Here is a 72,089-nt window from a genome sequence, read left to right as displayed (position 1 = left end):
CCCAAGGCTGCTACAGTTGTTCTGATGTAGATACTACATAGTTACCCCAATTTTATAAATAAAATGTAATGATTTTGCTTCCAGTCACCCCACTAGTGTTAGAGGCCAAGTTTGAACACTTTGAACCTAAGTCTTTTGTAGCCCTAAGTACATAAATCTGAAGAGGTAAGATCATAGTTAGCAAACCTTGGTGTTAAAAGTTATCTAAGGTCATTTGACTCCTAGGTCAACATGTTCTCCCAAAGGAAGTCTCTTGTTTCTTCATCTTTTCTCTCTCCTTAGGAACTTAAATTAAAATTATGTACTTTGCTCCAGAGTTATTAAATTGGATTTGAATATCTCATACTTTCAGGAATCTAGAGCCCTGGCGGAAATTGCAAAAGCAGAACTTGATGATACACCCATGAGAGGGCGACAACTTCGTGTTCGTTTTGCCACACATGCCGCTGCCCTCTCTGTACGAAATCTTTCACCCTATGTTTCCAATGAATTACTGGAAGAAGCATTCAGCCAGTTTGGACCTATTGAAAGGGCTGTCGTAATTGTTGATGATCGAGGAAGATCTACAGGGAAAGGCATTGTCGAATTTGCCTCTAAGCCAGCTGCAAGAAAGGCATTTGAACGGTGCAGTGAAGGAGTGTTTTTGCTAACAACGTAAGCTATTCCAAATTTTCAAGTTCTGTTGAATTTAGTATATAGTGATTGAGGTATAACACAAAGGTGTCCCAACACATGGTCCATAACATTCCCGAGTGTAGCCTAAATCAGAGATTTGAGAAATCTTTTAACAAAAAAACACAGATAAATGTTAATATGAGATTTTCTAAGTCAATATGTGGCCTCCAAAATCCTTAAATATGGTTTAGTGGTCCCTGCTTTTATAGTTTGGCCACCATTGTTATAGGGTTTTTATCTAAAGTAGAATTGAAACCTAAGCAATCTTGGTGCCATTTTCTTTTTCCCCCATTAGAACTCCTCGTCCAGTCATTGTGGAACCACTTGAGCAATTAGATGATGAAGATGGTCTTCCAGAAAAGCTTGCACAGAAGAATCCAATGTATCAAAAGTAAGATATTTTATACTTGAGTATTTTGAAAGGTCTGCAGTTTTCCTTACATTTCTTATAGGGCAATTTAGTTTCACGTGTTGTAGTGATTCCCCGCCCCCCAAAAGCAACACACAAAACAACTCACTGGGGGATAGTTATTGGTAAATATACTTGGATCAGTTTTTTCCCAACCTAGTCTTTAGTTCCAGACTCCTTAAATATCCTTCCAAGAGCTTAGGGTTTCTTATTATCTAGAGGCACTGAAATATTCAGTGGCAAGAAATACCTTTTTATTTAAAGGGGGGAGGGGAGTGTGGTTGTGGAATGTATTCTTAAAACTAGGCTTCTAGATTGAGAGTCAGGCCTAGAGAAAGGGAAGTCCTGGGTTCAAATGTGGCCTTAGACACTTCTTGTGTGACCCTAGGGAAATCACTTAACCTCTGTTGCCTAGCCCTCACTACTCTTCTGCCTTGGAACCAATACACACTATTGATTCTAAGGTAAGGTAGAAGGTAAGGGTTTAAAAAAACTAGACTTCTGGCAAAATTCCAGGTGTGTGGTTTTTTTTTTAATGGTGATTTTATTTATAATTAGTTGGATTCAGACTTGCTTTAATAACTACTAATATTCTGGAGTTAGCATCCAAATGATTGAATCAGACTGGGATAATGAATCCCCAATGAAAAAAAGTAGTCTTTTTAAAGAGTTTTTTAAAAAATCCTACAGAAATGAGAACTGAATGCAACCTCAATAGTTCTCTATTTCTCCATCGAGTCATATCAACAAATTAACCTACTATGTGTGTCAGGCACTATTCTCTGAGCATTAGAGATAGAAAGGAAAAAAATAAACTCTTAAAGAATTCATATTCTAAAGTGTGTAAAAGAGATTGTGAGTTCTGAACAGATCTCATAGCCATCCAATCTAACCCATATGTGAAAAGGAATCTTAGCATACCAGACAAGTAGTGGGATCTGCCTCTGATTTCCAAGGAGGGCGAATTGAGAGAAACTATAAGCCTTTGAAGGTACCTTTTTTGCCTTACTTGTGCATTGTTCTTAGGTTTTTAGGAAGTTTTCTCTTAGGTTAAGCCTAATTTTGCCTGTGAAATTCTACCCACTATTTCTATTTCTGCATTGCAAGACCAGGCAACAGATTCTATATCTGGCAGCCCTTGAAATACTTTTTCTTGATAAATACTGATTTTTCTGATAAATACTGATTTATGCCTCCTGATTCTTTTCCAGGCTAAACTTTCATATTAGTATTACTCAATCTGATATCAACATTCTTTATTATCCTGATTATTCTCCTAGACTCTTCAAACCTTAAACTTTTGTGATAAAAAAACGGAGCACAAAACCCTAGATGAGATCTGACAAGCCTAGGCTATCCCTCCCAGCTTAAGTGTCTAGTGTAATTTTGGGGAATACCTCCTTCATTTGTTCCTTACGCCAAATCATGAATAAAAAAGTAAGCAAGATGAATAAAATTTAGTACAGGTCCAAGCACAGATAGTAAAGTGAGTCCACTGGCAAACTGGCCAGATCTGTTCAGCTGTTCTTAGAGCCTAGCTTTTGGACCTATTTTAAATATTAACTATTAACTAGCTAATACACCTCCATATTCACAAGCCAAATTCCCATACAAGCTTTCAGGTTTAGAATGGGAGTGAAATGTGATAGCAGTTTCCATGTGAAAAACCTTGGAGGTCAATTGCTTAGTCAAACATTTGTCCACAGTGCAATAACTCCCAAAAAGCTGCTGTATTCTTAGGCATTAATAGGAGGATACTGTCCACAGTAGGTTATAGTTTATGAAGTTCAGTCTGTTCAGAGCACATCTGAAATGAGTTTGATGTGCCACATTTTATGAAGGACAATGAGAACTTGGATTGCATCCAGAGGAGAGTGACCAGAAACTCTATGAAGAGAGATGTGTTGAAAGAATTAAGGGTGTTTATTTAGCCAAGAAATCTTTGTGTCATTGTGTCTAAGACTTAACACTGCTTGGTCCTAGGGGACAAAGGATGTAAAGAAAGAGGCTATAGGGAAGGCAAATTGCATCTTCTTTACAGAGGAGACAAAAAATTTTTTTTTGTTTTACTTCTGACAACCTTTGTATAAGCTATCAACTACTTGAGGAATAAATCTCTTGTCCAATAGTAACCCCTTGAATGCCTTTTTTGGGGGCCCACTAATAGTATTCTGGGAAAACTAGGTCTCAGATCTTACAATAGTTCAGCTTTAAAATCCCTTGTTCCCATTTTCTTATTTAGATTATTTCCTTTACTCTGAGCCATCACTTTTATCTCTGATCTTGATTTGCCTACATCTTTGTTAGGACCTATTTTTTGATGTCTGACAAAAGAAACTTATTTCCTCTGTTGATACCGGGCTTAGTATACTCTTAGAATTTTATTCCTATCTCTGCCTTTCTGACTTCAGTCCCCATAGCCTCTTACATAGGTGGGTTGTTTTCCATTCATTTAATGAATCTTTTTCAGTGTGATTGATCTGCCTGTGTTGCAGAGCTATCACCTCTTAGCACATAATAGCAGATTTCTTAGATCCATAAATGCTCATGTAGGAAAAGTTGAGAAAGTGTTGACATTTAAAAAATGTTGCCTACTTGCTACCTCTCTCAACCCACCCTTTGTTGAATGATAATCATGGATATAAACTGATCAACATTATCAAACAAGTTGACAAGATTTATGCAATTTTCAGGGAGAGAGAGAATCCTCCACGTTTTGCTCAGCATGGCACCTTTGAGTTTGAATATTCCCAGAGATGGAAGTCTTTAGATGAAATGGAAAAGCAGCAAAGAGAGCAGGTTGAGAAAAACATGAAAGATGCAAAAGACAAGCTAGAAAGCGAAATGGAAGATGCATATCACGAGCATCAGGCAAATCTTTTACGTCAGGGTAAGTTTCTTCAGCCTGTCCCCAACTTTGAGGTGGTGTGCTATTTAATTTATTTGCTGACTGTTTTAATGGGAGAACTTTTTAAATGCCCAGATCTAATGCGGCGTCAGGAAGAGTTGAGAAGGATGGAAGAGCTTCACAATCAAGAAATGCAGAAACGCAAAGAAATACAGTTAAGGTAGGATTTGTCTATATTCTAGGGGGATCTACATTAAAACTGTTTGAGTGCACCAAGGAGATAGTGGAAAGAATTCCATTTTGTAAGAGAGGGAACCTGAAAGGATAAAGAGCTTTAAATTCTTGTCTATTATCCAGAATAAAACCCCAGCTGCTTCTTTGAATTTTGTCCCCTCTGGTCAGTCCAAACCCCCCCCCCCCCAAATGCTCTTTATTATTTTTTCACTTTGTTGCGCTTTGATTCAACATTCTTTAAAACCCTTTGTCTTATAAATATTTTCATTTTTTGCTAACTAGCTTTCATTATTTAATTTCCTATGTTCTCTTTAGTAGATTTAGCAAAATTACTTAGAGATTTAAAATAGAAAAATGCATTTTTCTAGGCAAGAGGAAGAGCGGCGTAGAAGAGAAGAAGAAATGATGATTCGCCAACGTGAGATGGAGGAACAAATGAGACGCCAGAGAGAAGAAAGTTATAGTCGGATGGGATATATGGATCCAGTAAGTGTATTTGGAGATTGTTACAAGATGATATAAAGAATGGTGTACCTGTGAACCAGAATAATAGAAGTGTATGGAGTGAGATTTTTATGTGACTTTTTTGTTTGTTTTTTTACTTGTAGCCTCTTGCCTAACTTAATCTTTTATCAGGTGTTTTAGCTTAACATTTTTTTAACAAAGTGGGCTAAACATCACTACTTTAAAACCTAATGGATTGCCAAAAGGTAACTAAAAATGGGAGAAAGGGGAAAGAACTTGTATATTTAGTTGAAATAAAAAGTAACATTTGAAAATGGTGGCTTCTCTATGGTATTCAACAGTTCTTGCAACTAGTTCTAGTACTAGAATTAAAAGTTTTTGTCATTTTTCCAAATGGTTAGAAAGTAGGTCTTTTCCATGTCTGTGATTGAGCATTTTGTATTTTCTTTACAGCGAGAGAGAGAGATAAGAATGGGAGGTGCAGCAGCAATGAACATGGGAGGTAAAAATGAAAATGTTATTTGTTCAACATTAGTTAACTTGAGTAATTGGGCTTAAGTTATAACCACTGTTTTTGTTTCTTAGATCCCTATGGCTCAGGAAGCCAGAAATTTCCACCTTTAGGTGGTGGTGGCATAGGTTATGAGGCCAGCCCTGGAGTTCCACCAACAGCCCTGAGTGGTTCCATGATGGGAAGTGACATGGTAATGTATCTTGTGGGGACTTAATGAGGGAATTTCTCATTTTCACCTTTTTTATTTATTTATTTTTTATTTTTTTAGGCAGATGACTTTGAACTTTCTTAGTTTCCCTAGTCTTTGTAAATAGTGATAATGGAAGATTAGTGTGGCGATACATATATATAGAAAGCTTTTTCAGCTGTGTGGTAACTTGGCTGAAGACAAGGTTGCCAATAAGGGAATCGGAAATATGCTTTCTGGAATATTTGCAGTTTTCTTTGGCACTTAAATAGGTTTGAAGCTCTGCATTCTGTTGCTGATGCACTTTTGATTTAGTGCGTGGCAACCCCAAATTCCTAGTGTTAGTGAACATACCAGATTACTCTGTATCTAAGTGGGAGTAATCACATGGCAAAGTATCATTTTTTTAAGCTGGTATTTGCCATATGTATTAGTATCATAGTTTGTAGCTTTAGGCATGTTTTAGTGATAGGACTCTTGGCCTATATCTGCTGTGTCTTCTATCATATGACAAGGGAATTCTGATTGTGTTCTGACTCGTCGTTTCCCACTTGCTGGGTCTGTCCGTGGTTACAGCCTCTTAATTCAACTTACATCTCCACTTTGTTCAAGGGTACATTTAAAGACTATAGATTATTTAGCATACTAATTGTGTGCTCTTGATCTGAGCCCTCTTGATGCTATCGTATTATAGTTTTACTACTGATAGCTTACAAGAATGCTTGGGAGAATAATAATTTGAACTGGTTTGAGTGGTTGCATTAGGCTTTCAACCATCCTTATAAGTGCACTGTGGCATTAGAAGGGTTTAGAGGATGATTCTAAAAATGAATTCTAGGGATCTTTGAGATCACTGTCTTAGGACTTGGGCTATGGTGAGCTCTTGTGTGGCTTACCCGGAATCATCTCTTTACAATAAAATGAAATAGATGACTTGAGGTCACTCTTTAGCATTATGGCCTTTGCTAATTTGTTTATGGCCTTTTGAGAATAAAAAGGAAACTACAACATACTTTAGCTTAACATTTTGAGTGGTTTAGTAAAGTCAGTGCACCATCATACTATACCATTCACTAAAATGCTGGTAAAAAAAAGGTGCCTGTAAAATTTCTAGCAAAAATTTGATTCCATATAGCTTATGGTAACAAGTATCACTTTATGGCAGCTCTCCTGGGTTCTTAGTTAGTGTAATAAGCTCTGTAATTAAACTGAATCACCAAAAGCCAGAAAACCTTGCTGATTTTGACAATTCATTATTTGGAAGAATTGAAGCCAGTCTTTTCAATAGTTCTAGTATTTTGAAAGATTCTTTTCTTAGTTTGTTGGTATTCGTTGTAGAACCAGAAAAATACTGATTCTACTCTATTCTTAGTATTTTGTGGGATAGTAGTTGATATCTTAATTTTATTTGAAATGCAACTCTTTAAACAAGTTAGGCTTCTGTGCTCCTGTAACTATAGAAGGGGCTACTACTGAGTTCATTCACTACCCTTTTTACTTAGTACAAAAATACCTGACACTATATGTAGTCTTGATATCACTGCTTTATTGCAGTCATTTCGGCTTGTTGGTAAAGCTGTGTGGGAGTTGCCAATAAAGCCTTGAAATCACAGTGAAGTCTCAAAGTGGACTTGCACAAGACCTGGGGAAATGTTGGGTTGTTTAATGGATGCACATCACTCCTGTGTCTTTAGTTAACTTGAAACAGTACAGATAGTACTGTGAAATTGTATCTGGCTATGTAGCTATGGCTCTGAAGTGAGAATATGGCAACAAGTTTTTATTAAGTTACTGTGCTGGTTAGGTTAAATCATTAAATCCATTAGTCTCTTATGCTTTTTCTTTTTGTAGTCCAGTAGCACTGTATTAAAACTTTCAACCTTTTAAGACATCTGCAGCTTAGTCAGCAGATCTGTCTTAACCCCATCTCGAAAAGCACAAGGTCTCTAATGCAGCACATGCCACTAACTGGTGAGTAGGCCTTTCATGTCAACTCATACTGAGTGAATTGAATCTTTCTGGTTAGGCTTTCTTGGAAATTGACTGGAGTCAACTAAATTTCTCTGCTCAGACCTTGAGTATGCAAGCCTTTCTCTGGGTTAATGAGGTGTGAAAAATTCTAGAACTCATTTTGGAATGGGTATTCACATCTGCACTAATGCTTAAATTTTTTAGCACTCCAGGGAAGATCTGTTCTTTGAAACACAGGTGTATGAGAATGGATCAAGTGGGAACATACCTCAAGGCATGTATTACCATAAACTAATTTTCAAATTACCCTTTTTTCCTTTCTATGTTCCCGGTACCTGTGGATCGACTCAATGGTGATTGTATCGACGAACGTTGACTACGGAACCTTCTAAAAATATTTACTTAACACACATGGACATCAACTACATATAATGAACTGTTAATAACTGTTCCAATAGCGTACTGAGCGCTTTGGGCAGGGAGGAGCTGGGCCTGTGGGTGGGCAGGGCCCTAGAGGAATGGGACCTGGAACTCCAGCAGGATATGGTAGAGGGAGAGAAGAATATGAAGGCCCAAACAAAAAGCCCCGATTTTAGATGTGATATCTAGGCTTTCATTCCAGTTTGTTTTTTGTCTTTTCTTGTTTAGACACCAATCTTTTTAATTCTTGCATTTTAGTAAGAAAGCTACATTTTTATGGATGTTAGAAATTTATTGACCTAATATTTGTAAATGGTCTGTTTGGGCGAGTAAAATTATGTAATGCAGTGTTTCAAAAAAAGGGAGAAAATCTAGCTTTTTTTTGATGTATAACGTCCCTAAAGTTATGGCAGTGTACCTTGTGCCACTGAATTCCCAAAGTGTACCAATTTTTTTTACTGTGCTTCAAATAAATAGAAAAAACTAGCTATAAATTTGATCTTTAATTTTGCCATTCATGCTTCCATCATATTAGGTCAGGTAATATACCATGCAAGTTTAAGACTCTTGGCCTTTGAAAAGGTACTTTAAATTTGTGGGAAGATATATTTAGAGGCAAGTTTTCTTTCCACAAATGGTCCTAGTTTTAAAGAAGTAACGGCTACTGAAAAGAACAGTAATTATTGGCTTGCTGTGCATTATACATTCTACAGCAATGAGGATAAGCTATCTTTGAGTATTTTCGAGATGGTGATGTAAGTTGAAGCAGAACTGTAAATCTTCTGCAGGAATATGTATCAAGATTATGGAATGGGTTTCAGAACTGTTGGTGGGGGGAGGAGGGTGGGCTGGCTGAGTTTTTTTTTAATAGCCCTATCTATGACTTTTACCCTGTGCTTGGTAGTTTATAAAGTTGGAAAAAATAGGTCATTTCACCCCTCCTTTTACCCCAAGACCAAACCCTAAAGAATGGCTTGTATTGACTTCTCTTCCAAATTAAAGATTGTTAAATGTGAAGACTTCATGCATTACTTTTAAGTGGCTCTATAAACAGGGAATGTGTGTTCTGCCTGAAATAGTTAACCTACCAGAGAAAGCTGTAAGGTAGTTGAATGACCTATGAAACAGGGAGAATCATATAAATTTGTACTCTGTAACTTACAGCTCCTTGTGCTACTTCTGTTGGGCAAAATACAGCATAGGAATACTAAACCTAGAAGCTTCCAGAGTCTAGTAGTTCTCCTTTCTGAGAGCTAGTGGTGATTATTACATTCAGGCTGTAAATCTTTTAAGTGTATTGAATTGTAGATCTGGCAGATATCCCTATAGTTGCTATTTGGTGTATCAGTATAAAGTAGCACTAAATCTGGAGGGCATAGCTCATGCTACACAGTACAAATGTTACTCCCTCTTAAAGCTTTTGGAGTGTTTTCGATGGTGTTGTCAGCTAATTGTCAACTTCATTGAATCCTTCACTCTAGAGTATTTCATGATGTAATACTAATGTAGTTGGTTGCCTGTGAGTGCTGGGAGCCTGATTTCCCAGTGTTAAAATACAGTTGCAGAGGTGTGACCATTCTGCTTGACTGGTTTGGCTCTGTTCTTAGTTTTTTATATATAAAAAAACTCGTACATTATATAGCTTTTACTATGGTATTGTTCTCCCTCTTCCTCCTCCCTTCTTCAACCCTTGGTACTAATTGGCAAATGTGAAATTCTAAGCCAAACCTTTGACAAAAGGCTAAAGCTTAGTTCTGTAGTTTGCCTATGTAAAAAGGCAGACCTTTTGTTAAAATAATTGAGCACTTGGGTAATGGTGCCTTAGTAAGTCCCTGAATGTAAAAGAGTAGCAAAGAAAGTTTTGTCACCAAATACTAGTTGTTAACTGGTACATGCAATGTGCTTAATTGAGGTAGACTCTTTGATATTAGCTAATCTTAATTAAATTCATTGTTCCTATTCCTCTACCAAGTTACAAGGAAGAGGGCAGTTGATTTATTTTCTACCATTTTACACAAGTCTACTAGGAATTTTTGCCCTGTCAGTGACACATGAGATCTTCTCTATGGACACATGTCTCTTGGCTTGAAAGCAGTCCCATTATAACTTGGTTGAATTGTAGTAAGGACCCAACTAATAACAAAAAATCTTTCAAAGGGTGTTCATGGGACACCCATTAGAGGGTGAACTTGATTGTATGGGGGTGGTGGGGATGGCGGGGAAATTGGGAAGTCTGCCTGTAAAATTAATGTTTCAGTTTATTTTTCAGATTACATGCCTTTCTTTATAAAAGAGATGCTGGCACAGACCCTAAAATAAGCTTTAAGTAGTACTGTACCTTTGAAGAGTGGTAAAGGATGCTAATGGATAACCTGAAAGTTGTGGCTTTTGATACCCTTATTATTGTGGGCAGTGAAATTGCTAAACATAGTTTAGCAAAACTGTTCCAGTTCAACTGACATTAGATTTGTCATGTTAACAGCAGTGTACCAAGTGTTGTAAACTGCTCAAATTGACTTTCAAAAAGTTCTTTTGAGATCCTTGTGCTAAACAGTTGTAAGGTAGTCTTAACTAATTTGAATTTAAATCATTTTAAAAGGAAGTTTTCTAAAAAGCTTGATCCACATGGGTTTGGAGAAGGGTGGTGATTAGCCTAGTCCATAATTATGGGTTTGGCAGTTTCTAATCTATTAATGGTCATTGTTAGCCATTTTTCTCCTTTAAAAAACAAAACAAAAGAAAACCTTTTTCACACACTCCCTCCCCTCCCAACTTTCTCATTCCCTTCTCACTTTTCTCCCTTACTCATAATTTTGATTTGGATTGGGCTTTAAGAGGACCATTGGTGCTTTCTATGCAGCATATTTTTAAGTATATTTCAATCCTCCTAATCTTAAACTGCATTCTGTAGAACACCCCTCCCCTTCTCCTTTCCCTCTCCCCCCACTCTGGGTAGATTTAGCTGTTAGGTAGTAAATAAGCTAAGCTTAACATGTTTGCACACACTGTCCCGTGAAATTGTAATCCTCTTTGCTTAGTACATTAAGCATCCATTTTAAACTTGTAGGAACATAATCCCACAGCTGCATAGATGGCATTATACCATTTAACATAAACAGATTACAATTTATGAGAAATTGTAACATTACATCTGTGAGACTTTATGTGGCATTTTATGGTAGATTAAAATCTAGATTCTTGGCTTCTCCTTGGCAGCCACTTTATTGTGGCAGAAAGTTTTTCTGGTATTCTTGGACTGCAATTGTGCAAGTAGTGGCCTGCTACATAACTGCATTTAGCCAGCATTTCTGCAGTGCGTAACTGTGAGGAACGTAGTACCGCAAATGGCAATGGACATTAGGACCCGGATGTAGTATTCCTGCTTGCTCCAAGATTCTCATTGCCGACTGCATACAGGTAGGTAACAAGCAATATAATCTAACTTGGTGACTTGCTATGTACTTTTATTCTGTGGGCATTCTGACATCACACTTCTGATAATGAAATTACAGTGCAGCACCCAACACTTGTATGTTGAAGTTAGCTTGCATCAAAACTGCGTGGGTTTCGGGTTAGAGCTGTAATGTAAACAGAATTCAGTGCTGTATTGCAAATCTGAGATAAAAACCGCAAACCTGATGCCTTGGTATCTGACTCAGTTGTGTGGCTTTCTTTGGTTTCCTTGCATACCTCTGAAGATAAAATTGAACACTGTAGCTCTGGGGAAGAGGGAATATATAACCAAAAAAACATACCTAGGTACACAGTTGGGTGTTCTTAGAACCTTGAAACAGACTTGTAGCATGTCGTAGTTTTCTGTATCAGCAAACTGACCAGACTAGGTCAGCATGGGTAGACTTATCATTATGCCTTCTTGGTGTAATCATTTCTGTAGGATAAGTGAACTAAGATAAAAAATACAGTTTACTGTATTGTGTATTTTTTTTTAAAGGGGGATCCTTGGGAACTCTTGCTTATTATTAATAACTTGGGTTCAAGTGGGAATCTTTCAGTGTGAACAGTTCTCTATTTTTGTGGCTTGTCCAAACCTGTCTATACTTTTAAACCCTAAGGGTGTGGGGTGGGAGGACACTGGTGTGGCATGTTCATTTGCCAAAAACAACAAAATCTGGGAATCATGGCTTCCCAGTAATTGCCAAAAGTTGAACAAAATCTGGGAATCATTGTTTCCCAGTTTAAGAGCTCGTCGTGATGTAGAGTGAATACATAATCTCCAGAATAGCCTTGTGAACTTGGATCTGATTAACTTTAGGAATGTGATGGTTCTAAACTCAATTGCCAGAAAATGCAAGTCTTCCAAAGCATCTTCATATTGTTTTAGGAATATGGACTTAAGCTTGTATCAACTGTTGTTTTAGAATTTGAAGCTTTGACTTAAGTCCCTGAACTGGTTCTTGGCTAATGCATAAGAAACAGGTTTCAAGTGTAATGATCTCTGCTTTGTAACTGCAAAGTTGTGCTAACTTTGCACAAATGTTGGTCTAGACTTTTCTTGATTTGAGAATTTTTCTTCAATTGTATTTCCCAGGAAAATAGCTTTCACATTAGCAAACAGTTTTCCAAACTGGAGACAGATTTGTACTTTGCTTTCCTAATCCATTCAAGCAAGTAGCTTCTGTACTTTTGATATTTCTTAATGAATAGTTCAGCTCACTGTAGTAGTAACATGATGTAGCTTGTATTTCTGTTGCTCAGCAAGTGACACCAGTGTCACTAAATCTGGCTTTCTAACACTGTGGGGTCTTCTGTGCATAAAAAATGTTAAATCGGTGGTCATATTTGCTACCGTATCACAAGTGCTTGAATTTCTAAGTTTAGGGTTTATTTTTCATCAGTCAGTATGCTCTTAAGTGCACATACTTGACATACAATTTGGACTTTAGGAACATCATGAAGGGATTTATCACTTTGTTCTTCATCCTTGAAACTGAGTGGGTTTTTACTCTTAATAGAATAAGCAACCTGTGACATAAGTGGGGTTTCCATTCGCTTTAGCTGTCAAATGTGAATCTTAGTACAATAGGCTCCACCCCCCCTCCAAAAAAAAGATACCTCAGACAAAAAAAGTTGGGAATAGATGGGTTTCAGTAATAATGGAAATACCAAGGTGTTTGCATTGTATTTCATGGTTTTACAATTATACCATTCAAAACTGAACTGGTGCTTTTAAATTTTAAACAAATCTGAAGCTCAGAGGTGTGATGCCAGAATGTATTTGAGTACTTGTTAGGCCCTTGGAAACAAGGTTATGGTGCTGTTTGAAAGATGAAATCCAACGTGTGCTTTTACTGAGAATACTGTAAAGCTACATATACAAAGTATGGATGATGGTTGCAGTTTCCCCAATACTTAAACAGATGCGTGTGACTCGTTTTGGACTCTAGCTTTAATGGGGGTTGCATGTCTCCTATTGTTAATCATTGTTAGCTGCAGTGACATGATTTGCAAGACTTGTGTTTTATTGCCTTTCCCTAAATGTTATGTGACATGTTTTTGGAGAGCCATGCTGTTTGTTCTGGACCTTATTTGGTTTTGCCTTTAGCTGATATGTCAGTGCTCTGTCAGCTAGTGCAGTTCTCAAATGGCTGCCTACTAGGGAAAGAATCTGGAGGATTCACTGCTCCTATTCATCTGTCATTGCTGCTAGATAATGATTGGCAATTAAAAGACTTAACTGTGGAGACCCCACAGTCATCTGTAAAACCCATCACCTATAAAATGTTGCTTTAAAACACCAGTGCTGACAAAGTTGGGTTTTCCCCCCCAGGGTGAAGGGGCTGGACAGAATAGGACAATCTGGAGAGGGGTTGGATGCAAAAAGATATAGTATCCCTTATGGATGGTACATGTGCAACAGGGAATTAGGGAGGAAGAAAAGCTTGGAATTGGAACTTGAATTAAGGCTGATCTTGTTCTTGTGCACTGTGGACCTGCATTGTGAATGTGATGTCCTCTCCCTCTGATGAGGAAGGCCATGTATTACTCAGGTTCCCTTGGTGTGGCATTGTTAGTTTGCCCTAACATAAAAGCCCAGTGAGAATTTAGGGGGAGGGGGAGAAGGCAGCTGCCTAGAATGAAGGGGCAATAACTGTAGTATCACAGACTTGAAATGGGGAGGGCACTCTTGAAGGGGTTCTGCTGATATTGGTCAGTCTGCCTGATGATGGTGGAAGATAATACAGGAGAGGTACTTTCTTATATAGTAAAGAGCAGGACTTGATGACTGTAGGATAAAAGTTGTCACATACCTTCACATAAGGGATAGTATATTTTGGGTTGCAATCAAACTATTGTGCTCAGACTGGTGAAAGTAGCAGTTCAGGATTTTGTATTTAAAAGGAAGTATTCTTCACTACTCTTAATTCAGTTGCCTACTCTTTTGACATCATCTTTACAAGAATTATGTAAACTAGACTATCTGCCCCATAAGCTTCTTCCTCCTACTATTTTCATATGCCATAATTTGCCCCCTAATTTTACCAATCTTTTATCTCTGGAATTTTTACCTTTTAAATTGTGAAATAACTAGCATTTTTGGATTTTTGACTTTAATAATAACTTTGTTTATTATTCTTTAGGTAAGAGTGATTGGTGTGGGCTGAAAACAGTGACAGTGCTCATCCATTGAGGTGAGTTTACCTAATTTTTGATGTCTTTAGTTTATTGATAATGCATAATATTTACTCATTTCCCAGGTATCAACTTTAAACTTCTAAACTCTAAGAACTTGTCTTTGGTAGAATTTAAGGCATGGAGTCATTTTGGTCATTATTAGAAGCTTATCCCAGTTCTTAGGGATAGGGATGAAAGGGTTTTCCCTTTTAAGTCTTCCTTGCAAAATCTAGAAAGTAATATTTTTATAGCTTGTTTGTGCTTAGTTGACATTATTCTTTTGGTTTTAGTCTTGCAGTACAACATGAGCACATCTAGAGTGAGCCACGGTCACCAACCCAACAATTTAAATAGGTATGTTAAAAGTTGTGGTGTATCGCCTACTTTCACAAAAATAGCAACTTTGCTGAATACCCAGGCCTTTGGACTTCATCATGCATATATAACGTTAAAGGAAATATTAAGATCAGAATCGGCCTTTTTTTTTTTTAAGGTTGTGAGCTCCTTAAAGACAGGAGAAGCTGTATTTTTCCTCTTTGTATCCCAGAACTTAGCACAGTTGTGCCTGGCACATAGTAAACACTTAAATGTTTATTGATTAATTTTGGCTTTGTTATTCCACATTTGTAGCACAGAACCTGACATATATAGATGCTTAATGCCTGTTTGATTCTATTGTAGGTAGGTGATTTTTTTGTCTGCTATAATTTGAGATGAAGTTTCAAATTATTTCACCTTCATCTTGCCTTGTCATTTTTCAGAGTTTGTAAGACAGTAATTTGGTGCTAATTTGGTCTTTTTTTTTTTAAATACTACCATACCATGATACTTGTACAACGGGCGGGGGTGGGGGAGAATACTGCATGGTAATATGGTTTAAGATAATGTGTAGACATGTACAAGGAAAAAAAGGGGGGAGTTTCTCACTTGGGTTTGGGGTGGACTTTTTACATTGCATTTAACTCTCAAGGTATGGTTTATGTTGGGTAGATGAAGCAGGAGTAATTTCCCAAGATTTGGAAATTAAGGGAAATGGTTCCAGGAAATAAATACCAACCTGAGATGTTTTATGGGTTTATATAAACAAATAATTGAACTGAAGGCAACTACCAAGTTAAAGGAAAAAAAAATGGAATACTAGGTTAATAAAGGCAACAGAAAGCCAAGGATTTGGCTTTAGTTAGTGATAGAGACTAAAGGATGGACATGGTTGCTCTATTATAAAGATGCTTTTTGGTAATTTGTACTGGCTGGCAATCTTATAGCAAATATTAGCCATTTGTCTGAATTATACTAAAAACTTTGCTGTGCACATTTAGCTATTTTTTAAAAACTGACTAGGAAATTCTTCGATATTTTATTATTTTTATAGTTTTTAAATAAAGCCTTTTAGGATAATGATGCCTTTTTTGAATTTACAGGAGCAAGGAAGGGAAGCAGTGTTTTGGAAATCCACAAACCAATGAAGAAGAGCCAGGATTGTTGAAGAAATTTACTTTTAATAATAAAAAAGTTTGAATCCATATCTTAGTAGTTCTGCTTTTAGTAGAGAACATTCTTTTAGTAAGTAATGGTTGACAGGGGCACATGCTCCAGTATTGTCCCAGGTATCCAGAGTTTACTGCTAGGTGGCACAAAAGCATCAATTCCATTAGACATAAATTATGTAAACAATCCCTGTTCAGGCATGTTCTCTGTATGCCAATATTTTTAAAAATCCATTCTAACTTTTATGACCAATTTACTGTATTTCTAAAACCATTCTGACCATTGGTGTTTCCATGTTGTATATTCTAACCAGTGATGGTACAAGAATGTAATTTTAAAATTTGGAACCCCACTGGGAACAGTTGATAACACACCAATTTAAAATATAGAAAGCATGCCTTCATTTTTCCTGTTGAGGTTTTCTTAGGCCATAAGTGATTTGCTGCAGTTTTATTTAAAGGCTGTGTAAGGTGTAAAATCAACATTGAGTTAGTTGGATTATTGAATTCTTTCTAAGCGGATCTCTTAGAGGTTGAAGATTTTTAATACTTTAAGCAGAAAAGTGTCATGACTGTGTAAAAACAATTCTGTTGCCTCATCACTTTCAGTTTTATGAAAGCAAATCTTTGGTTCAGAAATCATTTAGTTTTTGTTACAAATGAAGTATTCTACATCCTTACCCCAGTGTATCTACTTTTGCCCCTTTTACATGTTTTTTAGACAGTGGTCTATCTAAAATGTACCATTTTAGCCATTCCCAGATCAAAATGACCTTCCCTGTTGTGCTCAATCACTCGCCACGATTCTTTAAGAACCAAGTCATTACTTTGTATTCCACTAAATCAACAAGTGGTTGTCTTTTGTGGACATGGCATTATTCTTAATGTCTGATTGTTCAGATCTGTTTTACCTCTAGATCTAATTTACTAAAAATAATCAGCTGATTGAAGATCCAACATCTAAAATAACTTTTCATTAAATTAAATGAATAAAATATTAAAAATATTTTAGTTGTGCAATTTGACACTTGAATCTACTTACCATATATCTACCTACTGGGAAATCCTACTTGCCATATGACTACCTACTGAGAGTTCTACTTTGCCACCAAAGAGGATAATATACCAGTATTTTCAATTTCAAATCTAATAAGCATGAAATGGAAAGCAGCCTTTTGTCCTAGTTGGATAACATGCACACATACTCACTGATTATATAAGTGTTTTATTCACCAGAGTATCCTATATGACTCGGCCCAGTTAAATTACAAAACGTAGACCATGTTGGTGTATTGTGTCCTCTTGCATGTAGCTTCCTCAAAAAGTAAATTCCAACTAATTTGCTTTGTTTCATTGTCATGTGATTTTTAAAAACCAAAAATTTATTTCCTATGGGAATTTTAACCGGTTTAAAGTTTTTAATTTGCATTGGAAGTTGAGCATAGAATTTTTATTTGCTACTTGTGAACTTTTGGATTATTTATGAACTTTTGAGCCTTATAAAAGGAATGGGCTATACAGAAGTACCCCTTTAGCACTAGATACTGTAATTCTGATGGGTAAGGATGAGACTTGATTACTATCACTTTAGGATCTTCAGTTAAGGATCAAATGATTGCTGGGATTATCCTTGCCATAATTGTTTTTAAAAAAAAATAAAACCTTATGTCTGAGAATCAATACTGTTTATTGGTTCCAAGGCAGAAGAGTGGTAAAGGCTAGGCAATGGGGGTGAAGTGACTTACCAAGGGTCATACAGCTGGGAAGGTGTCTGAATCCACATTTGAACCTAAAACCTGTCTAGGCATGGCTCTCAAGTCCACTGAGCTACCCAGCTGCTGCCCACCAGAAATTTTTTAAAAGTCTTTAATGCTACGTTCATCGTGATCATTTCCAAATAATGGCTTCTATACAGGTAGCATTTCCCTTGTAATACGCTTTTTTAAAAAAATAGTAAGCTTTTAATAAGGTTTTGTAAAAGGAATATTTGTGAGGTCTTAGTGGATTGTACTTTATTTGGACCCTCTGAAATGAATATATTTGAGGCCCTGATGGCTAGGCAGCCTTGACTTAATTGTCTTTATTGAATGTTTTTCTTTTATGTGGTTAGATTTGAATATTGAAGTGGATGAAATTTTAGTGGCTATCCAGTCCAACTAGGAATTTCTTCTACAAAATGCCCAAGATCATTCTAGCTTTTTTAATAGCCCAGTCACAAGGAATGCCACTACTTTAAATGGTTTTCATTGTCAGGGATTTTTTTCCTTAGGTGTTTTGTTGCAATTTTTACCTACTACTTTAAACACTAGAATATTATGTAATTTGGGATCAGAAAATTTAATCCCTTTTAAACTTTTTTTCCCTACCAGTCACTTGTAGAAGTATTCTTTGATTTTTCTTTCAAAATTGAAAACAAGTAAGCCAAAGCATGATAACAGTGACAGTGTTACAAGAGTTAAGAAAGCTAGCTTCTTAAAATTTGAGTCCTTATTTTAAGAAGTTGCTTACAGTTTGAATTTCTTTTTAGTGATGTTTTTATTTACATTGTCCTTTCCACTGTCTTTCTGTTGATAATGAGGCTTGGGGCAGTTAAGTGATTGATTCAAGATCACAGGCAGCAAAGCCAAAATCTTCCATGGAACTTTAAATAAAAAAATTTTAAAAATCAGGAAATAGCCAACAATATTTGCCTTAGTTATTGATCTTGGAGCCTATCTTTAAAGGTACATTAGGATGTGAGCATTTGGGTTGGGGGGAAGAGTTTGGTTCAAAATTTATTTGGCAGAGGATTTTTTTTAGTGTTTTTGTCTACCCTTTCAACATTGACCTGTGTACTTGTTGCCAGTCGTTACCAATGCAGAGTGCAGAAACAATGCATTCACCTGTTTATGTTTGAGTCTGAGGGTTATTGGGAGAGAAACCTCAACTTTTTCAAGTCTCTAGAACTGTTTTAGGAAGCCTGGACTTGTTGGAGAATTTTCCTGAAGTCCCAAAGCCTCTTGATAACAGAGCATGACCCCTTTAGGTTTTATTTCTCGAGGACACACACACACACACACACACATGGGATGTGCATATATATATTATGGGTAGATGCAGCACTCAGATGGCACTGAAGCTACCACTCCTTTGATATATTTTTAAACCCTTATAACATGCCTTAGAAGAGGAGGGGGTGTAAGGGGTAGGCAATGGGGGTTATGTGACTTGGCCAGGGTCACACAGCTAGGAAGTGTCTGAAGCCAGATTTGGACCTAGGAACTCCTGTCTCAATCCACTGAGCCACCCAGCTGGCCCCCACCCCTTTGATTTTGATCTAAACCCCTTTCTGAAATTTAGGTTTCATGATTTAGAGCTGTAACAATTTAGTCAAAATTCCCTTCATTTTATAGAGTAAGGAGCATGCACAGAGGAGGGTGGATTTAGGTTTCTTTACCTGTAAAGTGGGGCATCTATCTTTGGGTCAAATAACTTGTAATTTTGCAAAATATTTGCAGACTATAAGGAATATGTAAGTACTTGCTATTACCTTCAATGGCTGGAATCACTCCAAATCCAGTGGTGTCTTCACTCTTAACTTTGAGCTGGTGGTTTACACTTGGATTTTGTCTCTAAAGTTTATCTGTGGCCACAAGCCTTGCTGTAAGATCAGTTTTACTACCAAAGCTCTGATAGTCTAATAAAAAATTAGTTGTTCGCCAGCCTACATGTTGGCCTAAATACTGATGATTTGGATTTTATACCCTAATCAGAGAGAAAACTTAAATTGTTTTGTGATAGGAATGGGAAGATTCAAGGTTAGATAAAAGTTTAGTGACTTCATGGAGCCCATAATCAAATTGGTGGTGAAAGAATGCAATATAAACAACATGCCAAGTTTTACTGTGGTATAGGAATGATACAACTGGGGAGATTAGTGACTTCATGGAATACAGATGGATTTTGATCCAGACATTGAAGATAGGGTGGAATTTCAAGAGTGGTATCTGGCTATTGGAAATAGGATGAGCAAAAGACATTTGGTTTAGTTGGAATGTAATTTATAGTTGGTACTAGGTAGCAAGTTATAAGATTGGAGGATCTTTATATTAATCAGATGTGAGAAGTTAATGAATTTTACTAGATAACCCTGTGAACTGAGCTGAGGACTGATGGATCAAATCTTTGTAATGGAGAATGAAGGCAGGATGTGTTTTTCATAGGCTAATATTGTTCATCAAGGCTGTAATAAGTTGCTCTATAGGAAAGCACAAAGGTGACAATTAGGTAAGCATTATAGAGACAGAATTAGGATCTGGTAACTAGGGAAAAACAATTCAATGTGGGACTCTGGATCAATGGTGGTGAAACAGGCAGATAGCCAGGTTAGGAGGGACAGCATGCTTATTGAATATTAGGTTTGGACCATTGAGTTAGGTAGTGGTGGAACAGGAGTGCAGCTGGAAATGTGACTGCTGCTCTGAGGAATCCTTCAGACTGGCGCTTTGATTTCTGGGGGTCAAATGAGACAGTCTTTGGGACTGGAAGTCTTCTCTTCAATCTGTCAGTGAATCTGTAATGCCATCCATACCTACCCAAGTAGGGTAGGCACCTTCCATGGGTGCAGATTGTCCACATCTTTGAAGTACCTCTTGTTTTTTTTTTTTTTGTCCTGTCTACTGGACAGATTCTAATCCGGGGTGCTGGGGGACCTTCCTTTAGGTCCTTTAATGCATCATGTAGACTGTATTAACCTTTCCTCTTTTTATGCCCAACATTTCTTGTGTATCTTTGTGTTGTGGACTTGCCAGCATGCAAAAACATTGGGGGTTTGTGTTGACAGTTTTGTGCATTTGGCTTTGGGAATATGATGCAACTTATCATTATCTTGACACAGTGTACTTCTACATCGACCTTTAGGTGTTTCCTCTGCTATTCTGGGTGACAAAGGGGTCAATGGATGAATGTTGGTGCTAAAAAACTAGATGAATTTTTGTTTTATGGCAAAAATTGAGGTCATTAAAAATGTTACATTTTTGAAATATGAAGTCTTTTCCAACTCTATGGTAGCATGGAAAAAAGGCCTTAGTTTTTCACTATGTGAATCTAGTCAAAGTGGGGAAGTGGAAGGGATTATTTCATTTTTTTGCCTTTGTATCCCTAGTACCAGCGTCAGGGACATTAGTACTTAGGAAATGCTTGTGGGTTGATCTTGGAGGTTCTGCAATATTCTACAGCTTAATGCAACAAGGACAAGAGTCTTCAGAGTGGGATACACAAGATGATCCACTGCAGAGTGTGCAAGGAGAATACTAGAATTAAGGAGAGGAGCAGAATAAGCTGTTCAGCACACTTAGGACTGCTGCCTACTCCTATGTGTACCCAGAATGGGCTACAGATGGATTATCTGCTGCTCCCCAGGTACGCAGGTAATTATTCTCCAAATGACCTCCCTTGCCTATTTCCATGGTAGCCACAGGGGTGCATGCTTCATATAACTCCTGATCTCCCAGGTTCCACATGTACATGTGAGTTGCCCTCCTGTACCCCCAAAAGAACCAGAGAAACTCCCTATAGAAACTGGGAGGAGCAAAAAGCCTGAGGACACAAATGGCCGGAAGGGAGAGGAGGTGGTTACTTCTGCCAGTGGAGTCTGGAGTTCAAATACAAGTTATATAACTCTTGCTTATTGGACAACTTTGAAGCTAGCCACCACCTTCAGGAAACCAGGGCCTAGTTGGGGAGCTTGCCATTTATTTTACTTCTTTCCCCATGTCTCCACTTGGGGACTGGGACCTGACCACCAGACAATATGCCCCACCACCCCTAAACTTTCTGTCATCGGGGGAAGGTGCAGATTTATTTGACCAAATTTCTTTTAATTTGTATTTTATTTTCAGGTCAGCATTCTTTTCCAATCCTCTCTTCCTTTCCTTTTTTTCCTCTTCCTGTCTCCCATTGATAAAATGAGAAAAACAACACATTAGAAAGATGTATAGTTAAGCAAAATAATGATAGGACTTGGAACCAGCCCTTTGAGTTACTATATCCCAAAATGTTAAACCAAGATTTTAAAAAATAATAAAGCAAGTTAATTCAGTTGTCTACTAAATATACATGCTTAGATATTTTCTGAGAGCAGAAAAGTTTTTGTACCATTGTTAAATAAAATATTTTGAGATATTTTATTTGTCTTACACTTTTCTGTTGTGTATATTTTGATACACATAATACATTAGTAGTGATTTGATTTGAGATGTATAAATATGTATATTGGAGGTGAGTGCTAAATTTTTTTTTACTAAACTTACTTTTATCAAAAAATTGGAACTGGAGGGGCAGCTGGGTGGTTCAGTGGATTGAGAGTCAGGCCTAGAGATGGGAGGTCTTGGGTTCAAATCTGGCCTCAGACACTTCCCAGCTGTGTGACCCTGGGCAAGTCACTTAACCCCCATTGCCTAGCCCTTACCACTCTTCTGCCTTGGAGCCAATACAGATACAGAGTATTGGCTCCAAGACAGAAGGTAAGGGTTTAAAAAAAAAATTGGAACTGCCAGAACTTGGGCCAGGGAACATATGGGGGTATATGTACTGTTGCAGTTGGTGTAGAAGGGAGAGTTAACCATCCACAACAGCTAATATTGGGCAAATGTAAGTGGAAAATGATGCCACTCTCCTCTATTATCTTGTTTCTTTTGTGTGCCCCACTTTAGAGACCACTGAGCTAGGGGACTTTAGCATTCTCAGAGATATTCTTCCATTCCCACCACGGTTGGTTATCCTCCATTGGTGGTGGATTAAGAGGCCACTAGGTGGCCTAATAGTATACAATACTTGGAGTCTGGAAAACCCGAGTTCCAATCTAACCAGACTGTGTGCCACTTGGCCACAATCTACCTCAGTTTCTTCATCTGTAAAATAGGGATATTACCACTTCCCAGGGTTGTGAAGATCAGATATTTCTAAAGCACTTTGCAAACTTTAAAGTACTATATACATGTTTGCTAATATCAGGGTAGCTGAATGGACTAAGTATTAAGACATCCAATGGGCACTTTGACTTCTGGCAATGGCAGTTAAAATCTTTGCAATGGGATCTTTCCCATAGACTCTAAAGGTCATGAAGTTTTGAATTTCTAAGTCCTTAATCTATGAATTTTCTTTCTCTCCCTGCAAGGAATAGTCAAACAACCTCTGCACATCTTAGCATTGCTATTTTTTTAAAACTTTAGTCAATTTAGAACATTATTCCTTGGTTACAAGAATCATATTCTTTCCCTCCCCTCCCCCACCCTGTCCCATAGGCGACGCAGAATTCCACTGAGTTTTACATGTGTCCTTGATCAAAACCTATTTCTATGTTTTTGGTGTTTGCACTAGAGTCTACGTCTCCAGCCATGTCCCCTCAACCCACATAATCACACAGTTGTTTTCCTTCGGTGTTTTTACTCCCACAGTTTTCCCTCTGAATGTGGATAGTGTTCTTCCTCATACATCCCTCTGGGTTGTTCAGGATCACTGCATTGCCACTAATGGAGAAGTCCATTACATTCGATTGTGCCACAGTGTATTAGTCTCTGTGTACAATGTTCTCCTGGTTCTGCTCCTCTCGCTCTGCATCACTTCCTGGAGGTTGTTCCAGTCTCCATGGAATTCCTCCACTTTATTATTCCTTTGAGCACAATAGTATTCCATCACCAACATATACCACAACTTGTTCAGCCATTCCCCAATTGAAGGGCATCCCCTCGTTTTCCAATTTTTGGCCACCACAAAGAGCGAAGCTATGCATATTGTACAAGTCTTTTTCCTTATTAAGCATTGCTGGTCTTTGACCCTCCTTTCTCTGCTGTTATGATTAGATGTCTAAACTGCCCAATATTGCTGTCATCCCTTCTCACTGCTCTACAACTAGATCCCAATTAGTATAATTATAAATTCCTTAGTCATATTGAAATTCATACTATTCAAAGGCATAATTATGTAGAATACGGTTGCTTCTAGCCTAATGGAAATAGGTTGTACAGTATCATGACACCAAGTGTCCTATTTCCAGATTTATTTTGACAGGAGAATGGCCTTGGACACTAGTTGTGTGGTCCTAGGCAAGTCACTTAACCTTGTTTGCTGCAGTTTCATCTGTCATGAGCTGGAGAAGGAAATGGCAAATCTCTTAAGGGATTTTGTCAAGAAAACCCCAAAAAGGGTTAAGAAGAATTGCACATGACTGAAAACTGAACAACACTGCCTATGTGATACTAGCCAATGTAGTAGGAGTCCAGTTGTGGGGCGCTTTGAATAATGGGCCAAATTATCTTACTTAGAATCATAGGATTTAATGATGAACTGCAGAGATCATCTAGTTAAAAAACCTTCAAACCTTACAGATGAAGAAATAAGTCCAGGGAGAGCATACAAAAGAATAAGCATTACTATAGCACCAACTATGTGCCAGGCACTGTGCTGAATGTTTTTTGCAAATGTTTGGTTCTCACAACAATCCTGTGAGCCAGGCACACATTTTCCCAAGTTGAAGAACCTGAGTCAAACAACAGTGAAATGACTCACCTAGGGTTTTCCTATAAGTAAGTGAGGCTAGATTTGACCGTGGGTCTCCTGATTCTATAGGCTCAGCTACTACCTAGCTGCCTCTTAAGGGGACTTGCCCTGAGTAACACCACCAATAAATAGCAGAACCAAGATTCGACTTGAGTCCTCTGATTTGATATCCATTCATTTTCCCACTCTGCCTATTACATTTGAAGTTGTGGAAACACACTGGGCTGGGGAGTTATGTACTACTTGTGAGAACCAAGATGAGGATATGATTAGAAAAGTTTCTCTGAAAAAGAAACAGACCTTCATGTGCTTGCAAGTGCAACTTGTTTCAGCAGTGTGATAATGGCAACCAAAATGTTCACATGATCTTAGACTATTGAAGTGTAATATCCAGGGAGAGGGGTAAAAGATTCTTCTTGTACGCTGCCCTGGTCCACACATGTTCAATTCTAGGTAGTCCATTTTAGGATAAAAGCACTGAGAAGCTCAAGAGCAACCAGGATGATAGAAAGTCTTGAAGTTAGACCATATGAGGACCAGTTGGAGAAACCAATGCTTTGTTTAAGCCTGAGAACGTTAGACTGGGGGGGGGGGGGGGGAAGGGGCGGAACATGACAGGAATTTTTGAAGTAAGTACTTGAAAGGCTGCCATGTGGAAGAAGGGATTAGATTTATTCGAATCCCTGACCCCAGAGGACAGGAGTAGGAGCAAGGGATAGAAGTTACAGAGAGCTAACATTTAGGCTAGACCAAAGGGGGTACTTCTTAATAATTAGAGCTGTACAAAACAGGAATGGGCTGCCCAGGGAAAGAGCAGATGACTTCCCAGTTTCCTGAAGGTTTTCAAGTAAAGGCTGGATAAGATAACCCTTTGTGGGATGTTGTAGTTCTTGTGCAGAAATGGGTTGTGCCAGATGGTTTATGAAGTCCCTTCCTGTACTGTGATTCTAGGAGGGTTGGGGGTCAGAACAATGAATGGGATTGCCAAGGGGAAAGTGAGGGCAGTAGAAGCCCAGACTCAGGAAAAAGCCCTTAGAAAGAAGGTAAAAGAGAGATGGGGAAGGGGAAGAGGAGAGGGAAAAGGAGGGGAGAGGGGATGGAAGGAGAGAGGAGGGGAGAAGGGGAGAAAAGGGAAAAGGAGGGAGGAGAAAGGAAGAGAGAAAGGGGGAAAGGAGGGAAGAGGGGAAGGGAAAGGAGAAGGAAGGGAAAGAGGGGAGGGGAGAAGAGAAGGGAGATAGGAAAGGAGGGAGAGGAGGAGAGCAGGGAGGAAGATTGTCACCTTCTCCCTTAGTAAATTCCAGTGGGTCCCTATTACTTCCAAGATGTTTTAATCTTTTTTTGTTTAGCATTCAAAGCTCCTCACAAGCCGTCCTCTTCCTTCTAGTCTTACGCCTTAGTCTTATTAATACACTCCAGGAATTCTCTGACCTTATCGTTTTTTGTCCGTGATGCTCTCTGCCCCTTTGCAGACTGTCCCCCCGCTCTCCTCGGCCTCTGAGCTTCCCTGGCTTCCCACCATCTGTAAAAGACCTTTTGTGGCTCCTCCCGCCATTGTGTTGGAGCAGAGATTTCCCTCTCCCCTCTTAGAATGTATGCTACTTGAGGACCGGGACTCTTTCTGCCTTCCTCATTTTATCTTTTATCTTGGCCAGTACATGCTGAGAGTTTAATTTGGGGCGGGGGCGGGGTGGGGGACTCTGGGTAAACCTCAGTGGATCTGACATCTTCCTGATGGATGTCGATTGAACCCCGTCCATACTTTCTCATCTTCCTCCGCGCTCTAGAGAGTGAGAGAGAGAGCGCATCCACCCGAAGAATGGCTGCGGGCTTCCCTCTGCAGCTCTCAGTCTCCTCTTTTCCTCCTCCTCCTCCTTTCATGAAATCCTTCATACAAGGGAGTGTGCCTTAGTGGACAGGGAGTTGGTTTGGAGTGAGGGACACACGTTCAAATCCCGATCGTGCCCATACTGGCAGAATTCTACCGGGATTATGAAAGCGCTTTATTAGGAGGGAGCTTCCTCACAAGAGGCCAGTCCCCGGAGGCAGCGGGACGAGGTAAAATAGATCCCTGCAAGGACCCGGGTCAGAGCGGGCAGAATATAGAAACGAAAGTGCTGGGGCTGGCCCAGGGTGCAAGTTCTCCCAGGGTACAGCCGGAGCTTCTTTTGCTGTGAACATTTACTCAGGATAACGAACATAACCCGTAGATTCGCAGTTTACGTTTCCGGACACCGCTCCCACCAGACAGTAACCGCGACTTCTTTTCACAGGGCTCCGAGCAGCCTTTTCTTTTTCTTTTTAAACTCCTTCCTTCTGTCTTAGAGTGGATACAAGGATCGCTTCCAAGGCAGAAGAGCCGGGAGGGCTGGGCAATAGGGGTGAAGTGACTGGTCCAGGCTCACCGAGCGAGGAAGGATCTGAGACCAGATTTGAACCCAGGTCTTCTCAGCTGGGGTCCTGACACTATGATCCACTGAACGCCTGGGTGCCTCTCTGGGCAACTTTCAGAATGTTACAGATAACTTGCTGATGGACCTCGATGCAGGGAGTTTACATTCTGAAAGTCTTACACAGATGGAATTTTAGATTCAAGCCTATGAATATAGGTATAGATAGGCTTATTCACATTAATATCCCCTCTAATTCCTGTGTATGTGTGTATACCTATATATACGTAGTGGGTGTGTGTCTATGTATATTCACAGGGCAGTTAGGTGGCACAGACCAGTAAGGAGGACCTGAGGCTACATCAAGCAGACACTTTCTATAGGTGTGACCCTGGACAGGTCACTTAACCTTGTTGGCCTCAGTTTCCTCATCTGTCAGATGATCTGGAGAAGGAAATGGCCAACTAGCTATGTGGCCCTGGACAGGTCACTTAACCCTGTTGGCCTCAGTTTCCTCATCTGTCAGATGATCTGGGGAAGGAAATGGCCAACTAGCTATGTGGCCCTGGACAGGTCACTTAACCCTGTTGGCCTCAGTTTCCTCATCTGTCAGATGATCTGGAGAAGGAAATGGCCAACTAGCTATGTGACCCTGGACAGGTCACTTAACCTTGTTGGCCTCAGTTTCCTCATCTGTCAGATGATCTGGAGAAGGAAATGGCCAACTAGCTATGTGGCCCTGGACAGGTCACTTAACCCTGTTGGCCTCAGTTTCCTCATCTGTCAGATGATCTGGAGAAGGAAATGGCCAACTAGCTATGTGGCCCTGGACAGGTCACTTAACCCTGTTGGCCTCAGTTTCCTCATCTGTCAGATGATCTGGAGAAGGAAATGGCAAAGCAATCTGAAATGACTGAACAATTCACACATACACATGCATGAACACGCAGACACATACACATATATGAAAACTGAAGCTTTAATATAAACTACTCAAACTTAAAACTGCCATAAGATTTTTGGAACATCCTGTCGATGTGTGTAGCGTGATAGGGATACATATAAGCACACAGATAGGCACTCATAGATGTAGATGCACAGAGAGAGGAGAGATGTGCAGAAGTCATTCCTGGGGATCCTGGAGCTGATTTCATCCTTCCAGCAGCTATGCCACCACTGGGGGTGCCCTCTCCCCTCAGATTCCCCCTTTACCCAAGGTGGCTTGCCTGCTCACAGGGCATTTATGTTCCATTTTCAACAGGAACTTTTCAATTTCAGAAATTGCTGAAAGGCTACAAAATCAGGGCTCGATTTACTGTTTTGCTGATTGTCAGACTCCTCCAGGAGTGGGAATGCTCCCCCTCTTTTTTTATGGTATTCCCAGTGCTTTGCATCTAGTAAGCGATTAATAAGTGCTTTTCATTCATCTAGGCTCGTAGGCCTCATTTGTCTTTCTGGACACCCACCATTTTTATTTTATTTTTTGCAGATGGTGGGGGTTTGGGTCGCATCACTGGCAGTCTATTGGTATTAAAAAGATGGATTTTGTGTGTAGCAGCCAACCTAGAACGTTTAAAACAATAGACAGCGGTAAGAATACTGGCCTTGGGGTCCAAAAGTTGAATTCTACTATGATGCCTACCAGGTGAGTGACTCTGGGCATCCGTCTTCCTCCTTTTGAAATGGTTTCCTTTTGAGGAAATGAGGATGACGAATTCTCCCGTTATCTACCTTACAGAGTTGTTACCAGGGAAAAATGCCTTGTAAACCTTAATACATTATATAACTGGGAACTGTTGTCATTGCCATATTGTACTCTGTGGAATCTGGGAAGTGGGGGAGGAAACCTCGGCGCCCTCGCTGGGCGTCAGTGCCCGGCTGGCATCCCCCCGACGCCCGAGCCCTGCTCTCTGCCCCTCCTGTGCCCGCCCCCTGGGTCTGAGCCTCGGCTTTCCCGGCGTCAGGGGAGCCGAGGGCGCTCTGCACAGCAGTTGGCAGCAGGCGGGCAGGCGGTAAATGTGTGAGGTTGGCACTGACGCCCACTTGGCAACGGTAACTACTTCCCCTCCTTCTCCTCCTCCAGGCCCTGCATCAGCTCCAGGCCATATGTGGAATGTGGGAAAAAAGAGACGGCTTGTCTATCCCCCCTCAAACTGGGGTGGAACCGCACTGAAGTTGTTCACACGCTTCCACGGCGGGGAGCGCTAAATGACGAAGGCTGCCGTCCTCCTGCCTTTGCAGAATCTCAGAGTCTCGAGAGCTACCAGAGGCCAATGGTGGCCTTCATTCCCATTTCTACATTATCAAGCATCCAAAAGATCTTTTCTTGAGGTCGTTTTCAAGTCCAAATTGCAATGGCACCTGAAGCCTCTCCACGAAATTTAGTCTTTGTTGGAAGACCTCCAAGGAGGACAAAGCCAGTAATTCCTCACTAGCCTCGAGACCGTGGGCAAATTACGGGACTTCTCTGGGCTTCTGTTTGGCTGTGTTTGAAATGGGGATGATCATACTAACACCAGCTTTTGTTTCCGGAGGCTCCCATGGGAAGCTTTTTTCAAGGGCTGGGAAATGGATGCCATTAGTTTTAGCTGTCATCGGTAGCCCCTTCCATTTCTAGAAAGGTCCGACTGTTGGAAAGTCTTTCTGTGACAGGGGAAGTGACTATTCCCAGTGACAAAGCCTTGTGTGGGAGAAGAGAGGAAGAGGGGAAAATACCCACGAATCAATCAAATAATAAGCATTTATTAAATGCCTTTTATGTGATAGGCACTGGAGACATGGATGCAAAGAGTGAAAAGATCCATACTTGCAATGAGCTGATGTTGTAAGGGAGGAGACAATGGACACAAAAATACATACAGCATAAATACTGTTAATAACTATGATTATATAATGACAACCATATTAATGTATAATTTAAATATTATGATTATGTAGTAGAGAAATTATAATATATAAACATATCATTATATATTAAATTATTATATATCAATGTATATTAGACAAACTCTAGATAAATATATAGTTGTATTTAGTATATAAACAAATAATCAGATATTAAATTATTATATGTATAAGTAGATATTAAATTATATATAAATGTATAAATATAAGAGAAATTATGTGAATGTATAATTATATACTAGAGAAATTATTACATACAAATGTATAATTATATATTAAAATATTATATATAAATGTATAATTATATACAAGAGAAATTGTTATATATAAATTTATAATTATATATTAAATTATTATATATGTATATTATATTAAACAACTTATATATAAATATATTATTATATATTAGATGAATTATTATACATAAATGTATAATGATATATTAGATAAATTATCAGATAAATATATAATTGTACATTAGATGAATTATTATATAAATATGTAATTACATATTATATTATGTATAAGTATATATTAGATGTATTATTATATATAAATGTATAATTATGTGTTAGATAAATTATCAGGTAAATAGATAATTGTATACAAGATGAATTATTATGTAAACATGTAATTATATATTAAATTATTATGCACAATTATATATTAGATGCATTATTACATATTGCTATAATTATTATATATTTAACTAAAAGATAGTTTGGGAGGGAAGTCATTAGCAATTGCAAGCTAAATATGGGATCTGAGCTGCATCTTAGAGGAAGGCAGAGGTAGGAAAAGCAGGGCATCCCACAGGCAGGGATGACCAGTGCTTGGAGAAGGGCTATGGAATATTGTGAAGGAGGAAGAGACACAGAAAGACAGAGAAAGAGAAGTGCCGAGGAGGAAGAGAGGGAGAGAAAAAGAGGAAGAGACAAACAAAGGGAAACAGAGAGAGAAAGAATGATAGAGAAAGGGAGAGACAGACAGAGACAGCGAGAGGGGGAAGACAGGCAAGGAGAGATCAAGAAAAGGAGGGAGAGAGAGCAGGAGAGGGAAAGGGAGAAAGAGTGAGGAAAAGAGAGAGACAAAAAGAAAGAGGTCCAAGAGTGAGTGAGTGACTGCAAAGTATGGGAGGAGGGGCAGAGTGTTTAATGTAGAGGGTGAAGGGACAAGAACATCTCTCTGTGCTCTGTGTGACTGTTAGGGAGACTAAAGGGGCTTCTAAAGGAAAGAGAAGGAAGGCTTCAGTGGAGAACAATGGCTTTGAGGTGATGATGGATGATGGAGAGTGGAAGAATGTTACCCAGAGGACAAAGAAGGAAAATGGCACCTATAATTACAGCTTCAAAGAGACTTGAGGTGCAATCTGAAGAGGATGGAGCTGAATGCTCTGAGGAGAAAGAGGCTACTTTTCTTCCCAGTAATAATGAGGTGGATCAGGAAAGAGATCATTCAGGAAGGGGCAGAGAAAGAAGAGCAGAATGGCTGGTGATTCATTGGCAGCCTTTTGTTGATTCAACAACAAAATAAGAGATCTCTTATTTTTCTGGTCCATGCAATCCAACTTATAACCACTCAATCAATCAATCAATAAACATTTATTAAGGACCTACTACGTGCCAGGTACTGTAAACTCTGGGCTTACAAAAAGAGGCAAAAGAGATAGTTCCTGCCCTCAAGGAGATTATGTCTAATGGGGGAGATAAATACAAACAAATATACATATATAAATAATATAAATATATAAACAAATAAATACAAATAAATATATTTGTTTATATTTTATCTCCCCATTAGAAATATATTTGTATGTTATCTCCCCCATTTATACACACATATATATCAAGCTATATACAGGGTAAAGAGGAAATAATTAACAGAGGAAAGGCACTGGGATTAAGAGGGGGTTGGGGAAGGGAGGATTTTAGTTGGGACTTAAAAGAAGCTAGAAAGGTCAGTTGTGAGAGCATAGGAGGAGGGCATTCCAGGAATGGGGGGATGGTCAGAGGGTACGTCCAGAACAGAGACTGAGCATCTTGTTCCTGGAATAAGAAGGAGGCCATTATCACAGGGTCAAAGAATATGTATTGGGAGAAGACCAAAAAGGTAGGAGGGAGCTAGTTTATGAAGAACTTTGATTTTTTAAAAATGATGATCAGTTATTTATTTTTTTGAAATATTTATTTAATTAGTCAATTTAGAACATTTTTCCTTGGTTACAAGAATCATTTTCTTTCCCTCCCCTCCCACCACTCCTTCCGGTAGCTGATGCACAATTCCATTGGGTATTACATGTGTCCTTGGTCAGAACCTATTTCCATGTTGTTGATGTTTGCACTAGGATGATCATTTAGAGTCTATATCCCCAGCCATATCCCCATAGACCAATGTGTTCAAGCAGTTGTTTTTCTTCTGTGTTTCTACTCCCACAGTTTTTTATGAAGGACTTTGAATGCCAAACAGAATGTTTTGTATTTGCTCCTGGAAGCAACAGGAAAATTACTGGAGTTTACTAAGTTTATGTGTGTGTATGGATCAGATCTATGTTTCAGAAAAACCTGTTTAGTGGATGAATAAAGAATGGATGGGAGTGGGGAGAGGCTTGAAACAGGCAGACCCATCAGCAGTTTATTTTTTTTTAGATTTATTTTCTTCTTTTATTTACTCATTTATTATATTTTGAGTGGCAAGTTGTCTCCCTCCTTCCTTCCCAACCTCAAATGAGAGAAGGTCAACATTTGACACAGAAATATAAATGAAACCATACAATATAGACTTCCATCAATCAGTTTTTTGTCTACAAGTGGGTAGAATTTCTCTCACAGGTCTTTCATAGTTAATTTGAATGATTGTAGTGCTCAGAGGAGATTAATCATTCTCAGTTATTCTTCAAACAATATTGCAGTTACTGCATAGTATGCCCTCTTAGTTCTGCTCATTTCACTCTGCATTATTTCATGAGTCTTTCTAAAACCCAACCTACTTATCCTTTCTTACTGTACAGTAATAATCCATCGACAAAGTTAGATTTCAACAGTATAAAAACTCTGTTGGTCCTCCTCCAACCTGCCTGTCTGTTCCTCAGTCTCCTTTACTAGCTCATCTTCTACGCCAAGTCCCCTGCCCGTGGCTCTACCCCAAGAATCTGTCCTAGGTCCTCTTCTCTCTACTTTCTCACTAGGTGATCTCATTAGCTCTCATGAGTTTAATGGTTATCTCTAGGCAAATAACATCCAGATCTATTTATGGAGCCCTCGTCCCTCCACTGAGCTCAGAGCTACGCACCTCCACGTGCCTACCACCAGCAGGCTATTGCCGTAATCCAGGCGTGGGACGATGGGGACCTGCACTAGGCTGGTGGCAGGGTCAGAGGAGAGAAGGGGGCCTATTCAAGAGGTGTTTAAAAGTGAAATGGATAGGTCTTGGCAAAAGAGTGGACAGGGAGAGTGAGAGATAGTGAGGAAACCGGTGTACAAGGTAAGACATCTAGCTTGAGAACACGAGGGACTGGAAGGATGGAGGGTGTTGTCCTCTGCAATAATAGAGACAGTGGGAGGTGGCAGGATCTAGAGGGAGATTCCATGGTTATTTTTGGATAGATTGAGTTCAGATGTCTGAAAAGCAATTGGAGATGTGAGATTGGAACTGGAACAGAAAAGGTAAAGTTGGGAATTATCAACCTAGACAGGGTCATTCAATCCAGGGGAGTGGACGAGATCGCCAAATGAAGAAGTATTAGAGGGAGAAGAGATCAGGGCCAGGACAGAACCTCTGGTGAGAGGGAACGATCTTGATGGAAATCCAGCAAAGGAGACAGTGGTCAGGCAGGTGTGGGTCAATCAGGAGAGCCAGGTGTCCCGGAAAGCTAGGGAGAAGGGAGCATGGAGGAGAGTGATCAATCGGAGGCTGCGGAGAGGTCAAGAAGAGTGAGGATCCAGAAAAGGCCATTGGATCTGGCATCCAAGAGATCATTAATAACTTTGGGGAGCGGTTTTATAACAAAGAATCTCCTGAGACTAATCACAACGGATAAAACTACTCACTTCGGATGGTTCCTTCACATGGGTGCAAATGGACTTTCAGAAAGAACCGGAAAGGCAGTGTTAATCACTGTAAATTCTTGGACGGCAAACTGGAGGCCATAAGGACGCAAGCTGGGTTTCCTCACTGTTGTGTGTTGAAGGCAAGGGATGCGGAAGGGTAAAATTAAACTGGGAAGTGAGCAACTGGATGAAGTTGTGTCTACAAATGGAATTTGGATTTTGACATAAAATGTAAGATCAGGGACTCCAGGCTGGAAATGGAGTATAGCTAATAAAACACTGGCTTGCCAGTTGTCTTCAAAGTCTAGTAAAGTTCACTGGGTATTACCTGTGTCCTTGATCAAAGCCAAGGACACAGGTAATACCCAGTGAAATTGCGCGTTAGCTATGGGAAGGGTGGGAGTAGGTGAGGGAGGGAAAAAATATGATTCTTGTAACCAAGAAATAATGTTCTAAATTGACTAAATAAATTAATTTAAATTAAAAAAAAAGCCTAGTAAAGGCTTAACACTAACAAGGACAGAATGAACAGAAGACTGCATGAATATCTCTCCCAAACGGAATAGATAAAAAAGGAAAGAAATAATAGCTGAGATTCCTAGACATTCATAGAAGATAATGAAGAAAGGAACCAGCCCCAAACCCCACAGCTTCAAGTGTCTATATACAAATTCCCAAAGTTAAGGGAATAAACAGGAGGTTTTTGAAGCCCTAATTAAGGGGGGACCAATTTGACTTCATAGGAATTACTATAACTTGGTGGGATGAAATGCATGATTGAAGAATGAAATTCTGGACATATCAAGAGAAACAATTACAGTGAGGAGGGAAAAAATGGGTTTTGTCTAAAGAAACTGATGTTGCATATAATTCATCTACTAACTGAGCTAAAAAAAAATGTACAGAAGTTAAAGGCCAAGTAACAGGCAGTGAATATAAGAGTGTGACATGACCCTATAAAAATATTATGAGTTTATATATGATCCTGGAAGTAATAGGGAGCCACTGGAATTTATTAAGTCAGAGAGAACATGGTCAGACCTGTACTTTAGGAAAATTCACTTTGGTAGCTGAGTGGAGGATGGATTGGAGTGAAGAGAAACTTGAGCCAGGGAGAACAATTGGAATGCTAAATTCTAGAAATCAGAATAACCCTAAATTCTAAAAGTCTAATTCTAAATTCTAAAATTCAGAATAAATAGGCTGGTGAGGGAAGCTATAAAAAAATGCTATATTGGGGGGGGGGAAATTTAAGAGCTATATTGGGAGGAAAAGGAAGATTGAAGAGAGGATGGGACCTTTGCTTGGAGCTGATAGAATGCTGACAATTGATATGGAGAGAGGTCAGAGCTTCTCAATATTTGTTTTCTCCACCAAGGAAACCAACCTTTAAATTGGAAATGACAAAACAAAAATAATTAATAGGGAATTTAGGGTCAAGATAAGAAATGAATTATTAAGTGAGCCGCTAGTTGGCCCTGATGAATTCAAATCATCTGGCCTCAATCATGAAAGAACTGGAAGGGGCAGCTAGTTCACTCAGTGGATTGAAAGCCAGGCCTAGAGAGGGGAAATCCTAGGTTCAAAGCAGACACTTCATAGTTGTGTGACTTTGGGCAAGTCACTTAACCCTCATTGCCTAGCCCTTAGCACTCTTCTGCCTTGGAACTGATACTCAATAGTATTTCTTTTTCAATTAAAACACTTACATTCCATTCTAGAATCAACACTGTGTATTGGTTCCAAAATAGAACAGCAAGAACTAGGCAATTAAGTGACTTACCCAAGGTCACATAGCTAGGAAGTGCCTGATGCCATATTTGAACCCAGGACCCCTCATCTCCAGGTGTGGCTCTCTGAGCCACCCAGCTGCCCTCTGATACTTGGGATTAAAACTAAGTATTAGTATCAGTATGCAGTAGGTAAAGATTAAAAAAAAAGTGGGGGGATGATTATCAACACCTAGAAGGGGAAACAAATTACTAAGAACCAGCATGGTTTCATCAAGAGCAGATCCCCCAAAACAAATCTTATTTCTTTGTTTGATAGGTTTACTGAACTGGTAGATGAGGGAAATACCGTGGATTTAGTTTACCTAGATTTTAGCAAAGCTTTTGATGAAGTATCTCATTCTATTCTCGTGGAAAAGATGGAGAGAGATGGATTAGGCAATAATACACTCCGAGGGATTTGGAACTGGTTGGATGACCAAAGTCAAAAAGTCATTGTTAAGGGTTCAATGGGAGTATGGCAGGAGATCTCCAGTGGAGTGCCCCAGTGGAGGGATGTGTGTTTGGCGTGTCCTCTTTTAACATTTTAATCTGGATAAAGGGGTGTGGGGAGAGAGCTATCAGTAGAAGACAGAGAAGAAATCCAAAAGGGTGTCAATGGCTCAAAACACTGAGTTAAATTGAATAAGATGAAATTAATTTAGGATAAATGTAAAATCTTGTATTTGCAATGTATATTATAATGTAAAGTCAACTTCCTAAACCTAAGATGGGGCAGGCATGGATAGACAGAATAGACAGATAGAAATTATTCAGGAAAAGATCTGTGGCTGCGAGATCAATATGGGGAAGCAATAGTTGATAAACATTTATTAGGCACCTACTGAGTACCTGGCACTGTGCTAAGCCCTGGGCAAGAGAAGAAAGGTAAAAGACAATCCTTATTCACAAAGAACTTAGTGGCCAAAAAAAAAGTCTAGCATAACTTTGGACTGTGTTATAGTATAGGTTCTAAGAACTGGGAGATGAGAGCCCCACTGCAATATCCTCTTATGAGACTCATGAAATGTGTTCATTCTGGGCACCAAGGTTTAAGAAGGACATTGATTTTTTATTTTATTTTATTTTTAAATTTTAAACCCTTACCTTCCATCTTGGAGTCAATGCCATGTATTGGCTCCAAGGCAGAAGAGTGGTAAGGGTAGGCAATGGGGGTCAAGTGACTTGCCCCCCTGGCTCTCAAGGACATTGATTTTTAAAAAAGATATTGAGGGGGGAAACTAGATGGCTCATTAGATTGAGAGCCAGGCCTATAGATGGGAGGTTCTGGGTTCAAATTTGACCTCAGATTCTTCCCGGCTATGTGAGACCCTGGACAAGTCACTTAACCCCTATTGCCTAGCCTTTGCTGCTCTTCTGCCTTAGAACCAATTCAGATTATTGATTCTAAGATAGAAGTTAAGGATTAAAAAGCAAAGATATTGTTAAGCTTTAGAGTGTCCAGAAGAGGTCCTCAAATTGATGTCCTATGAGGATTGGTTGGAGGAACTGGATATTTAGCTTGGAAAGGACTCTGACAGCATTTCAAAGAAAGGTGTCAAAGCACCAAGCTGAAATGGTTCTTCTGCCTTAGAGAAGGGTTCTAATCTATGAGCTTAAGGCACCAAACTCAAGAGGTTTGGTGAGTTTTGCAAAGCTAAAATCAGTGCCTCTATTGGCTTCTACAGCCCCACATGTTGGGTTTTGCTCTTTGCAGGTATTGCTAAAATCCTGGCATCTTGGTTTCTGCGGCTTTAAATCACTATGGGCTGGAGGAATGATGGAGAATGGTGGGAATGGAAGGGACCTTGCTTTCTAGCCTATGGGACTCTGGCATTCCCCTCTTAGCAGGAGTTCTGACCAAGATAATGCCTTATGGGAGGAGGAGGCAGCCAGAGCTAGCCATCCCCCTGGGGTGACTCCCCCTGCCCTCTTTTGGTCATCCTCTGGGGCTGGCTTCCTGGGGAGGGGTTCAGTGCTCCTTGTGAGGGGAGCTGCAGTGTTTTAGGAGACCAGCTAAGCTAGGATTCCTTTTTCTGGGGTGTCCTGACCCATCAGCATTCTGCTGGCTCTTCAAAGGACTGTGACTAGAATGCCACTACTAGGTCTGTATTCTTGGAGAGATCAAAATAAGGGGAAAACACCTGCTCATGCAATAATATTTAATGTTGCTCTTTTTGTGGTGGCAAAGAATAGGAAATTGAGGGGATGTCCATCAATTGGGGAATGTCTGAAGTACACAATGGCAGTGGAAAACTTCTGTGCTATAAAGGAATGATGAAAAGGATGATTTCAGAAAGCTATACGTGAACTGATGCAGAGTGAAATAAGCAGAACCAAGAGATCATCATACACAGTAACTACAAAATTGTGGGAGGATCAGATGTGATAGACTTTACTACTAGCAGCAACACAATGATCCAGGACTATTCTGAGGGCTTATGACAAAGAATGTGATCTACCTGTAGAGAAAGAAAGCATATGACTGTTTGCTTGTTTATTTGTTATAGTTATGTTTGGGGGTTTTGGTTTTATAAGATTACTCACTTACAAAAATGGACAATATGGAAATGTTTTCATAATAAAATGTGTATAATTCAGATCAAATTCCCTGCCAGCACCAGGATGGGGAAGGGAAGGGAGGGAGGGAGAGAAGTTTTATATATCTATATCTATATCTATATCTATATCTATATCTATATCTATATCTATATCATCTATATCTATGTCTATATCTATATCTATATCCATGTCTATATCCATATCTATATCCATATCTATGTCTATGTCTATGTCTATGTCTATGTCTATGTCTATGTCTATATCTATGTCTATGTCTATGTCTATATCTATGTCTATGTCTATGTCTATGTCTATGTCTATGTCTATGTCTATGTCTATGTCTATATCTATGTCTATGTCTATGTCTATATCTATGTCTATGTCTATATCTATATCTATATCTATGTCTATATCTATGTCTATATCTATATCTATATCTATTGGGAAAACTTGTGTGAAAATTTTTTATAACATATAATTGGTAATAAATAAATATATAAATAAATATGATATATATATATATATATATATACATAAATAAAAATAAATAAGTAAACCAGAACTATGGTTAAGGGGCAGGAGATGGGGCAACCAATGCAGGTAATTGATATGGAAAAAGTACAAGTGCTGCTGATGTGATCTGCCAACTTTCTGAAGCAGAAATAACCCTGGGATGGAATTCAGGAGAACAAGAGGCTTCAGTCCTTGTTCTGCTATTTAACTCCCTACATGATCTTGGGAAAGCCATTTTAATCTCTTTCTGGCTCTTCATTTCCCCAACATGAAAAGTTTTTGAGTTCCTTTCCATCTCTGACATTCCACATTTTAGTTAGGAGAGTCTTTCCTGCTTTGACATCACATGCACTAAGGACCCTTGTAGAGCTGATGTCTCTGGGAGAGAGGGGCAGCGGCTTTGGATTCCAGAAAGGGGCAGTTTCCTGGGATGGTCTGGGTTTGTGCAGGGGTTAATAGCAGGCCATCTCTCCAGGACTTACCAGCTTTGTTTAAGCTGCTGCGGGAGTCTATGGGCAGCTTGAAACTGTCCAGGACTTTGGGAGATGGGAACACAGCCAAGTCTTGGGTATCTGTGTACAGATAAATGAAATCCACAGATCATCCCTAAAGCCATTACTTGGAGCCTCCCCCCCATTCCTGTACAAACTGCAGAATTGCCAGTTTGCCTCTTCTCTTCCTTTTTCTGCCTCTCTTCCCTCTGCATTCTTCTGTTCTTCTCTACTCTCCACCCCCATCCCTCTGCCCCCTTTCCTTTCCTTCCCTTGGCAAAGGCTATAAAAATGGGAGTGTCATCTGAGCCCACCACACAGGAGCCGCAGAGGGTCCAAGCCCCCTTCTCTTCTACCAAGCCTGGGAGAGGGCTAATAAAGCTTGAGCCCCAAATGTAGGTTCATTAGGGTTCACCCTCAGCCTCATACCTTTGTGCTCTGAGGACCCAGTACAGTGTCTCACATTTAGTAGTCACTTAGCATGAAAGAGAGCTTGGCAGAGTGATAGAGAACCTGCTTTGGAGTCAGGAAGCCTACCAGACCAGTCCCCTCTATGGATCGTTAGTTCTGGAATTTGTCATTGTTATTCACGAGGGCACAAACGGGGCAGCTGTTGCTCCAATGTACTCTGCACTGTGGCATCGGTGACTTTGATCCTCTTCATTTTTAGAAGGGCTCAGATCCCCAAAGGAAGGGTAGGGACCCTTTCTACCTCTTCAGCAAGTGGGGGCTCCAACTGTCTTCTGAAACTGGATGCCCTGACAGTAGGCCAAGGCAGGAGAACTCTGACTAGATTTCATGTCTTATTCCCCATCCGTGGTTTGGAGGTTGGAGGAGTAGCCGGAACATCAAAGAGCTGCTCCATTTCAGGAATCTATTCAAGGTGGGGGGCTGAGGCTGGAACGCTGGGGACAGAGATGGGGTGGGGAAGTGGATTGTCCCCATTTTTCAATGTTTGAGGCGGGCAGTCTTGGTACCCAGATTCCTGGGTTGTAGTTCTGCTTTGTTCCCATAATGACAGCTCACATTTCTATAGCAGTGTTAACATTTATAAAAATACTTCCCCCTCCAACAAGCCTGTGATGGATGTTTAATTCAACTTGTGGTCCATCAGGCCTGGGTAGGAAACTCCCAGTGAGGAAATGCTTTCCTTTAAAGCAGCCCAGCACCTGTCCTGCCATGTATAGCCTTAGAGAGTCTCTGGTAGTCCTGGGAGGTTAGGTGACTCATTCAGAGTCTCCCAGCTGGTGTGTGTCATGGGGGGATGGAACTGGTAGGGTTCCTGACTCTGAAGCAGGTTCTCTTCCTCTATGCCAAGCTCCCTCTCATGTTAAGTGACTACTAAGTAGGAGACGTTGTGCCGGGCTCTGAGGGTACAAAGGCAAAAGGGGACAAACTGTCTCTGCTTTTAATAATAATAGCTTTTGGGGCAGCTAGATAGCACAGTAGATAAAGAACCAGGCTTGGAGTCAGAAGGTCTTGGGTTTAAATCTGGTCTCAGACACTACCTAGCTGAGTCATCCTGAGCAAGTCACTTAATCCCAATTGTTTAGCCCTTGCTGTTCTTCTGTCTTAGAATTGATACCAAGAGAGAAGGTGAGGATTAAAAAAAAAAAGAAAAATAATAATATATAGTGCCTAAGAGTTTGCAAAGAACTTTATATATATCCCATTTGATCCCAATAACAACCCTGGGTGGTTAAGTGCTATTATCTCCATTTTACAGCTGAGGGAACTGAGGCAGGTGGTGGTTAAATGACTTGCCCAGGGTCACCTGGCTAGCAAGTGTTTGAGGCAGGATTTGAACTCCTGCCTTCCTGACTCAAGGCTCAGCTCTCTCCTCCACATCATGTCTGAGTGCCTCTGAACTTTCCGTCCCTCTGAGGAGGTACAACCTTTACAGGAACACATTGACCCTGTATGAATATGAATATTAATTCATGTGCAAAGATGGGAATCATCAGCAAAATGTTTCTAAGAAGGAGAAGGCACAAATAACTGGAAAGGCCTCATGGAGGAGGTGGACAGGGACAGGAGAAAGAATATTGGAGGAGCAGCCAGGTGGCTCCAAGGAGAGAGAGTCAGGAAAGAGATCCTGGGTAGATACTCCCTAACTGTGTGACCCTGGGCAAGTCACTTTACCCCCATGGCTTTCCTTTTACTGTTCTTCTGCCTTGGAATGGATACTTAGTACAGATTCTAAGACAGAAAGGAAGGTTTTTTTTTTAAAGTATTGATTTGAAACCAGAGCACATCTGGGTTTGATTTAGTTCAATCCTTCCCTCTCATTTTATAGATGAAGGGGAAGCAGCTTGCAGAGACGGGACTCGAACACAAGTGTTCTGACTTGGAGTTTTTCTTTAGACCTTCTTGCCATGCACTTTTTTGGGGCCTCTGTTTACCTATTTTGAAAGTGGGTAAGAATAGAGACTTGTGGCAACTCTATTCTGTGCAAATGGAAGCCCTTCCCTAGCTGGTATCATCATGTTTTCCACTCTGAAAGCCCTGCGAAGTCATGAGTTTTTTTTAGCTAGACAGACAGCCAGACCCCAGGGCCTGCCTACAAGCCTTGCAGGGAGGGATGAAGAAGCCCTCAGCAAACGTGAAATACCATGGAAACGCCAGAGCCGTGGCTTCAGAGGTGATTAGCATCCCTAGGAAGGCATTCACAATCACCCCCTCTGAAGGGGGGCAGGTGCACTGTCAGGCATTTTAGGGCTCAGAGACAAGAAGAACGAGAGCTGGACCAAGGCCCCAAGAGATGCAGACAATGAGAGACACAGGCAGGGAGACACAGAGATGCCAATGATGGAGGTACCAAGAGGGAGACTGAGAGATACTGGGGGGGGGGGCTGGCCTGAGAAAAAGACCCAGGCAGTGAGCCATGTTGAGAGAGTGACCACAGGGAGAGACAGAGATGATGAACCAATGATGGAGGTACCAAGAGGGAAACTGAGAGATACTGGGGGGGAGGGGGCTAGCCTGAGAAAAAGACCCAGGCAGTGAGCCATGTGGAGAGAGAGTGACCACAGGGAGAGACAGAGATGATGAACCAATGATGGAGGTACCAAGAGGGAAACTGAGAGATACTGGGGGGGAGGGGGCTGGCCTGAGAAAAAGACCCAGGCAGTGAGCCATGTTGAGAGAGTGACCACAGGGAGAGACAGAGATGATGAACCAATGATGGAGGTACCAAGAGGGAGAGACAGCCAGAGACACACATGCTGAGAGAGAAAAGCCATTGAGAGCCAGATGCCAAGAGGAAGACTGAGCAATGGAGACAAGAGAGACCTTGAGAGAAAGACCCAAGCAAGAGATATTGACAGACAAAGATATAGGCATGATGAGACAATAATGGAGATACAGAGAGAGAGACTGAGACACACCCACACCCACACCCACACACATACACACACAAAGAGAGAGAGAGACAGAGATACCCTGAGAGTAAAGATGCAACAATGAGAGGAATAAATACCTCGAGAGATGGAGATACCAAGAGGGTGACTGAGAAATAGAGATGAGAGAGACCGAGAGAAAGACCTAAGCACCTAAGTAGTGAGACACAAAAACCATGAGAGACAGAGATGAGGAATGGTGAGACGATGGCAATTCCAGGAGGGAGACATGGGCACAGACAATGAGAGACAGAGTCCCCTAGAGAAATAGAGGCATCAAAAGACAGAAAATCAGAGAGAGGCAGCAACATGGAGAGATATGGAGAATGAGAGACAAATCCAATGCAACCCAAGCCAAGCAAGCATTTATTAAATGCCTCCTGCACTCAGAGATGCTATGCTGGGTGATGGGGATGCAAAGCAATAATGAAGGAATGGATCTTCCCTCTAAGAAGCTTGGATTTCTTCTGGGGGTTTGGGGGTGAGAGTGGGTGGGCAGGATACAACATGAAAGCAGATAAGTATACACATGATAATTTGAGGAGGGAGTGAACATTAACAACCCGAAGGGGGGATCAAGAAAGGTTTTCTGTGTAGGAGAGCCTTAAAGGAAGCGAGGGATTCTAAGAGGCGGGGGTGAAGAAAGAGGAGGCAGACACACTCAGGGAGGCAGACCCAGAGAGAAAGCAAGAACATTTGAAAGTTTCATTTGCCTCAGTTGGTTTGGTAATCAGCAGTTATCACCCAAAATAAAATTTCCAAACCCTCTCTCAGCTGCCTTGATGCAAGATGTTCCACGTGACTGGGGTTTTTGGGTGGAAGGGGGTGGGGGAGAGGGGGCCTTCCATGGAGACAGGCGATGTGTGACTCATTATTTCCTCTCTGGGTTGCAGAATGGAAAAGCCAAGGTTGCTAGGACTGAAAGGCCGGGTAGGAGAGGAGCTGTTGGGAGGGCTGGGTCCACAAAGCTTGGCCCTTTGGAGCTCCAGAGGAATGCACTGTTTTCAGGCACCTCTTCCAAAGCCAGGCCTCCTGCCTTCCTCCCCTAAGGGCTGCATTTGGGACCAGAGCTGCTGCTGAGTACTGGAAGCCCCCAAACAAAATCAGCCTTCCTGGCAAAGGCAGCAAGGGGCTGACTCTTTGCAAGAATGGGAAATATCTAAATCACCATTTTTTATATAAATTTTTAAATTCATTTTAAATAAGTTTTAAGCTGTTTCCAATTTGGGGTCTTTAAAAAGAAGACCAAATTAAATCCATTTCGATGTCCACTGTTTTTTTCTTATGAAATTTGTATGATGCTGGTAGGTCATATTGTAGTTCTGCTATCATATCCATTTTAATTTTCCATTCATCTGCTTCCTTTTGTGTGCATACCACCTAGAGGCTCAGGATGCTGCTGGGTGCTGGTGGGTGGGGGGCCCTCAAATGTAGTGCAGTTAAGAAAGGGTAGAACCAAGAAAGAGCTAAGGAGAAAAGAGGGGATGATGGCTACTTCAGGCCCCAACACCCTCCCCTCTCTAATTACCAGAGGAAAAACTAAGGGAGAGTCAGGGTGTTTCAGGGGAAGACAAAAGAATAAAAATAAACATTTCCATTTCTGTCTCGCTTAACAGTTTACAAAGTGCTTTCGCACCACAGCCTTGAGAGGCAGGACAGGGATTATTATCCCCATTTTTAATCACAATGTCAGCACTGGGAGGAACCTTCGAACACAGAATGTGAGAGGCGGGAAGGATCTTAGCTCATAGAAGGTCTGGGCAGGACCATTTGGAATGTCGAAAGATAGAAGGGACCTTAGAACACAGAATCTCAGAACCCGTAGGGCTTTCAGAACAGAGGATGTCAGGGCTGGGAGGGCCCTTAAAATATGTTAGAGCCCTGAGGGAGCCTTGGAACACAGCGTGTCAGAGCTGGGTGGGGCTTAGAACATAGAATGTCAGAGCAGAAAGGACTTAGAGCCCAAATGAAGGACCGAGAGGGACCTTCGTATAGAGAATGTCAGATTTGGGAGAGCTTTCGGAACAGAGGCTGTCATATCTGGAAGGGACTTAGAATAGACAATGTCGGACATCGAAGGGGCCTTAGAATATGATGGAGAGGGCAGGGAGCCTTAGAGCAGAGAATGTCCAAGATGAACAAGATCCGTCTGTCAGGGCTGGGCATGAGGAGTCTTAGAGCAATCACCTAGTTAGTTTTACACGCGAGGAAAGAGCTCCCAATGGGGAGGTGATTGGCTCCAGGTCACATAGAGGGTGATTTTGTTGTATATCCTTGATCCTACAGAATTCTCGATGTCTCTAGAACCTTTGGGAATCTGTCGGAGCCACAGCAGTAGCCGGGCCAGCTGGCTTCTTCCTCCTCTCTCCCTGTTAGGCACTGCTAGGCAGCAGTTTGGAAGCTGGTCTTTGAAGGTTAGAGTTCCGGTTTCTTGCCCTGTAAAATGGGACCAGGAATGACCCTTTTTCATTTCTCTTCCATCTCTTTCCCCAATTTGGGCCCAGGCAAATTAAAGGAGTGGGGAGGCTGGGACGCGTCCAGTGTGCCTAGCGCCAGAAAGGGAAGTAGAGGGCGGGGCCCGTGGGTGGGGTGGGAAGATAGGGTGGGGGCAGGGTCGGGCGCGGGCAGTCCCCCAGCTGGTCTGGAGACCCATCAGGTTGCCCGGTCGCCCCGGGCGGCCCGCGCACCCAGCGCATCCGGCGCACCCGGTGCATCCAGAGCACCCAGCGCAAACAGATCATCCAGCGCAAACAGAGCAGCCAGATCACGCAACGTGGTCATAATGATCGTGTTTTTTGCGCTGCGTTGGCTCTTGGGGGTCTTCTTCATGATCGTGGGGACGGTCAAGCTCTCACAGTGTAGCCTCTCGGCCGAAGTGTACCAGCAGATGGTGAGCGGCGGGCGGGGGCCGGGGGCGGTTACAGAAGGACGGGGGCGGTGCGAGCGCGCTCGCGCCTTTGGAGCGCCGGGATTTTGGCAGCATTGCGCTGCTCTTTGCCGCGCCCCGGGGAGGGGGTTGGGGTCGCCAGCTAGGAGTCGGGATCTCGCTTACCCCCCTTACTTTCCCCTCTTGTAACTAAGAGGTAGTCTTGGCCACATTGGCAGCGCTCCCACCCTGCTCCCGCGGAGATACGTTAAACCACCATGGGATCCGCCTATTTTAGTGGCCGAAAATAATTCAGGCTTGGGCGTGGTGACCAAGAAAAGAGAGAAATGGGTCGAATGATAGGGTAGACCAGGTCAGGGTCAGTGCCCCTCCCTCCAGGTGGGTTGTGCCTCCAGAGACCGAAAGGTGTCTTGGCAATACACATTGCTTGGATCTTTGCTTGTGAGCATTCAGAGAGAAGGAATCATAGGATAATAGAGACTTGGAAGGGACCTCTGCGCGCAACCCTCACCCCCTCTTTTTACAGATGAGAGAAGAGAGCCTCGGTGACGTCTACCCTGAGGTCACAATTGAGTCAGGACTTTAACACAGGTGTGACTGTTCTGTATCTTCGAGAGCTCCTAGTGCCCAAGAGTGTCAGAGGTAGAAGAAATTTTAGAAATCCAGAATCCAATAGTGGAGAAAGCTCTGGGTTTGAAGTCAGGAAGCTTTGAGTTCAACTGTGGTCTCCGACACTAACTGTGTCACCCTGGGCAAGTCTCTTGGCCTCCGTGCTCTCACTTTCCCTGTAAAATGTGGGTAATAAACAGCACCTATCTCACGGGGGTGGCTACGAGGACCAAATGAGGTAATGTTTGTGAAACCCTTTGCAAACCTAAATATAGCCACAGAAATGCTAGTTTTAATTATTTTTATTCATTTTACAGTTGGGGAAACACTCGAGTTGGGAGTATGGGAGTCCCCATACTCTCTCCTGGTAAGGGCAGGTAGAGGCATCTAGGGTTAAATCTGAACAAATGATAGTAATGGATTTTTCCAGCTTCCTAGGGGTCTGTCTGATGGGAAAGGAAAGGGTGAGGATCTCTACTTCTTCCCCAAGAGCAAAATTTGAACTTGGTGATAACTCCTTCCCTCTAGCCTCCTTACTATTTCCCATATAACATCACCTTCTTTCTTTGCACAGGCTGGTCTCCCTCTCCTTTCCCCCTCCATTCCTGGAATGCTCTGCCATGCACTTCTGCCTGTTAGAATCTCTTTAAAACTTAGCTCAACAATGTGGAAATATGTATTGCATGAAAGCACTGATATAACCCATATCAGATTCTTTACTGCCTAAGATTGGGGGAAGATAGAGGGAGAAAAACTGAATCCAAGAATGTAAAAAAATAATTGTCAAAAATGGTTTCTACTTGTAATGGAAAAAAATCATTGTATTAAAAAAAATTTTTTTTAAAAGGTATGGTAGAAATGTAAAAAAACAAACTCCCAACCAAACCTTAGCCCAAATGCCATCTCCTATGGGAGGCCCTTCCCTGTCCCCCCTCACCCCCCACAATTGTTAGTGCTTTCCCTTACCTTTGAAATTATTTTGTATGTCTTTTGAGTCAACTTATCTGTGTCCATGTTGTTCTGCACCCTGCCCCCCAACCCTAGTAGACTATAAGATTCTTGAGGGCAAGAACTGACTCTGTTGAAGATCTTTGTATTTTTTCCAGTCTTAAGCCTATAATAAATTCTGAAGTGAATTCCCTCAAGTCCCTTGGCTTCAGAGTGGTGTGGAATTCTCCGTGGCCCTGTTGGACTTTGGTGATAGAAGAGCCTTCTCCAGCGATGTTGAAAATTACTCCTTGCTTCTGTTGGAATCTTTATATAGCTTCTAGGGTATATTTATGAATCTCATAACACCTCTGTGGGAGAGGAGTTATTAGTCCACATTTGAGAGATGAGGGAATGGGCAATTTCCTTCAGTTCTTGCTGTCTCCTGGGTTACTCATGAGTTAAGCTGGAGAGCTGGGACCAGAATCCAGCTCTTTTGGCTTCCTCCTTAGGGTACCACAGTGCTCCCCTGGGTCTCCTTACAGGAAGGGAAGATCTGTTCCTCGAATCTTCAGATGGTCTTGGGAAGGTCATCCCCCCAACCCCCTGCAATGCGTGGTAGGGGTGGAATTGGAGAGGGTAGGTAGAGATTATTACCTTTCCCTCCCCTTGCTACCTGATCCCCTGGGCCTTGACCTTCACTTCTTGGCTTTGTTTAGGGGAGGATGTGCTATTTGGGCAGTTCTTCAAGTGTGGATGGGCTGGAGGATAATACAAAGCAGGCAGGACTGGCAACAGAGTTTACCCAAGATGGGTCAGGGGCTTTGGTATTATTCCTTAGCAGAGGAAAGAGGTGTTTAGTGGAAGGGGCAGAGAAAAGGGGTGGGAGCAGTTGTCTGAAAGAATGGAAACAGTCATTAGACTTCAGATACCTATGGCATCCCCTGCATCAGTATCAGGTACCCAGCCCATGGGGGTTCCTGGGAACCTTCCCTATTTGGAAAAAGACCTAAATTTCTTGGAAGAGTAAAATCATGGGATGATGGTGAGGTGTGTAAGGATTGGTCAGGAGGCAACTAAGTGGTTCAGTGGATAGAGAGCCAAGCCTGGAGATTGGAGGTTCTGGGTTCAAATTTGACCTCAGACATTTCCTAGCTATGTGATCCTGGACAAGTCACGTAACCCCCATTGCCTAGCCCTTACCACTCTTCTGCCTTAGAACTGAAACATCATATTGATTCTAAGATGGAAGGTGAGGGTTATAAAAAATATGTTAGGTTACTTCAACCTACTTACCCATCCTTCCTCCAATTCTGTTGAAATTTTCTCGCTCTCTAGTTAGGCCACATTAGCCAATATTTATGTCAGAACCTTTCTGAGATCATCTGAATAGAAGAAGCCCTGAACTAGGAGGAGTCAAGAGTACTGCATTCTAGCCACTAGCATTGCCGATTACTCCATTTTGGACCTTGGACATAGAATCTTGAGATGTCATAGCTAGAAGGGAACATAGAGATAACTTTAGCACAGTAGTTCTCAAAAGTGTGGACAAGGAGCCCTAGAAGGGAACCCCAAGACCCTTTCAGGGAGTCCATGAGGTCAAAGTTATTTTTAAAATAGTAAGGTTAATTTTTCATATGATAAATATCTATAGATAAAACCTATATAAACAAAAGCTATTTGGAGCCCTCAATAAAAAAAATTTTTTTAGACTCTTTCCTTCCATTTCAGAATCAATACTGTGTATTGGTTCCAAGGCAGAAGAGTAGTAAGGGCTAGACATTGAGGGTTAAGTGACTTGCTCAGGGTCACACATCTAGGAAGTGTCTGAGGTCAGATTTGAATCTAGGACCCTCCCATCATTAGGCCTATCTCCCAATCCACTGAGCTACCTATTTGCTCCCATCCTCAATAATTTTTAAGAGGGTCCTGAGACCAGAAAGTTCGAGAACTCCTGTTTTAATAAAAGCCCTCTCTGGGGAATTAATTTAAAATTTCTCTCCATCTTTTAGTATTCTTTCCTTCTTGAAATTACTCTGCATTTTTTGGTATTTAGTTTTTTTGGAGAGACATAGTGGTTTAGTAAACCTGAGGTTAGGAAGAACTTGGTTCAAAACCCATCTCTGAAATGGAGGTAGTGAAACTAATAGTACTTCAGAGGGTTGTGGTGAAGACAGAAATGAGGTCATGTACATAAAGTGATTAGCAAACTTCCAAATTTTATATAAAGATCAATTATTATTATTTATTTCCTGTTCCTGTTGTGTGGGTATACTGCAGGGCTCTCTCCTGGGCCTTTTTCTCTCCCAAGTGTTGTCTCTTGGTGATCTCATCAGTTCCCTTGGTTTTAGCTCTTATTTTTATGCAGATAATTCCCCAATCCACCCATCTAGCCTTATATGTCTCCTGAGCTCCAGCCTTGCATCTCCACTTACATGTCTCACAGGCATCTTAAATTCAACATGTTCTAAACAGAAGCACTAATTTTCTTTCCTCCCAAACCTGACCTTTCTCCTGACTTTCTTGTTTCTGTGGAGGATTCCACAAATCTAGTCACCTAAACACACAACCTAGGCAGCCTTCTTTATTCTATATGCTCTTTTTTAAATAACAGAGCCCCTACCCCTTCCCAGAACTACAAAATAGTGTGGATTCTATCTCCACAACATCTCTCATCCATTCTGTTCTCTCCAGGAATACCAGAACCACCTTTGTTCATGCCCTCATCATTTCTTTGTGGACCACTGTAATAGTTTCCTAGCTTTTCTTCCTGATTCCAACCTGTCCACTCTCCAACCCATCATCCTCATAGCTTGCCTCACTGATATTCATAAGAATAACAGCAGTAGCTGGCATTTAGTGCTGTAGGGTTTGCAAAGTACTTCACTAATCCCAATTGTCTAACCCTTACTGTTCTTCTGCTTTGGAATTGATATTTAGTATTGATTTTAAGACAGAAAGTGAGGGTTTACAATCAGCCCCCCCATACATATTTATCTCATTTGATCCTCATAACAACTCTGGGAGGTAGCTGCTCTTATTATCCCCATTTTACAGATGAGTAAACTGAGGCAAACCATTTGACTTCTTTGTTTAAGCTTCTGTGGCAGAACCATTCTCATAATAGATACATGGTCAAAGAATATGAAGCAGCAATTTTCAGATGTAGAAATCCAAGCTATCAACAACCTCATATATCATATTAATGGAAACTCTGAGGTTCTACTTATTGGACTGACAAAAGATGACAGAAAAAAGAGAATGACAATTATTGGAGAACTGTGGGAAAATAGGTACACTATTGCATTGTTGGTGGAGCTGTGAATTGGTCCAGTCATTCTGGAAAACAAAGCTACTAAATTATGCATATATTCTTTTTCCCAGTGATAACATCACAAGGCCTACAGTCCAAAGAGATCAAAGAAAAAAGAAAGGGACCTATATTTTAAAATGTTTTTTGGAGCTTTGATAGTGTCAAAGAAGTGGAAAATACAATCAATTGAGAAATGTTTGAACCAATGATGATATATGAATACAATGAAATATTATGACATTATAAGAAATGTTCAAAGGGATAGTTTCAGAGAATGAATCAATGAAGTGGAGTGAGCAGAAGTAAACAATAATTTATAAAATAATAACAACAATGTGAAGAAATAAAACTTTGAAAGACTTAAGAACTCTGACAGATGCAATGACCAGCCAGGATTCCAGAGGACCAGGGTTCAAAGCCACAACCCACATCGTGAAGGAGAGACAATGGACCCTGGGTGCAGAACAAGGCAGATTTTTGGTGATGGCCAATGTGGGAATTTGTCTTAAGTATGTATGTTTGTTACAAGGGTTTTTTTTTTCTTTTTAATAGGGGAGGGGAGATAGGAAAGAAAAGAGGGCTAGAGCTAGGGTTGTCCAAAAAAGGAAGAGAAACAAAGTAAACAAAGAAAAGAAGATGATTGGAACATTTTTTTAAAATGCACAAAAATGAACAGAGGGAGAGGAGGAAATACAGACTAAGAATTTATTATTTGCTTAAAAGGCTAAACAAGTTTTAGGAAAAAAGAGATTCTCAGCTTCATGTACAAACATCTTGCTCTGCTCTGTATTTGGAAAGGTTAATTTTATTTCCCAAGTTTGAGATTAAAAAAAAAATTAAAACTGGGGAAAAGGGAAGGGAACAGGCATTTATTAAGCATCTATTATATACTAATTTAGCCAGATACTGTGCAGAATCCTTTACAAATATATTATCTTGCTTGAGACTCACAACAACTTTAGGAGATAGATGTTATTGTTATCCTCATTTTACAGTTATGGAAACCGAGGCAGACAGGTTATGGTCAAACAGCTAGTGTCTGAGGCAGGATTTGGATTTAGGTTTTCCTGACTGTTCCTGCTCTGCACTATGGTGCTACCTCCCTTTTGCCTTTACAATAAATATAAATTGCCTTTTTGGACATGTAAGGGACTTGAAAATTTGACTGTATCTTACCTTTCTTGGCTACTTACATACTCGCTCTTCTCCGTACATAATTTTCTGTCCCCCCTCTTCATAGCTTTGTAATACCAGGGGTATACTGGTAAATATTTAATAGCTGAATATCCCAAAAAAGTACAAAGGATAAACTTTTTTCATTTAATCTGTAGTATTAACTCTATCCCCTTCATTTTCTTAAGTCTAGAAAATCAACAAAACAATAAATCAAGCTCTGATTTATAGTAGTTACTGATTTTCAAAAGCAAATGCTCACATTGTAAAATTAACAATAAACTGGTTCAGGGGACAGCTAGATGTCTGAGTGGCTAGAAAGACAGGTCTGGAGATGGAAGGTCCTGGTTTCAAACATAGCCTCAGACACTTCCAGCTGTGTGATCCTGGGCAAATCACTTAACTCCCATAGCCTAGCCCTTACTGCTCTTCTGCCTTGCAACTGATGCTAAGTATTGATTCTAAGATGAAAGGTGGTAAGGGTTTTAAATAAAACAAAAAACAATGAATTGGTATAGCTATTCTGAGAAGCAATTAGAACTGTTCCCCAAAAGTTACTAAAATTTACAGACTCTTTGATAATGATAGCACATATATAATACTTTAGATTTTGCAAAGCATTTGACATATGCTATCTCCCTTGATTCTCACAACAGCCCCTAGAAGTAGGTGTTATTATCCCTTTTTACAGATGTGGAAACTGAGACCTAATGGTTAAGTGATTTGCCTAGTAAGTGCTTGAGGCTGGATTTGAACTCAGCTCTTCCTGTTTCATATCTACTTCTCTTACTGAGCCACAGAGCTCATACTAATATAAGCCTTATAACCCAAAAGAGATAAAAGAAAGAGGAAAAAGACCTATATGTAAGAAAAATATTTGTGGTGGCAAAGAACATCAATTTGGAAATATCTGAAGAAATTTTGATATATGACTGTAATAGAATTAGACTGTGTTGTAAGAAATAAAGAAAGAGATGATTTCAGAGAAACTTGAGAAGATTTATATATATTGATGAAGTAAGCAAAACCTGGAGAACAATTTATTTATTTTAAAATTTAAATTTATTTTTTGTTTTTAAAATTTATTTATTTAGAATATTTTCCCATGGTTACATGATTAATTTTCTCTTGCTTCCCTCCTTTCTCCCCCCCTCCCCTCTTTCTAGATCCGACAAGCGATTCCACTGGGCTATACATACACCATTGTTCAAAACCCATTTCCATATCATTCATACCTGCAATAGAGTGATCTTCCAAAACCAAAACCCCAATCGCACACCCAATGAACCATGTGATCAATCATATTTTTCTTCTGCAATTCTACTCTCACAGTCCTTTCTCTCAATGTGGATAACGTTCTTTCTCATGAGTCCCTTAGGATTGTGCTTTATCAATGTATTTCTACTAGTAGAAAAGTCTATTGATATGATTGTTTCAATTTCTGTGTATAATGTTCTCTTGGTTCTGCTCATTTCGCTCTGCATCAGTTCATGGAGGTTCTTCCAGTTCACATGGAAATCCCTGGAGAACAATTTATACAGTAACATTAGCATTGTAAAACTGAACAGTTTTGAAAGACTTAATAAACTTTAAGACCTTTCCTGATTTCCCTAGTTGTTATGTTTCCCCAAAATACTTTGTATACATTGCATATGTTTATATTTATTTCTTTGGAAACTGTGAACATGTTCTTTTCCCAAAAGAATATTACCTGCTTGAATGGCATGTCATCTTAGACAATGTATCCTCTTGTACTTAATAGGTGCTTAAAAAGGTTTATTAAAATTCACTCTGGTGAACACAGTGATCAACTGTGGTTCCAGAGGACCAAGGATGCTTTCCACTTCCTGACAAAAGGATGATGGAGGGGCAGCTGGGTAGCTCAGTGAATAAGAGTGCCAGGCCTAGAGACAGGAGGTCCCTAGGTTCAGATTTGACCTCAGACGAAACTTCCTAGCTGTGTGACCCTGGGCAAGTCACTTAACCCCCATTGCCTAACCCTTACCACTCTTCTGTTTTAGAACTGATACATAGTATTGATTCTAAAACAGAAGGTAATGGTTTGAAAGAAAATGAAAGATGATGGACTCAGAGTCAGGGTACAGACTGAGCCATATTTTTGGATGCAGTCAACGTTGAAATTTATTTTATTGACCATATTTGTTGCAAGAGTTTTACTTTTCTTTTTCCTCCAGTTTGGGGGAAGGGAGAATTGTATGGAAGGAAGAAAAATAAATGCTTCAGAATTAAAAAGAAATCCCTGGCTCTTTTCAAAACTTAGCTCATGTGTCTCTCCTTAAAGATAACTTTCTTGATTCCTGTAGTTGTTCTGTTTCCCAAAAATACTTGGTATTCATTGCATATATTCATATTTATTTCTTTGGAAACTGTGAACATGCTGTTCTCCTCTTCCCCCAAGAATTTCAACTCCTTGATGGCAGTGAAGATCTGAATTCAAATCCAGCTCCAAACACTTGTTAGTTATATGGCCATGGGCAAGACACTTAACCTCTGTTTGCCTTAGTTTCTTCTTCTGGAGATGCTAATATCCCCTACCTCCCAGGATTGTTGTGGAAATCAAATGAGGTAACAATTTCAAGGCTCTTAGCAAAGTGCCTGCACATAGAAAACACTATATAAATGCTAGCTATTATTATTTGTATCTTCTTAGGAAGTTAGGTAGTCCCATGGATAGAATTCTGGTCTTAGAGTAAGGAAGACCTGGGTTCAAATCCAGTATCAGACAATTATCAACTGTTTGATTCTGGGTAAATCACTTAGTCTCTGCCTCACTCCTGATCTATAAAATAGAATAATAATAGCACCTATCTCTTAGGGTTTTTGTGAGGACCAAATGAGGTAATGCATAGTAAGCTTTACAAACCTTAGATTTTTATCCTATTATATTAGCCGTAATCTTAAGATTCCACTTATTATTAGCTATAATTATCATGAAACTTTATCCGCTAATGCCATGTTGGCTGGTATCCAGTGAGAATGACATATTACACCAACATGTTCTCTTGGTAATTTCATAGTCTGAATGCAGATACAATTAGAAAGAATTCCCTCATGTCAGGGCAGCTGAAGGGCTCTATCTTCAGGCCTCTGTTAGTAATGATGAAGATGAAGATGATCTAGTTAACCATCTATACAGATGTCATGAAGCTTGATGGGAGAAATAACTTATTGAGTTGTAGAACTGGCTTCCCATATTTGGAGATTAATTTAACAGGAATGCCACGTCCTACACTTTTTGTTTAAAATCAATTGAACAAGTGTAGGGTAGGGGATGATTTAATTAGATAACGCAGGGGATGTGCAACTTCAGTGTAAGTCAACAGTGTGATATAGTGGTCAAAAAACCAACTCCATCTTTAAACCCCTCTCTTCATATTTGTGATTTCTTTGATGTAGGGAATTCCCAGGGAAGAAACTCTTTAGCCATTTCACATCAGCAATAGGCCTACAATCTCTCTACGATCTGACAATTTTACCATCTTGAATAGAGTTGCTTCAGGCACTGAGAGGTTGGGTGACTTGTTTACAATCACAAAGTTATTATAAATCAGTGGTGAAGTTTGAACCCTACTCTCCCCAACTCCAAGGCCAGTTCCATAGACTTATTGGGTCTTTGGTTAATAATGATGAGGTTGACAGCTAGTATTTACATAGCACCTACTATGTGCCAGGTGCAGTGCTAAGCACTTTTCATATATCTCATTTAATCCTCACTACAGTCCTGGGAGACAGGTGCTATTAGAGATCTTAAAATTTTACAGTTGGAGAAACTGAAGCAAACAGATGTACACAAGTTCACATAGCTAGTGTTTGAGGAAGGATTTGAACTGAGGTCTCTCTGACTCCAAGATCAGTTCTACAGACTTACTGGATTTTAGGCAGTATTTAGAGACTATTTGCTCAGAATGCGGGAGATGATAGTCCTGCTGTCCTTTGCCCTGATCAAACCATATCTTAAGTATTGTGTTCAAATCTTAGTGTCCCCATTTTAGGAGACTTATCTAAAGGAGAGAGTCCTGAAAAGGCCTAAAAATGTATCTCATGAACAAATTGTAGTATATGTTGGTGATGGAATACTATTGTGCTCAAAGGAATAACGAATTGGAGGAATTCCATGTGAACTGGAACGACCACCAGTAATTGATGCAGAGTGAGAGGAGCAGAACCAGGAGAACATTGTACACAGAGACTGATACACTGTGGTACAATTGAATGTAATAGACTTCTCTACTATCAACAATGCAATGATCCAGGACAATTCTGAAGGACTTATGAGAAAGAACACTATCCACATCCAAAGGAAGAACTGTGGGAGCAAAAACACAGAATTAAAACAACTGCTTGATCACATGGGTCGATGGGGACATGACTGGGGATGTAGACTCTAAGTGATCACTCTAGTGCAAATACTAATAATACAGAAATAGATCTTGATCAATGACACATGAAAAACCCAGTGGAATTGCTTGTTGGCTATGAGATAGGAGTGGGAGGAGGGGAGAGAACGAACATGAATCATGTAACCATGGAAAAATATCCTAAATTAATAAATAAATTTGAATTAAAAAAGAATGTATTATATGAAAATCAATTGAAGGCACTGGGGTGTTCATTCTGGAGAAGAAAAGAATGGAGGAATGAGGAGAAAAAATTGTGGATTCTAGTTCAGTGAAAGGGGACATGACAGTTATCTTCAGATATTAGGACTATGATAGGAGTGGGATTGTCTTTCCTGATCGAATGTCTTTGCCCTTGAGGGCAGAGACTGCTCCATTTTTTGCTTTTCTATCCTCTCACTTAGCCTACTGTCAGGTATATGGTAAGTGACTGATTGAATGACTGTTATTCGTGGCTGCATAGGGCAAAACTAGGAGAAAAGGGGACAAGTTCAGGAAGAAGGGGTTTTTAGTTCCAACTAAGCTGACACTTTTCAACAATTTAGAAATGTTCAGCAGCAGAACAGGCTGTCTTGGGAGTAGTGCTTTCCTCCAGTGTCACTGAAGATGTTTGAGCAGATCCTAGATATCATGTTAGAGATAAGGTAGAGGGGATTCCTACTCAAGTATGAGCTGACTTTAGGTCCTTTGAGGTCCTCTTCAACTCTGAAATTCTCTGATTCTAAATAGAAGCAGATGATCAATTCAGAACCAGATTTTGTAAACCTCAAAGTGCTAAATAAATGTGAAGAAAGACAGTAATAGTTGTTGGCACTGTCAAATGTTTTGCTGTCAGAAATGTGTATGATTATATCAGTAGAAATGATTTTTTTAAACCTTTGCTTTCTGAATTAGAATAGGCAATGAAGAAACAAAGTTATCATTCTTTACATTTAAAATGATGGTAAATCCCAAAGAGATAATAAGGGAAAAGACATGTACAAGAATATTCATAGCTGCACTCTTTGTGGTGGCAAAAAAATGGAAAATGAGGGGATGCTCTTCAATTGGGGAATGGCTGAACCAATTGTGGTATATGTTGGTGATGGAATACTATTGTGCTGGAGGAATTCCATGTGAACTGGAACGACCTCCAGGAACTGATGCAGGGTAAAAGGAGCAGAACCAGGAGAACATTGTACACAGAGACTGATACACTGTGGCAAAATTGAATGTAATGTACTTCTCTACCAGCACCGATGCAATGATCCAGGACAATCCAGAGGAACTTATGAGAAAGATACTATCCACATCCAGAGAAAGAACTGTGGGAGGAGAAACACAAAAGAGTAACAACTGCCTGATCACATGGTTTGATGGGGATATGATTAGGGATGTAGACTCCAAATGATCACCCTAATGCAAATATCAATAATAAGGAAATAGGTCTTGATCAATGACACATGTAAAACTCAGTGGAGTTGCTTGTTGGCTACTGGAGGAGGATGGGAGGAGGAGAGGGAAGGAACATGAATCATGTAATCATGGAAAAATATTCTAAATTAATTAATTCAATTAAAAATCTCAAATAAAAAAAAGAAATGATGGTAAATCTAAAGAAACAAGCAAAAAACTAATGGAACAACTAACTTCAGCAAAGTTACAGGATGCAAACTAACACCATGTAAATCATCAGCATTTATATTTGCCACCAACAAAATCCAACAGCAAGAGTTAGAAAAGGAAATTCCATTCAAAATGACTCAAGACTTATAAAATACTTGGGGGGCTATACCCACCAAAATAAGCTCAGCAACAATATGAATATATTTACAAAACATTCTTCACACAAAATCAGACCTAACGAACTGGAAAAACATTAATTGCTTATGTATAGGCTAAACCAATATAATGAAAACAATAGGGACAGCTGGGTGGCTCACTGTATTGAGAGTCAGGCCTAGAGTTGGGAGGTTCTAGATTTAAATCTGACCTCAGACACTTTCTAGCTGTGTGACCCTGGGCAAGTCACTCAACCCCCATTGCCTAGCCTTTACCATTCTTCTGCCTTGGAACCAATACACAATATTGATTCTTAGATGGAAGGTAAGGGATTTTTAAAAAAGAAAACCACAGTTTAAATTAATTTGCCTATTCAGTGCTGTACAAATTGACTAGCCAAAAATTATTTTGTAGAAAAAGAAAAAAATAACAAAGTTCATTTGGAAGGACAAAAGGCCAAGAATATCAAAGAAATTGATGAAAACAATTACAAAGAAAGAAGATCTGGGTATACCAGATATCAAACTATACTATACAGTAGTGGTCAACAAAACAATCTGGTACTGACTAAGAAATAGAGTGGTGGGTCAATGAAATAAAATGTATTAGATAGTCAACACATGGCAGTTAAAGTCCATAGCAACTAGTGTTCAATAAACCCACAGATGCACATTTTGGGGGAAAGAACTCACTATTTGATGAAAACAGCTGGAAAAACTAAAAAGTAGTATGGTAGACAGTAGGTGTGAACCACCATCTCACACTGTACACCATGATAAAGTAAAAATGTATATTCAGCTTAGAAATAAAGGGTGATACCATAAATAAGTGAGGGGAATGTAGAAAAGTTTACTGTCAGAACTTATGGGTAAAGGATGAATTTACAACCACATGAGAAATAGAGAACATCATGATAAAATGAAATAGATAATTTCCATTAAATTAAAACCTTTTGGTAAAACCAATGCAACCAAGATTAAATGGGAAACAAATTTAGAAAAAAAATTTTATTGCAAGGTTCTCTGACAGAAGCCTCATTTCTCAAATATATAAAGAACCGAGTTAATGTTTATAAGAATACAAAGCATTACCCAGTTGAAAAATGGTCAAAGGATATGAATAGGTAATTCTCAGAGGAAGAAATTAAAACTATCCATAGTCATATGAAAAAATGCTCCAAATCATTACTGATTAGAGGAATCAAATTGAAACAACTCTGAGATAACCACCTTACACCTACCAGATAGGCTAACATGACCAAAAAAGGAAAGGATAAATGTTAGGGGAATGTAGGAAAATAGGAACACTCTAATGTTCTGTTGGTGGAACTGTAAACTGATACAACCATTCTGGACAGCAAAATTCTAGGCTCAAAGGGCCACAAAACTAAGCATACTCTTTGATCCAGCAATACTTCTATTGTGTCTGTATCCCAAAGAGATAAGGGAAAAGGCCCTACCTGTACCAAAATATTTTTAGCAGCTCTTTTTGTTGTGACAAAGAATTGGAAACTGACGGGTTGGATAAGCAAGTTGTGGTGCATGTTGTAATGGAATACAATTGCGCCATGAGGAAAGATGAACAGAATGAATTCAGAAAAGCATGGAAAGATTTCTATGAACCAGTGCAAAGTGAAGTGAGCAGAACAAGGAAAACAAAGTATACAGCAACAGAAATATTATATGATGGTTAGTTGTGAAGGACTAAACCATTATCAGCAAAGCAAATGTCTAAGATAATCACAAGGCACTCATCATGAAAATGCTATCCAGAGCTGAAGAAGGAACTGTTGGAGTCTGAGTACAGATCAAAACATGCCAACTTCCACCATATTTCCTTCATGAGATTTCTATTGTATGCGTGATATGTGTCTTCTATCATGACATGAACAATATGGAAATATGTATTACATGAAAATACGAGTATAATCTACTTCAGACTATTTGCCACCTTGGGGAAGGGAGGGAGGGAGAAAATCTGAATTTTAAAATGTCAAAAAACAACTGTCAAAAATTGTTCCTATATGTAATTGAAAAAATAAAAAAATTTGAAAAAAGGGGAAAAGTGCAGCTCATAATCAATGCTATTTTCTAAAACGTTCCTGTTTATTATTTTTTCTGTTTAAACATATGCTATATTATAAATGTTAATGTGTATCTAATAGCATACTTCTTGTATATTTGTAGTCTTATGGAGGTGCTAATCTCCACAAGACACAATGATTAAAAATCTATGAGCTGGGGGCAGCTGGGTAGCTCAGTGGATTGAGAACCAGCCCTAGAGACGGGAGGTCCTAGGTTCAAATCTGGCCTCAGACACTTCCCAGCTGTGTGTGATCCTGGGCAAGTCACTTGACCCCCATTGCCTAACCCTTACCACTCTTCTGCCTTGGAGCCAATACACAGTATTGACTCCAAGATGGAAGGTAAGGGTTTAAAAAAAATCCATGAGCTAATACCACTGTTGAATAAAAATAATAAAGAACAAAAATAAACAAAAACAAACTTTTACCCTCTGTCTTAAAATTATATTGAGTATTGGTTCCATGGCAGAAGAGCAATAAGGGTTAGGCAACTGAGGGAAAGTGATTTGCCCAGGATTGCATAGCTAGGAAGTGTCCGATGGCAGATTTGAACCCAAGACTTCCTGCGTTCAGGTCTGTGGAAATTATTTTAAAGAAGATGAATTACCATGTATTTTGCTGTTGCCCTCTAAGGCCTTTAAAGTCATCCGACTTGGGACAGTTAGATGACTCAGTGGAAAGAGATTTAGGTTTGGATATGGGAGGTCCTGGGTTCAAAACTGATATTAGCTACTTCCTAGCTGTGTGACCCTGGGCAAGTCATTTAACCTCTATTGCCTAGCCTTCACTGCTGTTCTGCAGTGGAACTGGAACAGTTCTTGGAACTGTTCTTGGAACTTGGAACTTGGAACGGACAGTCAGTATTGATTCTAAGACAGAAGGTAAGGGCTTAAAAAATAAAGTTGGGGGCAGCTGGGTGACTCAGTGGATAGAGAGTCAGGCTTGGATACCAGAGGTCCTAGGTTCAAATCTGTCCTCAGACACTTCCTAGCTGTGTGACCCTAGGAAAGTCACTTAACCCCCATTGCCTCATCCTTAACACTCTTCACCTTGAAATTGATTCTAAGGTGGAAGGTGAGGGTTTAAAAAAAAATAAAATAAAGTCTTCTGACTTGTAACTGAAACCTCCTATGTGTATGTCTTCCCTCACCTCCAGTTAGAATGTGAGCTCCTTGAGAGTAGGGACTGCCTTGCTTTTTTATTTATATGCCCAATGCTTTGCCTATAATGCTTAAGAAATGCTCTTTTCACTCATTTACTCATGCATTTCTTCATCTTGTAGCACCCACTTTCACAACTGGGAAAGGGACTCAAAACACAGAGATGTGGAATGCTTTTCCCTCTTGTCTGCCCTATTATCCCATCTGTGGCAAACAGTTTGGATGGGCACCCAAAGTTTTCTTAACAGATAAGGCTCAATACATCCTTCCTTACTGAATGATGGATTTTTTGTCTTTTCTAGAAGGTCCAGCATGAGCACTTAACCTCATTGTTTCCAGAGCATTTCTTGGGCTACAAACTAAGTCCTGCAAACCTTCTGATTTTAGTGGGCTGGATGGAACTTACGGGTGGTTTCCTATTGGCCCTGGGCAACCCCTTGCTACAGGGACTCAGCAACATTGTGCTCATCTTCCTTATGATGGGTAAGCTGGGGTCAGGGTTGAGGTTTGGTGGGGGTTGTGATCCAAGCCTGGGATTGACTAATGGGCACTGAGGGTGTGTGTGTGTGTGTGTGTGTGTGTGTGTGTGTGTGTGTGTGTGTTTTCTGATCCTTTGGAATGGCCCTTCCTTTCTCTTCCACTTAAGAGTGGGAGTCCTCTAGGGTTTAGTTCAGGAGTTCTTAACTTGGGGTTAATGAATTTCTTTGTTTATTAAGAAGGATAACTTACTTCCATATTATTGGTTTCTTTTGCTACCCTTTGTAATTTATGCATTGAAAAATATTATTCTGAGGTGTCCATAGGCTTTTCCAAACTGTCCAAGGAGCCAAGGACTCAAAAAGAAAGAAGCCCAGATCTAGACTGAGATGACTTACATCTATTTTTCTTTTTTTTCTTTTCTTTTTATTCTCACCCCAATTATTTACTTACTTTGAACATTCATTTTAAAAAATGTTGAGTTCCAAATTCTCTCCCCTTTTTCCTTCCCCTCCTCCATTCACTGAGAAAAAGCAAGCAATATGACACCAATTATATAGCTACATTTATGTTTGAGCACAGGCATTGCCAGGTTGGAAACCAGCCATTTTGACTCAGACCAGGTCTTCTGGTCTTCTGGCTAGGATTTTGGCATTTCCAGTTCCTTCTTTTCCTCTCTGACCCTCCCACTTCCACATTCTAATTTCATGCTCCCACTTCCACTCTTCCAATTGTTGTCTGGCTGGGGAGGAAGAAGGACCAGGGACTTTTCGTGATTCTTTTCCTACCCCAGACACTTAACTGTGCTGTATTGGACAGGCAGCTTTGATTAAAGGCTGGTAATTCATTGACTGTGTGACTTTGGGCAAGTCTCTCTCATTGTCCTTGGGTTCATTATCTATAAAATGAAGATAATAGTCTCACTACTTCCTTCCCTGAGCGGTTGTGAGGCTCCAAGGAGATTATGAATGTGCCTCATAAATGGAAGCTAGTGTTTCTAGATCTAAGGAGAGCTGGGGATGTGGGAGCAGCCTGAAAGTGATAGCTCTGAGCGGAGTGTCTGCATCCCTGGGTTCCGTGTTTTCATATTGCCTCATTTTGTAACCACCCTGGTCCAAACCCTCATCACTTCATGACTCAGCTACTAAAGTGTAGCTTTCTGGTTTGTCTCCATCAATCAGTCAGATAATATGAATTTATTTATTAAGTGCCTACTATGTGGTGGAGATGCTGATCCACCAAAGAAGCCAAGATTGATCAGTTCTATGAAGACCTACAATAGAAGAAACATCAAAAAACAGATATTACATTCATCATAGGGGATTGGAATGCTGGTGTCGGAAGTCAGGAGATAATTGAAATAACAGGCAAGTTTGGCTTTGAAGTAAGAATGAAGCAGAGGAGAGACTAATGGAGTTTTGTCAAGATAACTAGCTGATCACAGCAAACACTCCTTTTCAACAGCCCCAAAAGTGACTCTAAACATGGACATCCTCAGATGGTCAACATCAGAATCAGATTGATTATATACTTTGTAGTCAAAGGAGGAGAAGCTCTATATAGTCATTTAAAACAAGATCTGGAGCAGAGTATGGCTCAGATCATGAGTTTATTATTGCAAAATTCAGACTTAAACTGAAGAAAGTAGGGAAAACCATCAGACCATATGGTATGACCTAAATAACATCCCTTATGAATATGAAGTGGAAGTGATGAATAGATTTAAGGGATTATATCTGGTAGAGAGAGTGCCTGAAGAACTATAGACAAAAGTTTGTGTTAGTGTAGAGGAGGTAGCAACAAAAAACATTTCAAAGAAAAAGAAGGTCAAGAAAGCAAAATGGCTTTCTGATGAGGCTTGACAAATATCGGAGGAAAGAAGGAAAGTGAAAGATAAAGGAGAAAGGGAAAGGTACATTCAACTAAATGCAGAAATCTAGAGAACAGCAAGGAGAGATAAGGTTTTCTTAACTGGGTAATACAAGGAAACGGAAGAAAACAACGGGAAAGACAAGAGATCACTACAAGAAAATTAGAGATATCAAGGGAAATTTTCATGCAAAGTGGGCATAGTTAATGTCAAAAATGGTAGGAAAGTAATAGAAGCTGAAGAGATTAAGAAGTGGCAAGAATACACATAAAAACTATACAAGAAAGACCTTAACATCACCAATAACTATAAAGTGGAGTTACTGATCTAGAGCCAGATATCCTGAAGAATGAAGACAAGAGGGCCTTAGGAAGTTTTGCTAACAATAAAGTTAGTTGGAGGTAATGGAATTCCAGCTGAGCTATTTAAAATCCTAAAAGATGCTGTTCCTTTTAAAGTGCTACACTTAATATGCCAACAAATTGGGGAAACTCAACAGTGGCTACTGGATTGGAAAAGATCAATTTATGTCCCAATCCTAAAGAAGGGCAATGCCAAAGAATGTTCAAATGACTGCATAATGGCATTAATTTTACACACCAGCAAAGTTATATATAAGATTCTGCAAGCTAGGCTTCAGCAATATGTGAAGAGAGAATTACTCTCTTCACAGCTAGTTTTCAGAGGCAGAGGAACTAAAGACCAAATTGCCAACATTCACTGGATTATGGAAAAAGCAATGGAGTTCCAGAAAAACATTTGCTTCTGTTTCATTATGTAGTCACATTAAAGCCTTTGCCTATGTTGGTCACAATAAAATGTGTCAAGTCCTCCAAGAGATAGGAGAGTACCATGTCATCTTACTTGTCTTCTTGGAAACTTGTTGAAGTTCGTGTCAAAGAAGACCACTGACATCACAACCAATGGTGTCTTGACTTGGGAATTGGATTTTAGTGAGGTAAATTGCACAAAGTCATTCTTTCCTCCAGAGTCATCAAAGTTCAGTGGCAAGACAAAAGTCAGGACAACTGGTGATGGCCTGGGATGCAGTGGATGTCCTTGGCATCATCTATGTCTAACCAAGCTCTAAGACGTCCATAGCACCTACTTTAGCTACTTTCATGGACTTTGGAACAAATTGTTCTTCTCTGCCCATTTTGTCAGGGAAAGTTCACTTGCTTGGAATAGAATACTTCTAACTCACCTCCAGGTTTGAGGCCCATCATTTAACCTCAATTTGGTTTAGCCCATCTGCTGAAATGGTTTTATTAAGGTGTGGTCACTGCACATTCTATAGGTTCTTGGAGCCACAGGTGAGAACTGGGTAAAAAGTGGAGACCAAAGGTGGATGAGAAGCCCTGAATAGGGCTCAGCAAATCCTCCTACTAGAGATACTAGTCCCCCCTCTACCAAAATCAATGACAACAAGACAACCCAAAACTTTTCTTTTATTCCTAATGTGAGGAAATTAATATTAATAAAATTAAGTTGAAATAGGCAATTTCAAGAATAAAGGGTTTCCTGTTTTTTTGGGGGGTGGGGTGGGGGAGATCACCCACCCTTTGAACAAATTCATCACCTTTTAACAATGGATATTTTTCACTTTTACAAGATAGGGATAATTAAGAATCTGTAAGCAGGCCAAGAAGCAACAGTTAGAACCAAACATATGCAACATCTGTGGTTTGATTGTGTGATAAAAGATGAAAGGTTTCCCATCATAACAATTGGAAAAGGAGTATTGCAAGGCTGTATATTGTCTCCTTATCTATTTAACTTACATGCAGAGTGCATCATGCAAAATGTCAGGCTGGAGAAATAAAAAGCTGGAATTTAGGTTCCAGGAAGAAAAAGCAACAGTCTCAGATATGTAGATGATACCACTCTGATGACAGAAAGTAAAGAAGGAATTAAGAAACCTCTTGACGAGGGTGAGAAGAGAGTATAAAAGCTGGCTTGAAGCTTAACATCAAAAAAAGGAAGATCATGGCAATTGATCCCATTACTTCCTGGGAAATAGAGGGAAGGCCAGCTAGATAGCACAGTAGAAGAGTGCCATGCCTAAAGTTGGGAGGACCTAGGCTCAAATCTGGCTTCAGACACTTTCTAGCTATGTGATCTTGGGCAAGTCACTTAATCTCAATTTCCTAGCCTTTATCAGTCATCTGTCTTAGAATCCATACTTAGTATAGATATATAGATATCATCTATATATGTATACATAGAGAGATATTAGAGAGCTAGTATAGATATAAATATAGATAGCTTGTATCAATTCTAAGACAGAAGGGAAGGGCTTAAAAAAGGAGAAAAAATGGAAGCAGTGTTGGATTTTATATTCTTGGGTTCAAAGATCACTATAGTTGCTTACTGCAGCCATTAATTTAAAAGGTTCTTGCTCCTTGGAAAACTATGGCACAACTGGACAGTATACTAAAAAGCAGAGATATCATCTTGCTGACAAGGTCTATATAGTCAAAGCTATGGTTTTTCCATTAGTAATGTATGGCTGTGAGAATTGGACTATAAGAAAAGCCGAGCACTGTAGAACTGACACATTTTTTTTTTAAAGCCCTTACCTTCTATTTTAGAATCAATATTGTGTATTGGTTCCAAAGCAGAAGAGTGGTAAGGGCTAGGCAATGGGGGTTAAGTGACTTGCCCAGGGTCACACAGCTAGTAAGTTTCTGAGGCCAGAGTTGAATCCATGACCTCCTGTCTCTAGGCCTGACTCTCAATCCACTGAGCTATCTGCCCCCCAGAATTGACACTTGAGTTGTAGTGCTAGAAAATACTTTAGAGAGTCCTTGGAACAGTAAAGAGATTGAATCAGCCAATACTTAAAGAAATTAATTCAGACTTTTCCCTGGAAGGTAAAATACTGAAGCTGAAGGTTAAATACCGTAACCACACAATGAGAAGATGGAACTTGTTCAAAAAGACTCTGATGTTGAGTAAGATTGAAGACAAATGGAAAAGGGGATGGCAAAAGATGGGACAGATAATGTCATGGAAACAATGAGCATGAACTTGGAAAGACTTCAAGAGATAGTGGAGAACAGAACGCTTAGGGGACTACCATCCAGAGGGTCGTGAAGACTCAGACTCAACTGAACAACAACAATACTACATGCGAGACACTATACTAAATGCTGGGGATACACAGAAAAGCAAAGACAATTCCTACTTTTGCAATCTAATCGAGGAGATAATATACAAATAACTATGAAGAAATAAGATAAATAGGAGATTATCAATAGAAGGAAGGTGCTGGCATTAAAGGGAACCAGGAAGCAACTTCTTATAGAAGGGGGGGAGGCTTTAGCTGAAATTTGGAGGAGGTCAGGGAAATGAGCAGGAATAGATGAGGAAGGAGAGAATTCCAGGCTTGGGTTTGGAAGGATTCTCAGAGAGGTTTCAGCTTTTGCTGCTACTAAGCTGCCATCTTGGCTCCATCTACTGGGTTCCAGGCTTGGGGAACAGTGAGTGAAAATTCTCAAAGTTGGGATTTATGAGGAACAGCAAGGAAATCTGTTGCCTTTGGATCAGAGAGTAGGAGGGCAAAGTGTAAGGTATAAGAAGATTGGAAAGATAGAAAGGGTTTAGATTATGAAGGGTCTTAAAATCCCAACAGAGAATTTTATATTTGATCTAAGAGGTGACAGGAAGCCACTAGAGTTGATTGAATTGGAATGAGAGGGGGGAAGTGACATGGCCAAACATGTAATTTAGGAAGACCAATTTGACAACTGAGGGAGGATGGATTGGAATAGAAGAGCTTTGAGACAAACCTGCAGGCTGTTGTAATAGTCTAGGAATGAAGTAATGGGGAATTGCACCAGGGTTGTGGTAGTATCATAGGAGAAAAGGGGGTTCATATTAGAAATGTTTATAAAGACAGAAACAATAGGATTTGGTAACTGATTGGATATGCGGATTGAGAGAAAATGAAGAGTGGAGGATGACACCTAGATCTAGTGGGGTTGGGATTATAGTAGTACCCTATTCAATTTAGGGAAGTTTTGAAAAGATAAAAGTTTGGCAAGAAAGATAGGTTCAGTTCTGAACATGCTGAGTTTAAGATTATCTAAGAGACATCTAATTTGAACCATTCAGGAGGTAGTCAGGAGAGAACTGAGTGTTGGACAAATCAATCTAAGAATCATTTGCAAGGAGAAGCTTGGAGCTGCTGACATCACCAAGTGAAATGGCTAGAGGGAGGAGTATGCCTTTTTTAGTACATAGTTGTTTGCAATTGTCTTCCCCCCTCCATTAGAGAGTGAGCTCCTTGAGGTCAGGGACTGTTATTTTGGCATTTCTTTTCACCCCCCAAAATGCCTGGCATAGTGCTGGTTAACTGACTTTTACTCACCAAAATTCTCCCCTTTTCCCCCTTTAGATGGCTCTTTATATGGGGACCCACCCCATATAACAGTATGTTTAAAGACCAAAAAAAAAGAAAAAGGAAAAAGAAAAAGAAAAAAATCAGCAAAACTGATCAGTACATTGAACAATGTGTAAATATTTTCAGTGTACCACATCTATGGTTCTCCTCCCTCTACAAAAGGAGGAGTGGGGTATCTTCTCATATACTACTTTGGAGACACACTTATTCTTTATAGTTTAATATCATTGATGCAAAAAAGCAAATTTGCATCATTGTGTTTTGATTTTGGGGAGGTATTGCTTTTTCCACTTCTGTTGTAGTTATTGGCTTTGATTGTTTCTTATGCATCAGTTTATGTAGCTTTTCCAATGCTTCTCTGTATTCACACAATCTATTCTCTGATTGATGGGCATTTATTTTATTTCAGGTACTTTTCTATCTTTGCTAAAAAGTGCTTTTCAAATGAGATTTTAATAAGAACAAGAGCTTTCTTCTTCTCAGTGGCCCTCTTGGGGCACAAGCCTAGTAGTAGAATCTTTGGGTCAAAGGGTAAGCTCATTTTAGTTAATTTATTTGCATTATTTCAAATTAACTTTAAAACAGGATATATACTTAATTCACAGCTCCATCAACACGCACTAGTGGCCCTATTTTACTACAGTCCTCTCCAACTTTGACTATTCCCATCTTTTTGTCATCTCTGCAAATTTGTAGGGTGTGAAGTGAAACTTCAGGATTGTTTTGTTTTTCATTTCTCCTATTATTAGTCATTTGTAGAATTCTTTCATATAATTTCTATTAGTTTAAAATTACTTCTTCATATATTTTTTCTGCTTATCTATTGGGGAATGGCTTTTGGGATTATATACAACACATAACTGTTAAGTATTTATAGCTCTTGGATGCCAAACATTTTTCAGAGGAATTTGTCATAAAGATCTTTTTGCTAATTCTAGTTCTTCCTTTCTTATTCTAGATGTATTAATGTTGTCTCTACAATTTCAAGTGATCAAAGTCATCTATTTTATCTTTTGTAATTACCTCTATCTCTTCCTTAGTTAAGATTATATCTCCCAGTTTTATGAACTGGTCCAATTATTCTGGAGAACAATTTGTAACTATGCCTAAAGTATGACTGTAAAACTGCATATATACTGCCCTTTGATCCAACAATACCACTACTAGGCCTGTTTTCCAAAGAGATCAAAGAAAAGGGAAAAAGACCCAATTGTACTAAAATATCCATAACAGCTTTTTTTTTTTTTTGGTGGTGGCAAAGAATTGGAAATCAAGGGGGTTGTCTATCAGTTGGGGAATGACTGAAAAGGTCGTGCTTTGTGTGTAGTGATTGTTATGGAATATTTTCGTGCTTTAAGAATGATGAGCAGGGTAGTTTCAGAAAAACCTGGGAAGGAATATATGAGCTGATGAAGGAATATATGAGTGAAATGAGCAGAATCAGGAGAACCATCTACACAGAAACAGACTTAGCTACTCTGTTCAAGACAGCAATCAAAGACAATTCCAGAAGACCCAGGATGAAAAATGCTATCCATCTCCAGAGAGAGAACTGATGAACTCTGAGTGCAGAAGGAAGAATATTTTTTCACTTCATTTTTCTTGCTTTTTTGTATTTTTATTTTTGTAATATGGCTAATGTGGAATTAATGTTTTGTGTGACTTCACATGTATAATTGATGTCGTATTGCTTGCCTTCTCAATGATTGAAGGAAGAATAGGTGGGAAGGAAAAAATTAGGAACTCAAGAATGTTAAAAAATGAATGATAAAAACATTTAAAATATAGGTGAGAAATATTTAACAAAATATAAAATATGTAATTAAAAAAGAATGCCCCTACCCATATCTATAAGAGGTATGTAACCTGTTTTCCCTGTACTTTTTTATATTATGATTTTTTAATATTAAGGTCACATATACATTTTTAATGTCTTATAGAATATGGGCTAGGATATTGATCTAAGTCTAATTTCTACAAGATGATTTTCCAGTTTCCTAACAGTTCTTTCCTAAGTAATTTATCCTTTCCAGTTTTCCAAATGCTATATTATTGAATTCTGCCTTATTCTTTCTTCCATCTATAGGTATATTCTACTCTTTGCTGATATCAAAGGAGTCTCTGATTGCATATGCACCTGTAACTCTTTGCTTGGGACTGCTGCTTCTGCTCAATACTCGTTTCTGTTATCGTTAAGCCAAGGCCAAGATTGAATGAAGGGCTGTAGAGAAAGTTAGGAGAGAGGGTAGAAAGAGGTACAGGATCTTCATTGGGAGCTGGACAATTACAGAAGGGTGAAAATGGAAGTATCTCTGGCCTAGCAAATTTTTTTCCCTTGTAGATTTGATGACAAGGACGTCTTTGGAACACACAACTACATGAATCCAACCTCTGGCCCTGAACTAGTTGATTCTGGGTTTGCTTTATTTTTTCCCTGCCCTAGGGAACAATCCCCAATGCATTTCCCTCTCTATCTATGGGAAAGGCTTCCCTGCTTTCTCCAGCTCTTGCTTCCTGGTTTGCCCTCTACTCATTTCACCCATCCACCTCTGTTTTTAAGGTTAAGTCTTTGCATATGTGTATATGATTTCCCTCATTCTAAAACAACTCAGTATAAAGAAAACCACTCAGAATTCACAAAGCAAGACATTGACTCAACTTTAAAGAATGGAAAACCTCTCCCTTAAGTCATTCTTAGGTTTCCTTCCATATATCAAGAAGGTGCATTTTATGGCCAAGTGTCATACTACAGCAAAATCCTACTAAAAAAGAGTAAGTTTCCAATCAGAAAGAAGAAAATCAGGGAGTTGTGGGGATGGAGAATGAAAACCATCATTGAGTTCAGAAGAGGAAACAGGCATCCAAAGAGGGAAGAAGGACGGTGGGAAGAAAGACAAGCAGGGAGATTCTGAAGTTGGAAAGGTGAATAATAAAGTGGGAAATACAGCCCAGCCTTAGCACACATACTGGTGTCTTCTCTCCACCTGTGCCTATCTGAACTCTTCTAGGCCTTAGTAGATGGACTTAACCTTCACTGAACTTTAGAGTCATAAGGCACTTGAATGGCCATCCATCCCAACCCATTCTTTTAATTTATTTTTTATTTTGATCTTTTTATTCAACCCCTCCTTCCTCTCCCCACACCATAGAAGGCATCATCCTACAAAATATATAGATGATGTCTTTTAGGTTTCCACTTCTCCATACTTTGGAGGTGATTATTCACAAATTGTTCTTCAGATATAACTGTATATAATGTTCTCTTGGCTTTATTTGTTTTACTCCTTGTCATATAGTTCTTTCCAAGTTAAAAAAAAATTAACCTGCTCATCATTTCTTATGGTGCAGCAGTATTTTACCACAATCATGTACTACAATTTGTTTAGCCATTCCCTAATATAGTGATGGCAAACCTTTTAGAGATGGAGTGCCAGCCCCCACCCCTTACCCCAGACAAATGAGGGAGGAAGTACTCCATTGGGATGTTAGGCAGAGAGGTGGATGATGTGAGAAATGCTCTCAGGTGCATGGAGTGGGGGGAGGAGGGGGAATCCTACTCCAATCCCTCTGGCTTTCTAGTAATGAACTCTGGTGGGCAACTGCAGGGGTGCTCACAGAGAGGGCTCTGTATGTCCTTTTTGGCACACATGCCATAGGTTCACCATCGCTGCCCTAGCTGATGGACATCCCCTTGATTTCCAGTTCTTTGCCACCATGAGAGCTGTTATGAATAATTTGGAACATATAGATTCTTTTCCTTTTTCCCTGATCTCTCTGGGAAATAGACCTAGTTATGGTATAAGGTAGTGATAGCAAACCTTTTAGAGATGGAGTGCTCTATCTCTTTTAGAGATGGAGGGGCTCCACCCTGACCCAACCCCCCTAGACTGAATGCTCTTCTGGTCCCCCCAATGGTCCTGTGCCATGATCCTCCCCCCCCAACAAGAGCTGGGCATGCCCCACCCTGCCATACCTCACACAGGAGAGGGAAGAAGTACTCCCATTGGGCTGCTGGCCAGGAGGAATGTCCTCAGTGAATGTAAAGAGGGGGAGAGGAGTGGCCTGAGTTCTCTGCTCCCTTCCAGCTCTGCTTCCTGTGAGCCACTGACCTTATCCTCTGTGTGCTCCCATTGGGCTATTGGGCAGAGGGGTGGGTAATGTTGAAAAACATCAGGCACAGTGGAGAGGGGGAGGGCAAAGCAGCTCTTTCCAAGTCCCCTCTGCCTTTCTAGTAATGGTCTGGGTGGGGAGGGCAGCACAAGTGTCCACAGAGAGTGCTCTGCATGCCATCTTTGGTACCCATGCCATAAGTTTGCCACCACTAGTATAAGGTTATTAAAGGTTATAGTTATCTTTGTGCAGTCATTGACATCCTACTCCTAGGCAGAGCTGACTTTGAGATCTGGAAGTTTCAGCTAGCATAGCTCAAGGGCATGCAGGGTCTAAGGATATCATACACAGTTTTCTAACTCTCTAGACCAATCCATTCTTGAAGAGGAATCTGCAGCATCCCTGATAGATAGGTGTTCATTGCACCTTCCCTTGAAGAAAAGAT

General features: G+C 40.0%; 2 protein-coding genes across 7 annotated transcripts in view; both read left to right on the top strand.

The window, feature by feature from the left end:
• The window catches only part of SFPQ (splicing factor proline and glutamine rich), a 19,141-nt gene extending 3,262 nt beyond the window's left edge, over window positions 1–15,879 (top strand). Inside the window, exons 3-13 of one of the 4 annotated variants that reach the window (XR_008911473.1) lie at window positions 353–654; window positions 971–1,066; window positions 3,778–3,974; window positions 4,068–4,152; window positions 4,535–4,652; window positions 5,085–5,133; window positions 5,217–5,335; window positions 14,323–14,373; window positions 14,647–14,710; window positions 14,987–15,037; window positions 15,778–15,879. Coding sequence is in view for 2 of the 4 variants with exons in the window: in XM_056795126.1 (XP_056651104.1) it covers window positions 353–654; window positions 971–1,066; window positions 3,778–3,974; window positions 4,068–4,152; window positions 4,535–4,652; window positions 5,085–5,133; window positions 5,217–5,335; window positions 7,762–7,899 (1,104 nt within the window). In the remaining 2 variants the exon portion in view is untranslated. Of the gene's footprint in view, window positions 1–352; window positions 655–970; window positions 1,067–3,777; window positions 3,975–4,067; window positions 4,153–4,534; window positions 4,653–5,084; window positions 5,134–5,216; window positions 5,336–7,761; window positions 8,741–14,322; window positions 14,374–14,646 lie in introns of those variants that run through there. The other 3 variants (XR_008911472.1, XM_056795127.1, XM_056795126.1) reach the window with 3 other exon arrangements.
• Window positions 15,880–42,501: 26,622 nt separating this feature from the next.
• On the top strand, window positions 42,502–70,498 carry TMEM35B (transmembrane protein 35B). 3 transcript variants are annotated; one of them, XM_007492775.3, is made up of 4 exons: window positions 42,502–42,650; window positions 44,738–44,865; window positions 61,085–61,265; window positions 69,621–70,498. In XM_007492775.3, exons 1-4 carry the CDS (start codon window positions 42,641–42,643, stop codon window positions 69,728–69,730), a joined length of 429 nt encoding a protein of 142 aa, XP_007492837.2. In that variant the 5' UTR covers window positions 42,502–42,640; the 3' UTR covers window positions 69,731–70,498. The 3 variants fall into 3 exon arrangements, with proteins under 3 accessions (XP_007492837.2, XP_007492836.2, XP_016277974.2); XM_007492774.3 differs by lacking the exons at window positions 42,502–42,650; window positions 44,738–44,865 and adding an exon at window positions 45,065–45,341 and having other exon boundaries at window positions 61,088–61,265; XM_016422488.2 differs by lacking the exons at window positions 42,502–42,650; window positions 44,738–44,865 and adding an exon at window positions 45,066–45,341.
• The last annotated feature ends 1,591 nt before the right edge of the window (window positions 70,499–72,089 follow it).

The sequence above is a fragment of the Monodelphis domestica genome, chromosome 4 (assembly GCF_027887165.1).
Source record: "Monodelphis domestica isolate mMonDom1 chromosome 4, mMonDom1.pri, whole genome shotgun sequence".
In the NCBI taxonomy this organism is placed as follows: domain Eukaryota; kingdom Metazoa; phylum Chordata; class Mammalia; order Didelphimorphia; family Didelphidae; genus Monodelphis; species Monodelphis domestica.
This window is presented reverse-complemented; position numbering and strand designations above follow the sequence as displayed.

Excerpts from the sequence above, each read along its gene's own strand:
- TMEM35B (XM_007492775.3), top strand. Across the intron at positions 44,866-61,084 it reads TTGGAAGCTGGTCTTTGAAG|AAGGTCCAGCATGAGCACTT; the intron begins GTTAGAGTTCCG and ends TGTCTTTTCTAG. Across the intron at positions 61,266-69,620 it reads GCTCATCTTCCTTATGATGG|GTATATTCTACTCTTTGCTG; the intron begins GTAAGCTGGGGT and ends TTCCATCTATAG.